Source organism: Rutidosis leptorrhynchoides, chromosome 5, assembly GCF_046630445.1.
Source record: "Rutidosis leptorrhynchoides isolate AG116_Rl617_1_P2 chromosome 5, CSIRO_AGI_Rlap_v1, whole genome shotgun sequence".
Classification (NCBI taxonomy): Eukaryota; Viridiplantae; Streptophyta; class Magnoliopsida; order Asterales; family Asteraceae; genus Rutidosis; species Rutidosis leptorrhynchoides.
Genome location: NC_092337.1, coordinates 58,137,045 through 58,209,133, shown reverse-complemented (window position 1 = coordinate 58,209,133; position 72,089 = coordinate 58,137,045). Strand labels below are relative to the sequence as shown.

At 33.5% G+C, this 72,089-nt stretch overlaps 1 protein-coding gene across 1 annotated transcript; it reads left to right on the top strand.

The window, feature by feature from the left end:
• Positions 1-42,058: 42,058 nt before the first annotated feature.
• LOC139848645 (uncharacterized) lies at positions 42,059-42,766 on the top strand. The gene has a single exon (XM_071838361.1). It carries the CDS (start codon positions 42,059-42,061, stop codon positions 42,764-42,766), a length of 708 nt encoding a protein of 235 aa, XP_071694462.1.
• The last annotated feature ends 29,323 nt before the right edge of the window (positions 42,767-72,089 follow it).

Here is a 72,089-nt window from a genome sequence, read left to right as displayed (position 1 = left end):
ACCGAAGAAGAAGAAACAAGCGAGTCGGAATAAGATAGTTGTATTCGTGTGGTGTAATATAAGTAATATAGTGTGCTTATGCTTTATGATATATGTAAAAAGTGCTTGTATTAATAAGTATTTTTTTTATGAATCTAACTCTTGTCTATTTTACAGTATAAAAACACAAAATGGATAGACAACCCAATATTTTAAGAGACCTACCCGGAGACATGATTGATGAAATCTTGTCTAGAGTCGGTCAGAATTCTTCGGCACAACTATTTAAGGCGAGATCAGTTTGTAAGACATTCGAAGAACGTTCCAAGAATGTCTTGGTTTATAAGAGACTTTCGTTTGAAAGATGGGGGATATCACATTGGGAAACCCATAAGTTACGATGTGTTTACTTTGACGCATATATTGCGGGGAACCCAAATGCTATTTTACGTAACGGGTTAAGAAATTATTTTGACTCAATATATCCGAATATTGGACTTCGTGATTTAGAAAAAGCGGCTAACATGCAACATAAAGAAGCATGTTATGCTTACGGATTAGTAATGTTCGCTTCTCACCAAATTGAGAACAAGAACATCGGGCTACAACTATTAAACAAAACGTTTCCACAAGTGACGGAGTCGGTAATTGGGGTAAGAAATGAGGTTTTTAGATTATTACGGGACTGTTGGACATTACGTAACCCTCGTCCCTTTGACGACGTTACAACACGCTGTCTTATCAACGGCCATAACGGTTATGTTCCACAAGACCAAGGATGGGAAGTAGTCCTAGTAAAACCAGAATGCATGACTTGTTTCTGGACGTATGAATTACGTGTCTTTATTGCCTTTGCTGAACGACTTGTGTACTAGCTAGAATTATCTTCACAACTATCTTGTATCAAAGTTATTGTGTGCTATATTTCATGCTTTATGTAAAATAAGCGGTATTGTAAGTTTGTAAGATATTGTATAAAAGTTTGAACGCGAAATATTACTATAATCAGTTTTTCATATAGAATTGTAGTAATTGAATTGTATATTAGCTACTAAGTATGAACTTAACGGGTAGGTACTACCCGAATTTAAACTTATAAAACGCTAATATGAAGAAAAAGCTTTTATAAATGAGTTCATATTATGCTACGAAATACTATTAACTACTCTTAATATTCTGTATGATTAACTTGTTCCATTTGACTATTTTGAAGGAAATGGCACCGACTACTCGACACACCGTGAATATGAATGAAGAGGAATTCCATACTTTTCTAGCTTCAAACATAGCCGCAGTACAGGCTGCGCTACATACCAATAATAACCTTGGATCTAGCAGTACAGGAAATCGTGTAGGATGCACCTACAAAGAATTCACTGCCTGCAAACCTTTGGAATTTGATGGAACCGAAGGACCGATCGGATTGAAACGGTGGACCGAGAAGGTCAAATTGGTGTTTACCATAAGTAAGTGTACTGAAGAGGACAAAGTGAAGTACGCTACGCATACCTTCACAGGTTCTGCGTTAACATGGTGGAATACCTATCTAGAGCAAGTGGGACAAGATGATGCGTACGCACTACCGTGGTCAGCATTCAAGCACTTGATGAACGAGAAGTACCGTCCTAGAACCGAGGTCAATAAGCTCAAGACAGAATTTAGAGGGTTACGAACCCAAGGATTTGATATTACCACATACGAAAGACGATTCACAGAATTATGCCTATTGTGTCCGGGAGCGTTCGAAGATGAAGAAGAGAAGATCGACGCGTTTGTGAAAGGATTACCGGAAAGAATCCAAGAAGATATAAGTTCACACGAGCCCGCCTCCATACAACAGGCATGTAGAATGGCTCACAAACTAGTGAACCAGATTGAAGAAAGAATTAAAGAACATACTGCTGAAGAGGCCAATGTGAAGCAAGTCAAAAGAAAGTGGGAGGAAAACGGTGATAAGAATCACCAATACAACAATAACAGCAATTACAACAATAATCGCAACAATTATCCTAACAATCGCAACATCAATCGCAACTACAACAAACGGCCCAACAACAACAAAAAATAACAACAACAACAACAACAACAGCAACTACAACAATCATCCCAACAACAATAACAACCGCAACAACAACAACAATCAGAAGCAGCTATGCCAAAGGTGTGAAAAGTATCACTCGGGGTTCTGCACCAAATTTTGCAACAAGTGTAAAAGAAATGGTCATAGCGCGGTGAAGTGTGAGGTCTACGAACCAGGGGTTAACAGACCGAAAGGAACAAATGGTGTCGGAACGAGTAATGGAGGAGCAAGTAGTGTCGAAGCAAGTTATGCCAATGTAATTTGTTATAAATGTGGAAAACTGGGCCACATTATTAGAAATTGCCCGAACCAGGAGAACACGAATGGACAAGGCCGCGGAAGAGTTTTCAATATTAATGCGGCAGAGGCACAGGAAGACCCGGAGCTTGTTACGGGTACGTTTCTTATTGACAATAAATCTGCTTACGTTTTATTTGATTCGGGTGCGGATAAAAGCTATATGAGTAGAGATTTTTGTGCTAAATTAAGTTGTCCATTGACGCCTTTAGATAGTAAATTTTTACTCGAATTAGCAAATGGTAAATTAATTTCAGTAGATAATATATGTCGGAATCGAGAAATTAAACTGGTTAGCCAAACATTTAAGATTGATTTGATACCAGTAGAGTTAGGGAGTTTTGATGTGATAATCGGTATGGACTGGTTGAAAGAAGTGAAAGCAGAGATCGTTTGTTACAAAAATGCAATTCGTATTATACGAGAAAAAGGAAAACCCTTAATGGTGTACGGAGAAAAGGGAAACACGAAGCTACATCTTATTAGTAATTTGAAGGCACAAAAACTAATCAGAAAAGGTTGCTATGCTGTTCTAGCACACATCGAGAAAGCACAAACTGAAGAAAAGAGCATCAATGATGTTCCCATTGCAAAAGAATTTCTTGATGTATTTCCGAAAGAATTACCGGGATTACCCCCACATCGATCCATTGAATTTCAAATAGATCTTGTACCAGGAGCTGCACCAATAGCTCGTGCTCCTTACAGACTTGCACCCAGTGAGATGAAAGAACTGCAAAGCCAATTACAAGAACTTTTAGAGCGTGGTTTCATTCGACCAAGCACATCACCGTGGGGAGCTCCTGTTTTGTTTGTCAAGAAGAAAGATGGTACATTCAGGTTGTGCATCGACTACCGAGAGTTGAACAAACTTACCATCAAGAACCGCTACCCACTCCCGAGAATCAACGACTTATTTGATCAACTACAAGGCTCGTCTGTTTATTCAAAGATTGACTTACGTTCCGGGTATCATCAAATGCGGGTGAAAGAAGATGATATTCCAAAGACTGCTTTCAGAACACGTTACGGTCATTACGAGTTTATGGTCATGCCGTTTGGTTTAACTAATGCACCAGCTGTGTTCATGGACCTTATGAACCGAGTGTGTGGACCATACCTTGACAAGTTTGTCATTGTTTTCATTGATGACATACTTATTTACTCAAAGAATGACCAAGAACACGGTGAACATTTGAGAAAGGTGTTAGAAGTATTGAGGAAGGAAGAATTGTACGCTAAGTTTTCAAAGTGTGCATTTTGGTTGGAAGAAGTTCAATTCCTCGGTCACATAGTGAACAAAGAAGGTATTAAGGTGGATCCGGAAAAGATAGAAACTGTTGAAAAGTGGGAGGCCCCGAAAACTCCGAAACACATATGCCAGTTTTTAGGACTAGCTGGTTACTACAGAAGGTTCATCCAAGACTTTTCCAGAATAGCAAAACCCTTGACTGCATTAACGCATAAAGGGAAGAAATTTGAATGGAAGGATGAACAAGAGAAAGCGTTTCAGTTATTGAAGAAAAAGCTAACTACTGTGACAACCCGGAAATTTCTGACCAAACTTAAACTTTAATCTTTATATATTCCCGACACGATAAGCAAAGTCTGTTAAATTGAATAATAAGAATTTGAAACTGTGTTCATACGTTCATTTAATCTCGACCAAATTTCAATGATTCACGAACCACTAAATGAATGTATATATGTATATATTATAACCTGAAAACATTAACAAGTATTAGACGTATAATACTTTACATGAACGTTGTTGTTTTAAAATATATTTAATAATTATCGACGGAATTAAAAGATAATATTAAATGATTGAATTATTAGATACATTGAATTACGATTACGAGTCTCTGTTTAGAGGTCCACTTTGAATTAGAAAACCTTTTCTTTTTAACGGTATCCGAAATATTTGGTAAAAGAGATTTACAAAAGTGTCATTAACGAGAGTTAGTCAAAAGTTAGTAATCATTTCCGTTTAAATTTCAAAAGTGTACTTTACCTTGATTAACTAGTCAACCAATTATTTTTTTCATATTAAAAACATTGTTTGGTAGAATAACTACTAATATTTAAAGAGTTAAATTATATAAAACGAACTTTGAAATATAATTGGTTTTGAAAGACTAAATATTATATCAGTAAATAAATATTTCAAACATTTATATATTATGTACAAATTTACAATTTTAAATAAAAATATATATATGTATATATTAACTTAGTCATAAAACGCCCTGATTTAAAATAAAATATTTTGACAAACAACGAACCACTGATTTATAGAAGCAAATGATCACAACGCTCAATTTTATAAAGCTACATTTTTATAAGGTAATTTATTGATGAGTAAGTTAATTTATTTATAAGGGTACACGTCGCGTAATGTAAAAGGCTAGTTTTCTAAACGTACGAAAGTGCGCTCGAAAAACCGAAAGTGGTACATGAGTCGAGTGACAACGTACGAGTCATTTGAACAAAAATTACATTTTTACTATGCACGAGAATATAATATAATATTTAATTAATTCTAAAGATTAAATATATTATATAATATATATAATTAGTTATAAAAGTGTCGGCAATGAGTTAAGTAATGTTGAGCTGTAAATGAGGGGTTAGGTGTAAAACTCATGCCTATAAATCAAACGAATTTGATTCAGTTGATTCATTCTTCATTTTACTACTTCGTATAAGTATAAGATATATTATTAATATTATTATTAATCTTATTAGTAATATAATAATAATAATTATTATTATTAGTATTATTATTATTAGTATTATTACATAAAATACTACGACGGTGTGCTGTTTGAGTAATTTAAAAAATGAGTTTTACGAGCCGGGCAGAACTAAGGAAATTATGGGTTATAGCTATGGAGGTTATGGGTATGGTTCGGGGGCATGCTCGTGAGGTCAATCTAGTATTTATCATCTCCGTCGCGTCTACGTACCTTTCCTGCAATATTGAATCTCAATATTGATACGTGAGTACTCATAATTTAATTTTTACATACTAATAGTGTATCTCTGACTAGTGCTCGAGAATATAGGATTATGCATGCTTGTAATTTTGATATTGCCCTTAGTTAGGTTATATTGAATCTCGAATTAGTTACACTTGTGATTGAGATAAAGTATAAGATATGCATGTCGTTGGAAAGCTAGTGAAAAATTAAGAACTTTTCATTTAGATGTCGAATGGATTCGATGAACGGATTAGAAGTTATAGTCAATTGAATTTTTGATATTATTATTAAAAATGATTATTTTCATCGTCATTATTAACATCGTTCTAATTTCTATCAAATTATTATTATTATTATTATTATTATTATTATTATTATTATTATTATTATTATTATTATTATTATCATTATTATTATTGTTATTTTTATTATTATTACTATTGTTAAAGTTATAATTAGTATTATTATTATTATTATTATTATTATTATTATTATTATTATTATTATTATTATTATTATTATTATTATTATTATTAATCATTAAAATAGTTATTAGTAATATCATTATCATAACATTTATTATTATTAGTATTATAATATTAAGTAACACTTAATTATTATAACTACTATTATTATCATCAAAATGAACGCGATATGAAAGACGATTTAAAAGCTATTAACAAATTGATTAGGAAATAATGAGTATGAGTATCATGATGAAATTTAATGATATTGATTCAGATAAAATTATCATTTTTCATTATTTTTATCACTATTATTATTAAAAGTATTATTATTAATATTAAAAATATCATCTTTACAAAAATTAATATTTTAATAAGAATATCATTGTTAATATAAAATTTCATTTTCTATAAAAATTATCATATTGTTATAATACCATTTTCGTAAATATAAATATTGTTATTATTATTAATAGAATAATAATAATTATTAATACAAAATAATACAACTTTCATTTATTATTATTATCAGTTTTATTTTATCAAAAAAAAAAAGGTAATACAAATAATATAATTACCTTAATAAAATCTATCATAACATTTTTATGATATTCAATGAACTTTATAAATTTTATTATCTAAGATATATATAAGTATATTTTTATATAAAGTTTTATTTATTAATAAATGAATTATATTATTTACTCTAATAAATCTTTTAAAAATATTTAAAAATATAAAATGACGATATTTAAACTATATAATAATCATGTATAAATTTTGGAAATCATTTTGAGTCAAATTAACTTTTGTTAACTTTTGCATATTAGTCTCGAGCATTAGGATTGTGGTACACTATGACTTGACCTAATTTGTTAAGACAATTATTGACCAACATATAAATATACATAATTATTTTAGGTTCGTGAATCCGAGGCCAACCTTACACTTGTTCAATGACGTTATATGTATTTTTACTACGAAATACAATAAGTGAGTTCATTTGCTCCCTTTTTACTCTTTACATTTTTGGACTGTGAATACATGCACTGTTTTAATAACTGTTTTACAATATTTATATGCGTGAGTTTCATTTGCTCCATTTTTAAATGCTTTTGCAATATATATTTTTGGGACTGAGAATACATGCGCTGATTTTATAAATGCTTTACGAAATAGACACAAGTAATTGAAACTACATTTTATGGTTGAATGATCGAAATCGAATATGCCCTTTTTATTAAGTCTGGTAATCTAAGAATTAGGGAACAGACACCCTAATTGACGCGAACTCTAAAGATAGATCTATCGGGCCCAACAAGCCCCATCCAAAGTACCGGATGCTTTAGTACTTCGAAATTTATATCATGTCCGAAGGAGGATCCCGGAATGATGGGGATATTCTTATATACATATTGTGAATGTCGGTTACCAGGTGTTCAATCCATATGAATGATTTTTGTCTCTATGCATGGGACGTATATTTTATGAGAACTGTAAATGAAAATCTTGTGATCTATTAAAATGATGGAAATGATTATTTATATTAAACTAATGAACTCACCAACCTTTTGGTTGACACTTTAAAGCATGTTTTATTCTCAGGTATGAAAGAAATCTTCCGCTGTGCATTTGCTCATTTTAGAGATATTTCTTGGAGTCTTTCATGGCATATTTCGAAGAATGTTGCATTCGAGTCATTGAGTTCATCAAAGATTATTATTAAGTCAATTTATAGTTGATTAGTAGATATTATGAAATGGTATGCATGCCTGTCAATTTTCGATTAAAGAAAGTTTGTCTTTTAAAAACGAATGCAATGTTTGTAAAATGTATCATATAGAGGTCAAATACCTCGCGATGTAATCAACTATTGTGAATCGTTTATAATGTATATGAATGGGTCCTTTCAGTTGGTATCAGAGCGGTGGTCTTAGCGAACCAGGTCTGCATTAGTGTGTCAAACTGATAAGTCGTTAGGATGCATTAGTGAGTCTGGACTTCGACCGTGTCTGCATGTCAAAAGTTTTGCTTATCATTTCTAGTCGGAAATTATCTGCTTATCATCCTTAGGAAATTACCTACTTATCCTTATTAGTCTAGACACGTCTTGCTACATTAATTGCATGAGTAGTGTATAGACAAAATTCATACCTTAGCGTATCTGCTAAATCATATCTTATCGTATCTGTTACTTTAAACTTTGCCTGATATATTCCGCGAATTCCTCCGTAATCTACGAAATCTTTTGATTTATATATATAGATATCCTATGTAAATAAAATACCACCCGATAGCCGGAAAAATCATTGTTATATCGAAAAATCCTTTATTCAATTGTACGAAATAGAATTTGTCATTAGTTCAAGTCTCTCGGATTCCGAAATGGAATCCCACTCAAGCTCCGAAAGCAGTGTGACCGGAATGGATCAACCAATTAGCCATCATCTATTCTGGATGAATTGGGGATGGGTTCGTAGCCTTTTTAATCACTGGAGACAAGAAGAAGGTGATCCCTTCCATCCACCACATTGCCCTCTTGGCGAAGAACCTGAAGCACTTACCGGCGAACCTGTTCGAGACACCATTTTCTCTCTCATTTCCAGAGTATCTCGTCACGATTACATACTACATCAAATTTTAGATTTTATTTATCCGCTCGTCCAAACTGACAATCACCCCGGTGTAATAGAAGAAGTCAACGAGATTCGCGCTCAGGTAGTGGCTTTAGAGAATATGGTGCAAAGGTTACAAACACCAGCAGCAGCACCTGCAGCATAACCAGTACCACCATCATCAACGCCAACAGTACCATTACCACCTCCAACCACAACCACTTCGTAAACCTCAAACTTCACAACCTGTCCCACGAGCATCAACGTCATACGCACCATAGATACTAAGGAATACCAACAACAATAACTGACGAAGTATTAATTCATAACTTCATTGGAGAAACATTCTGCGGAGATTATGTAATCTCTAAAGTCTTAGAGATTATCTAATCTAGCTCTAACCATAAATCAGTTAAGCGAACCAAAATGAAAGAAGGAAGAGTAGAAACCCTGACAAAAATGGTGTGTGATTAACCAGCTAAACTTGTTTTTACCAACAGCATCATCAGTACCGTCAGCGTCACCAGCATCGTCAGTGCATTCAGCATCAGAATCAACAACATCTATAATATCACAAACTTCGTCAGTTCAAGAATCACTGTGGACATTATTACGAATCAATAACGCGTATATTGTATCAACGAGTTATGAAGAATTAACTCATTCCCTCTGAAGAAATTATATGTATATTTTATATATATAAATTTTAAAATAAAAATAAATCTTTCCGTGCTAAGCGATTGTGTGTGAATCTTAACTACTCGGTTAATTCATATTACAAATATGCAATAATGTACGTCATTAGCCGCAACTTAACCATCGTTAACTACAATCTCTGTCTCAATTCAACAAATTCCAATTCCTAATAAATCAAGTATAGATTTGATTTTACACTTTCATCATCGATGTACCCAAAACTTTCCAGATACCATCATTCGTACTTTACGAAGTTCACAAGAATTTAATAAAAACCAACATCACGCCTCAACATATAACGAAGTATTGATTCATAATTTCAATATTATTGAAGGAATACTTATGTAATCTCTAAAGCCTTCAAGGGATTATTCAATTCTAGTTCTAGCCGTAAATCGAATGAGTTTAATTTAGTATTAACTCATTAAAATCTATGTTACATCTGAAGAGAATATATACATGTATATTTTCATAAAGACTGTAATAAAATTCTTTTGTACAAAATATTAATTGTGTAACGGGTAGGTAATACCCGAGATATATATATATATATATATATATATATATATATATATATATATATATATATATATATATATATATTCACAATTAATATGTTACATTCTTCGAATCTGATTAAGCAAATTATCAACTATACTTCCTACTTTCACAATAATATGCATACTTTCATAGAAATCAAAACAACCATATTCATTCAAACTCAATTACATATTCTGATTTTTAAACCTCAGAATTCAATTCGAGATATAACCGGTACCATCACTTTTAGATTCCTACATCTTTCAAAGCTATATTTTGACTTCAAAACTGTGTTAGAACATCAAATGTATATTAACGATTACAATCTGTGTTCAAACCCTTCGAAAATTTCTGAAGATGCTTCAAATGATGAGCAATTGAGATGATGATCCAACTACATGTTACCCACAGTTATGTACCCGAAAAACTCTTGAAACCATAGTAAAAGTTTAAACAACGTATCCGCGTTAGATTCTTGGGCATTTATTAGCAAAAATAACTTTGCGATTCCTTTTCAAAGTAGCCAGTTTTGTCACAGCTCCAGCAAGTCAACTACGAATTTTCAGTATTATAACCTTGAGATATACACCATCGTCACCGGGGAACCTTTTACATTCCACCACATTATTAGCAGATGTACCAACAACTTCATTACCCTTTGACTTTAGCCTCTCCAAAAAGTCATTATAGTTATTCATTGAAACCCCATCATTTACTCATTCGCATCTTGTAACGAGAATTGCCATACGAATCATCGGGAATTAGCAATCAGTATTTTGGAATCTCGCAGCATGTCTACGCCAACAGTTATATGTGTACATATAACGTCTATCTCCTGGACTTACATACTTGAATATGAAGTTTTTGAAAAACACCCTGAACTGCGAAATAGTTCTTGAAATGTTGATGAAGCAGCAAAAACTATAAAACGACCTTAACAGTAAAAAGTCTGATGATAATGAATAGTGTGCTGGCAAAGCGCAGAAAAAGAGAAGTTTTAGAATTGGAAAACGGATTGAGCAAAGTATGAAGGAGGCTGTGGACAAATCACAAAGACTGAACCTGCCTTCAAAGAATCTAAATGATTCAGTATCTGCTGAAATCATTAACAAATACCTTGCTCCTGATTCTAAACTCCTGGGGACAATATCCTTCATCATCCTCTGATATTAGAAATTCTAAGATATCATCGTATCTTTCATTATAAATATTCTCCATATTTCTGAAGATATTTCCATAATTATTCTTATCTGAAATCATTTATCTCCTCGCGTTATCTATGTTACATCATAAAAGAAACTATTTTAGTTTCTAAATTCTGAAACCTTCGAGTTTAAAATAAAAATATTTTGAATTAGTGTTGGGAACTGAAGCATGAATTAGTATAATATAATGACACTTGATCAACGTGATTATATTACAGTAAGTCATGTTGAGTTTCTAAATGGAACATGATGATTCACAGACCATACCGTCATCATGTGCCATGATACACGACTCTTGTATTCTACTTAATCTCTAAAATATCAAGAAAATATTTCTTGATGATTCGGCTTTTTTCGAGGTATTCTGGTAATTTGACAAGTCAAGATCGTGCCATTACAATTCCCTTCCCAGAACATTAACAATGTTCATTCCAAAATTTATATCTGTGAATTCTAGACCATTACAAGCGGTGCTTAATCGCAAGAAGAATAAAGGAAAGTACAAAACTCCGAAATAGAAATTGAGGTATAAATTGCAGCAAATAAAAGAGAGCATTAACTGTGGATGACAATAATTATAGAAGACAGAAACAGAGAATTTGAAATATAAGGGAAGATATAAAGCCCAACAACAAACCAGAAGTTATAAACCATATATATATCGATGCATATAGCAATATAAAGACACGGGAGAACTAGAAACACTATAAACCCAAAAGTATAGTAGAAGTAAATAGATTCTTCCGGTGGTAGATGAAAAAGAAGAATGACTGATATGAAAGTTAGAAGTATATCGAAAATCAGAACTGGATGGAGCATATTGATGAATACTTTAAAATATGAGTTGAGGGGAAAAGAATAGAAGGTGATGAAACATGACTAGGAACTTAGAAATCAACAGATTTAACTCACACAATAACGGAATAAGTGAATCAAACCCTCTAATGAATAGGTTAAGCTTGTTGGGATTAATTTAGTCAAACCACAACTAAATCAAGTGTGATTAGATCAACACCTAGAACTATTATTCGCCACCTGGGTGATTTGGACTGAGAGAGAATCGGAGGAGCTCACCAGATCTGAGTGTGTGTAACAAATGAGAGGCTTAACCTAAAATGAAGAACATAAGATTTATATACCCCTGCTGTTGACTCACCCGTACATCCATCACACGTACGAGTTGGCTTCATCAGCCGTACGAGTGATCACTTACTCGTGTCTTCTCATTTAGGTTGTAATTGTGACTTAGCTCAGCATCAACCGTGCGTATGAGCCTGTTAGCTGTACTAGTGAGGCTTCACTCGTACGTCTGACTAAGTCTAACATAGTCAAACATCCAAATCTCGTTCCTGCAGTTCCTGTAACCACATACAAACACGGATAGGATAATAACGAGCAATCATGGTGGCCTGTAAACTGTTGTACCTGCAATGGATGTGGGTAGATGTCTAGGGACTTGCATAAAATGCATCAACAGAAGGTGTGAGTTGTAAGTAAATGAAGGAAGTGAATTTATAAGAAAATCTCCGATAGAACAATTAAAATGGATGACCGCATTTAAAGCGGATCCTAATTCCCTTGGTTACTAGAGAATCAAATCTTATTACGAAGATTTTCTTCAAATCCCTTGAAATATGGAAATGAATCATATCTACGTCAAATGATAAGATGAATCCACACTTACTTATTTCACTCTTCTATGTTAGTTTCATTCGTACTCTTCATATAAATGGATTGTTTATCCAAGTTATTCGCTGATGATAAAACTATAATTTTCAGCCTGTATGCGTCATGAAAACATACTTATTATCATTCACGACCTTTCCACTCAAATTTCGGGACGAAATTTCTTTAACGGGTAGGTACTGTGACAACCCGGAAATTTCTGACCAAACTTAAACTTTAATCTTTATATATTCCCGACACGATAAGCAAAGTCTGTTAAATTGAATAATAAGAATTTGAAACTGTGTTCATACGTTCATTTAATCTCGACCAAATTTCAATGATTCACGAACCACTAAATGAATGTATATATGTATATGTGTATATATTATAACCTGAAAACATTAACAAGTATTAGACGTATAATACTTTACATGAACGTTGTTGTTTTAAAATATATTTAATAATTATCGACGGAATTAAAAGATAATATTAAATGATTGAATTATTAGATACATTGAATTACGATTACGAGTCTCTGTTTAGAGGTCCACTTTGAATTAGAAAACCTTTTCTTTTTAACGGTATCCGAAATATTTGGTAAAAGAGATTTACAAAAGTGTCATTAACGAGAGTTAGTCAAAAGTTAGTAATCATTTCCGTTTAAATTTCAAAAGTGTACTTTACCTTGATTAACTAGTCAACCAATTATTTTTTTCATATTAAAAACATTGTTTGGTAGAATAACTACTAATATTTAAAGAGTTAAATTATATAAAACGAACTTTGAAATATAATTGGTTTTGAAAGACTAAATATTATATCAGTAAATAAATATTTCAAACATTTATATATTATGTACAAATTTACAATTTTAAATAAAAATATATATATGTATATATTAACTTAGTCATAAAACGCCCTGATTTAAAATAAAATATTTTGACAAACAACGAACCACTGATTTATAGAAGTAAATGATCACAACGCTCAATTTTATAAAGCTACATTTTTATAAGGTAATTTATTGATGAGTAAGTTAATTTATTTATAAGGGTACACGTCGCGTAATGTAAAAGGCTAGTTTTCTAAACGTACGAAAGTGCGCTCGAAAAACCGAAAGTGGTACATGAGTCGAGTGACAACGTACGAGTCATTTGAACAAAAATTACATTTTTACTATGCACGAGAATATAATATAATATTTAATTAATTCTAAAGATTAAATATATTATATAATATATATAATTAGTTATAAAAGTGTCGGCAATGAGTTAAGTAATGTTGAGCTGTAAATGAGGGGTTAGGTGTAAAACTCATGCCTATAAATCAAACGAATTTGATTCAGTTGATTCATTCTTCATTTTACTACTTCGTATAAGTATAAGATATATTATTAATATTATTATTAATCTTATTAGTAATATAATAATAATAATTATTATTATTAGTATTATTATTATTAGTATTATTACATAAAATACTACGACGGTGTGCTGTTTGAGTAATTTAAAAAATGAGTTTTACGAGCGGGGCAGAACTAAGGAAATTATGGGTTATAGCTATGGAGGTTATGGGTATGGTTCGGGGGCATGCTCGTGAGGTCAATCTAGTATTTATCATCTCCGTCGCGTCTACGTACCTTTCCTGCAATATTGAATCTCAATATTGATACGTGAGTACTCATAATTTAATTTTTACATACTAATAGTGTATCTCTGACTAGTGCTCGAGAATATAGGATTATGCATGCTTGTAATTTTGATATTGCCCTTAGTTAGGTTATATTGAATCTCGAATTAGTTACACTTGTGATTGAGATAAAGTATAAGATATGCATGTCGTTGGAAAGCTAGTGAAAAATTAAGAACTTTTCATTTAGATGTCGAATGGATTCGATGAACGGATTAGAAGTTATAGTCAATTGAATTTTTGATATTATTATTAAAAATGATTATTTTCATCGTCATTATTAACATCGTTCTAATTTCTATCAAATTATTATTATTATTATTATTATTATTATTATTATTATTATTATTATTATTATTATTATTATTATTATTATTATTATTATCATTATTATTATTGTTATTTTTATTATTATTACTATTGTTAAAGTTATAATTAGTATTATTATTATTATTATTATTATTATTATTATTATTATTATTATTATTAATCATTAAAATAGTTATTAGTAATATCATTATCATAACATTTATTATTATTAGTATTATAATATTAAGTAACACTTAATTATTATAACTACTATTATTATCATCAAAATGAACGCGATATGAAAGACGATTTAAAAGCTATTAACAAATTGATTAGGAAATAATGAGTATGAGTATCATGATGAAATTTAATGATATTGATTCAGATAAAATTATCATTTTTCATTATTTTTATCACTATTATTATTAAAAGTATTATTATTAATATTAAAAATATCATCTTTACAAAAATTAATATTTTAATAAGAATATCATTGTTAATATAAAATTTCATTTTCTATAAAAATTATCATATTGTTATAATACCATTTTCGTAAATATAAATATTGTTATTATTATTAATAGAATAATAATAATTATTAATACAAAATAATACAACTTTCATTTATTATTATTATCAGTTTTATTTTATCAAAAAAAAAAAGGTAATACAAATAATATAATTACCTTAATAAAATCTATCATAACATTTTTATGATATTCAATGAACTTTATAAATTTTATTATCTAAGATATATATAAGTATATTTTTATATAAAGTTTTATTTATTAATAAATGAATTATATTATTTACTCTAATAAATCTTTTAAAAATATTTAAAAATATAAAATGACGATATTTAAACTATATAATAATCATGTATAAATTTTGGAAATCATTTTGAGTCAAATTAACTTTTGTTAACTTTTGCATATTAGTCTCGAGCATTAGGATTGTGGTACACTATGACTTGACCTAATTTGTTAAGACAATTATTGACCAACATATAAATATACATAATTATTTTAGGTTCGTGAATCCGAGGCCAACCTTACACTTGTTCAATGACGTTATATGTATTTTTACTACGAAATACAATAAGTGAGTTCATTTGCTCCCTTTTTACTCTTTACATTTTTGGACTGTGAATACATGCACTGTTTTAATAACTGTTTTACAATATTTATATGCGTGAGTTTCATTTGCTCCATTTTTAAATGCTTTTGCAATATATATTTTTGGGACTGAGAATACATGCGCTGATTTTATAAATGCTTTACGAAATAGACACAAGTAATTGAAACTACATTTTATGGTTGAATGATCGAAATCGAATATGCCCTTTTTATTAAGTCTGGTAATCTAAGAATTAGGGAACAGACACCCTAATTGACGCGAACTCTAAAGATAGATCTATCGGGCCCAACAAGCCCCATCCAAAGTACCGGATGCTTTAGTACTTCGAAATTTATATCATGTCCGAAGGAGGATCCCGGAATGATGGGGATATTCTTATATACATATTGTGAATGTCGGTTACCAGGTGTTCAATCCATATGAATGATTTTTGTCTTTATGCATGGGACGTATATTTTATGAGAACTGTAAATGAAAATCTTGTGGTCTATTAAAATGATGGAAATGATTATTTATATTAAACTAATGAACTCACCAACCTTTTGGTTGACACTTTAAAGCATGTTTTATTCTCAGGTATGAAAGAAATCTTCCGCTGTGCATTTGCTCATTTTAGAGATATTTCTTGGAGTCTTTCATGGCATATTTCGAAGAATGTTGCATTCGAGTCATTGAGTTCATCAAAGATTATTATTAAGTCAATTTATAGTTGATTAGTAGATATTATGAAATGGTATGCATGCCTGTCAATTTTCGATTAAAGAAAGTTTGTCTTTTAAAAACGAATGCAATGTTTGTAAAATGTATCATATAGAGGTCAAATACCTCGCGATGTAATCAACTATTGTGAATCGTTTATAATGTATATGAACGGGTCCTTTCAACTACGGCACCTATATTGTCATTGCCTGAAGGGAATGATGATTTTGTGATTTATTGTGACGCATCAAAGCAAGGTCTCGGTTGTGTATTAATGCAACGAACGAAGTTGATTGCTTATGCCTCTAGACAATTGAAGATTCACGAGCAAAATTATACGACGCATGATTTGGAATTAGGCGCGGTTGTTTTTGCATTAAAGACTTGGAGGCACTACCTATATGGGGTCAAAAGTATTATATATACCGACCACAAAAGTCTTCAACACATATTTAATCAGAAACAACTGAATATGAGGCAGCGTAGGTGGATTGAATTGTTGAATGATTACGACTTTGAGATTCGTTACCACCCGGGGAAGGCAAATGTGGTAGCCGATGCCTTGAGCAGGAAGGACAGAGAACCCATTCGAGTAAAATCTATGAATATAATGATTCATAATAACATTACTACTCAAATAAAGGAGGCACAACACGGAGTTTTAAAAGAGGGAAATTTAAAGGATGAAATACCCAAAGGATCGGAGAAGCATCTTAATATTCGGGAAGACGGAACCCGGTATAGGGCTGAAAGGATTTGGGTACCAAAATTTGGAGATATGAGAGAAATGGTACTTAGAGAAGCTCATAAAACCAGATACTCAATACATCCTGGAACGAGGAAGATGTACAAGGATCTCAAGAAACATTTTTGGTGGCCGGGTATGAAAGCCGTTGTTGCTAAATACGTAGGAGAATGTTTGACGTGTTCTAAGGTCAAAGCTGAGCATCAAAAACCATCAGGTCTACTTCAACAACCCGAAATCCCAGAATGGAAATGGGAAAACATTACCATGGATTTCATCACTAAATTGCCAAGGACTGCAAGTGGTTTTGATACTATTTGGGTAATAGTTGATCGTCTCACCAAATCAGCACACTTTCTGCCAATAAGAGAAGATGACAAGATGGAGAAGTTAGCACGACTGTATTTGAAGGAAGTCATCTCCAGACATGGAATACCAATCTCTATTATCTCTGATAGGGATGGCAGATTTATTTCAAGATTCTGGCAGACATTACAGCAAGCATTAGGAACTCGTCTAGACATGAGTACTGCCTATCATCCACAAACTGATGGGCAGAGCGAAAGGACGATACAAACGCTTGAAGACATGCTACGAGCATGTGTTATTGATTTCGGAAACAGTTGGGATCGACATCTACCGTTAGCAGAATTTTCCTACAACAACAGCTACCATTCAAGCATTGAGATGGCGCCGTTTGAAGCACTTTATGGTAGAAAGTGCAGGTCTCCGATTTGTTGGAGTGAAGTGGGGGATAGACAGATTACGGGTCCGGAGATTATACAAGAAACTACCGAGAAGATCATCCAAATTCAACAACGATTGAAAACCGCCCAAAGTCGACAAAAGAGCTACGCTGACATTAAAAGAAAAGATATAGAATTTGAAATTGGAGATATGGTCATGCTTAAAGTTGCACCTTGGAAAGGCGTTGTTCGATTTGGTAAACGAGGGAAATTAAATCCAAGGTATATTGGACCATTCAAGATTATTGATCGTGTCGGACCAGTAGCTTACCGACTTGAGTTACCTCAACAACTCGCGGCTGTACATAACACTTTCCACGTCTCGAATTTGAAGAAATGTTTTGCTAAAGAAGATCTCACTATTCCGTTAGATGAAATCCAAATCAACGAAAAACTTCAATTCATCGAAGAACCCGTCGAAATAATGGATCGTGAGGTTAAAAGACTTAAGCAAAACAAGATACCAATTGTTAAGGTTCGATGGAATGCTCGTAGAGGACCTGAGTTCACCTGGGAGGGTGAAGATCAGATGAAGAAGAAATACCCGCATCTATTTCCAGAAGATTTGTCAACACCTTCAACATCTTAAAATTTCGGGACGAAATTTATTTAACGGGTAGGTACTGTAGTGACCCGAAATTTTCCATGTTTATATATATTAATTGAGATTGATATTTACATGATTAAATGTTTCCAACATGTTAAGCAATCAAACTTGTTAAGACTTGATTAATTGAAATATGTTTCATATAGACAATTGACCACCCAAGTTGACCGGTGATTCACGAACGTTAAAACTTGTAAAAACTATACGATGACATATATATGGTTATATATATAGTTAACATGCTTTTATTATAAGTATGTATCTCATTAGGTATTTTAACAATGAGTTATATACATAAAAATGAGACTATTAATTTAAGAAACTCGAAAACGATATATATAACGATTATCGTTATAACAACGTCTTACTAGGTACATATGAATCATATTAAGATATTGATACACTTGGTTAATTATGTTAAATGATAAGTAAATATATTATTAAGTGTATTAACAATGAAATACATATGTAAAAATAAGACTACTAACTTAATGATTTCGAAACGAGACATATATGTAACGATTATCGTTGTAACGACATTTAACTGTATATACATCATACTGAGATATATTATATATCATAATATCATGATAATATAACAATTTAACATCTCATTTGTTATAATAAACAATGGGTTAACAACATTCAACAAGATCGTTAACCTAAAGGTTTCAAAACAACATTTACATGTAACGACTAACGATGACTTAACGACTCAGTTAAAATGTATATACATGTAGTGTTTTAATATGTATTCATACACTTTTGAAAGACTTCAATACACTTATCAAAATACTTCTACTTAACAAAAATGCTTACAATTACATCCTCGTTCAGTTTCATCAACAATTCTACTCGTACGCACCCGTATTCGTACTCGTACAATACACAACTTTTAGATGTATGTACTATTGGTATATACACTCCAATGATCAGCTCTTAGCTGCCCATGTGAGTCACCTAACACATGTGGGAACCATCATTTGGCAATTAGCATGAAATATCTCATAAAATTACAAAAATATGAGTAATCATTCAGGACTTATTTACATGAAAACAAAATTACATATCCTTTATATCTAATCCATACACCAACGACCAAAAACACCTACAAACACTTTCATTCTTCAATTTTCTTCATCTAATTGATCTCTCTCAAGTTCTATCTTCAAGTTCTAAGTGTTCTTCATATATTTTACAAGTTCTAGTTACATAAAATCAAGAATACTTTCAAGTTTGCTAGCTCACTTCCAATCTTGTAAGGTGATCATCCAACCTCAAGAAATCTTTGTTTCTTACAGTAGGTTATCATTCTAATACAAGGTAATAATCATATTCAAACTTTGGTTCAATTTCTATAACTATAACAATCTTATTTCAAGTGATGATCTTACTTGAACTTGTTTTCGTGTCATGATTCTGCTTCAAGAACTTCGAGCCATCCAAGGATCCGTTGAAGCTAGATCCATTTTTCTCTTTTCCAGTAGGTTTATCCAAGGAACTTAAGGTAGTAATGATATTCATAACATCATTCGATTCATACATATAAAGCTATCTTATTCGAAGGTTTAAGCTTGTAATCACTAGAACATAGTTTAGTTAATTCTAAACTTGTTCGCAAACAAAAGTTAATCCTTCTAACTTGACTTTTAAAATCAACTAAACACATGTTCTATATCTATATGATATTCTAACTTAATGATTTAAAACCTGGAAACACGAAAAACACCGTAAAACCGGATTTACGCCGTCGTAGTAACACTGCGGGCTGTTTTGGGTTAGTTAATTAAAAACTATGATAAACTTTGATTTAAAAGTTGTTATTCTGAGAAAATGATTTTTATTATGAACATGAAACTATATCCAAAAATTATGGTTAAACTCAAAGTGGAAGTATGTTTTCTAAAATGGTCATCTAGACGTCGTTCTTTCGACTGAAATGACTACCTTTACAAAAACGACTTGTAACTTATTTTTCCGACTATAAACCTATAATTTTTCTGTTTAGATTCATAAAATAGAGTTCAATATGAAACCATAGCAATTTGATTCACTCAAAACGGATTTAAAATGAAGAAGTTATGGGTAAAACAAGATTGGATAATTTTTCTCATTTTAGCTACGTGAAAATTGGTAACAAATCTATTCCAACCATAACTTAATCAACTTGTATTGTATATTATGTAATCTTGAGATACCATAGACACGTATATAATGTTTCGACCTATCATGTCGACACATCTATATATATTTCGGAACAACCATAGACACTCTATATGTGAATGTTGGAGTTAGCTATACAGGGTTGAGGTTGATTCCAAAATATATATAGTTTGAGTTGTGATCAATACTGAGATACGTATACACTGGGTCGTGGATTGATTCAAGATAATATTTTTCGATTTATTTCTGTACATCTAACTGTGGACAACTAGTTGTAGGTTACTAACGAGGACAACTGACTTAATAAACTTAAAACATCAAAATATATTAAAAGTGTTGTAAATATATTTTAAACATACTTTGATATATATGTATATATTGTTATAGGTTCGTGAATCAACCAGTGGCCAAGTCTTACTTCCCGACGAAGTAAAAATCTGTGAAAGTGAGTTATAGTCCCACTTTTAAAATCTAATATTTTTGGGATGAGAATACATGCAGGTTTTATAAATGATTTACCAAATTGACACAAGTACGTGAAACTACATTCTATGGTTGAATTATCGAAATCGAATATGCCCCTTTTTATTAAGTCTGGTAATCTAAGAATTAGGGAACAGACACCCTAATTGATGCGAATCCTAAAGATAGATCTATTGGGCCTAACAAACCCCATCCAAAGTACCGGATGCTTTAGTACTTCGAAATTTATATCATATCCGAAGGGTGTCCCGGAATGATGGGGATATTCTTATATATGCATCTTGTTAATGTCGGTTACCAGGTGTTCACCATATGAATGATTTTTATCTCTATGTATGGGATGTGTATTGAAATATGAAATCTTGTGGTCTATTATTATGATTTGATATATATAGGTTAAACCTATAACTCACCAACATTTTTGTTGACATTTTAAGCATGTTTATTCTCAGGTGATTATTAAGAGCTTCCGCTGTCGCATACTTAAATAAGGACGAGATTTGGAGTCCATGCTTGTATGATATTGTGTAAAAACTGCATTCAAGAAACTTATTTTGTTGTAACATATTTGTATTGTAAACCATTATGTAATGGTCGTGTGTAAACAGGATATTTTAGATTATCATTATTTGATAATCTACGTAAAGCTTTTTAAACCTTTATTGATGAAATAAAGGTTATGGTTTGTTTTAAAATGAATGCAGTCTTTGAAAAACGTCTCATATAGAGGTCAAAACCTCGCAACGAAATCAATTAATATGGAACGTTTTTAATCAATAAGAACGGGACATTTCAGTTGGCCAATGTGAAGCAAGTCAAAAGAAAGTGGGAGGAAAACGGTGATAAGAATCACCAATACAACAACAACAGCAATTACAACAATAATCGCAACAATTATCCCAACAATCGCAACATCAATCGCAACTACAACAAACGGCCCAACAACAACAACAACAACAACAACTACAACAATCATCCCAACAACAATAAAAACCGCAACAACAACAACAACAATCAGAAGCAGCTATGCCAAAGGTGTGAAAAGTATCACTCGGGGTACTGCACCAAATTTTGCAACAAGTGTAAAAGAAATGGTCATAGCGCGGTGAAGTGTGAGGTCTACGGACCAAGGGTTAATAGAACGAAAGGAACAAATGGTGTCGGAAAGAGTAATGGTGGAGCAAGTAGTGTCGGAGCAAGTTATGCCAATGTAGTTTGTTATAAATGTGGAAAATCGGGCCACATTATTAGAAATTGCCCGAACCAGGAGAACACGAATGGACAAGGCCGCGGAAGAGTTTTCAATATTAATGCGGCAGAGGCACAGGAAGACCCGGAGCTTGTTACGGGTACGTTTCTTATTGACAATAAATCTGCTTACGTTTTATTTGATTCGGGTGCGGATAGAAGCTATATGAGTAGAGATTTTTGTGCTAAATTAAGTTGTCCATTGACGCCGTTGGATAGTAAATTTTTACTCGAATTAGCAAATGGTAAATTAATTTCAGCAGATAATGTATGTCGGAATCGAGATATTAAACTGGTTAGCGAAACATTTAAGATTGACTTGATACCAGTAGAGTTAGGGAGTTTTGATGTGATAATCGGTATGGATTGGTTGAAAGAAGTGAAAGCAGAGATCGTTTGTTACAAAAATGCAATTCGCATTATACGAGAAAAAGGAAAACCCTTAATGGTGTACGGAGAAAAGGGCAACACGAAGCTACATCTTATTAGTAATTTGAAGGCACAAAAACTAATAAGAAAAGGTTGCTATACTGTTCTAGCACATGTCGAGAAAGTACAAACTGAAGAAAAGAGCATCAATGATGTTCCCGTCGCAAAAGAATTTCCCGATGTATTTCCGAAAGAATTACCGGGATTACCCCCACATCGATCCGTTGAATTTCAAATAGATCTTGTACCAGGAGCTGCACCAATAGCTCGTGCTCCTTACAAACTCGCACCCAGTGAGATGAAAGAACTGCAAAGCCAATTACAAGAATTTTTAGAGCGTGGTTTCATTCGACCAAGCACATCACCGTGGGGAGCTCCTGTTTTGTTTGTCAAGAAGAAAGATGGTACATTCAGGTTGTGTATTGACTATCGAGAGTTGAACAAACTTACCATCAAGAACCGCTACCCACTACCGAGAATCGACGACTTATTTGATCAACTACAAGGCTCGTCTGTTTATTCAAAGATTGACTTACGTTCCGGGTATCATCAAATGCGGGTGAAAGAAGATGATATTCCAAAGACTGCTTTCAGAACACGTTACGGTCATTACGAGTTTATGGTCATGCCGTTTGGTTTAACTAATGCACCAACTGTGTTCATGGACCTTATGAACCGAGTGTGTGGACCATACCTTAACAAATTTGTCATTGTTTTCATTGATGACATACTTATTTACTCAAAGAATGACCAAGAACACGGTGAACATTTGAGAAAGGTGTTAGAAGTATTGAGGAATAAAGAATTGTACGCTAAGTTTTCAAAGTGTGCATTTTGGTTGGAAGAATTTCAATTCCTCGGTCACATAGTGAACAAAGAAGGTATTAAGGTGGATCCGGCAAAGATAGAAACTGTTGAAAAGTGGGAAACCCCAAAAACTCCGAAACACATACGCCAGTTTTTAGGACTAGCTGGTTACTACAGAAGGTTCATCAAAGACTTTTCCAGAATAGCAAAACCCTTGACTGCATTAACGCATAAAGGGAAGAAATTTGAATGGAATGATGAACAAGAGAAAGCGTTTCAGTTATTGAAGAAAAAGCTAACTACGGCACCTATATTGTCATCGCCTGAAGGGAATGATGATTTTGTGATTTATTGTGACGCATCAAAGCAAGGTCTCGGTTGTGTATTAATGCAACGAACGAAGGTGATTGCTTATGCGTCTAGACAATTGAAGATTCACGAACAAAATTATACGACGCATGATTTGGAATTAGGCGCGGTTGTTTTTGCATTAAAGACTTGGAGGTACTACTTATATGGGGTCAAAAGTATTATATATACCGACCACAAAAGTCTTCAACATATATTTAATCAGAAACAACTGAATATGAGACAGCGTAGGTGGATTGAATTGTTGAATGATTACGACTTTGAGATTCGTTACCACCCGGGGAAGGCAAATGTGGTAGCCGACGCCTTGAGCAGAAAGGACAGAGAACTCATTCGAGTAAAATCTATGAATATAATGATTCACACTAACCTTACTACTCAAATAAAGGAGGCGCAACAAGGAGTTTTAAAAGAGGGAAATTTAAAGGATGAAATACCCAAAGGATCGGAGAAGCATCTTAATATTCGGGAAGACGAAACCCGGTATAGGGCTGAAAGAATTTGGGTACCAAAATTTAGAGATATGAGAGAAATGGTACTTAGAGAAGCTCATAAAACCAGATACTCAATACATCCTGGAACGGGTAAGATGTACAAGGATCTTAAGAAACATTTTTGGTGGCCAGGTATGAAAGCCGATATTGCTAAATATGTAGGAGAATGTTTGACGTGTTCTAAGGTCAAAGCTGAACATCAGAAACCATCAGGTCTACTACAACAACCTGAAATCCCGGAATGGAAATGGGAAAACATTACCATGGATTTCATTACTAAATTGCCAAGGACTGCAAGTGGTTATGATACTATTTGGGTAATAGTTGATCGTCTCACCAAGTCAGCACACTTCCTGCCAATAAGAGAAGATGACAAGATGGAGAAGTTAGCACGACTGTATTTGAAGGAAGTCGTCTCCAGACATGGAATACCAATCTCTATTGTCTCTGATAAGGATGACAGATTTATTTCAAGATTCTGGCAGACATTACAGCAAGCATTAGGAACTCGTCTAGACATGAGTACTGCCTATCATCCACAAACTGATGGGCAGAGCGAAAGGACGATACAAACGCTTGAAGACATGCTACGAGCTTGTGTTATTGATTTCGGAAACAGTTGGGATCGACATCTACCGTTAGCAGAATTTTCCTACAACAACAGCTACCATTCAAGCATTGAGATGGCGCCATTTGAAGCACTTTATGGTAGAAAGTGCAGGTCTCCAATTTGTTGGAGTGAAGTGGGGGATAGACAGATTACGGGTCCGGAGATAATACAAGAAACTACCGAGAAAATAATCCAAATTCAACAAAGATTGAAAACTGCCCAGAGTCGACAAAAGAGCTACGCGGACAGTAAAAGAAAACATATAGAGTTTGAAATTGGAGAAATGGTCATGCTTAAGGTTTTACCTTGGAAAGGCGTTGTTCGATTTGGTAAACGGGGGAAACTAAATCCAAGGTACATTGGACTATTCAAGATTATAGATTTGGTAAACGGGGGAAACTAAATCTAAGGTACATAACACTTTCCACGTCTCAAATTTGAAGAAATGTTTTGCTAAAGAAGATCTCACTATTCCGTTGGACGAAATCCAAATCAATGAAAAACTTCAATTCATTGAAGAACCCGTCGAAATAATGGATCGTGAGGTTAAGAGACTTAAACAAAACAAGATACCGATTGTTAAGGTTCTATGGAATGCTCGTAGAGGACCCGAGTTCACCTAGGAGCATGAAGATCAGATGAAGCAGAAATACCCGCATTTATTTCCAGAAGATACGTCAACACCTCCAACTGCTTAAAATTTCGGGACGAAATTTATTTAACGGGTAGGTACTATAGTGACCCGAACTTTTCCATGTTTATATATATATTAAATGAAATTGTTATTTACATGATTAAGTGTTTCCAACATGTTAAGCAATCAAACTTGTTAAGACTTGATTAATTGAAATATGTTTCATATAGACAATTGACCACCCAAGTTGACCGGTGATTCACGAACGTTAAAACTTGTAAAAACTATATGATGACATATATATGGATATATATATATAGTTAACATGATACTATGATAAGTAAACATATCATTAAGTATATTAACAACGAACTACATATGTAAAAACAAGACTACTAACTTAATGATTTTTAAACGAGACATATATGTAACGATTATCGTTGTAAAGACATTTAATGTATATATATCATATTAAGAGATATTCATACATGATAATATCATGATAATATAATAATTTAAAATCTCATTTGATATTATAAACATTGGGTTAACAACATTTAACAAGATCGTTAACCTAAAGGTTTCAAAACAACACTTACATGTAACGACTAACGATGACTTAACGACTCAGTTAAAATGTATATACATGTAGTGTTTTAATATGTATTTATACACTTTTGAAAGACTTCAATACACTTATCAAAATACTTCTACTTAACAAAAATGCTTACAATTACATCCTCATTCAGTTTCATCAACAATTCTACTCGCATGCACCCGTATTCTTACTCGTACAATACACAGCTTTTAGATGTATGTACTATTGGTATATACACTCCAATGATCAGCTCTTAGCAGCCCATGTGAGTCACCTATCACTTGTGGGAACCATCATTTGGCAACTAGCATGAAATATCTCATAAAATTACAAAAATATGAGTAATCATTCATGACTTATTTACATGAAAACAAAATTACATATCCTTTATATCTAATCCATACACCAACGACCAAAAACACCTACAAACACTTTCATTCTTCAATTTTCTTCATCTAATTGATCTCTCTCAAGTTCTATCTTCAAGTTCTAAGTGTTCTTCATAAATTCCAAAAGTTCTAGTTTCATAAAATCAAGAATACTTTCAAGTTTGCTAGCTCACTTCCAATCTTGTAAGGTGATCATCCAACCTCAAAAAATCTTTGTTTCTTACAGTAGGTTATCATTCTAATACAAGGTAATAATCATATTCAAACTTTGGTTCAATTTCTATAACTATAACAATCTTATTTCAAGTGATGATCTTACTTGAACTTGTTTTCGTGTCATGATTCTGCTTCAAGAACTTCGAGCCATCCAAGGATCCGTTGAAGCTAGATCCATTTTTCTATTTTCCAGTAGGTTTATCCAAGGAACTTAAGGTAGTAATGATGTTCATAACATCATTCGATTCATACATATAAAGCTATCTTATTCGAAGGTTTAAACTTGTAATCACTAGAACATAGTTTAGTTAATTCTAAACTTGTTCGCAAACAAAAGTTAATCCTTCTAACTTGACTTTTAAAATCAACTAAACACATGTTCTATATCTATATGATATGCTAACTTAATGATTTAAAACCTGGAAACATGAAAAACACCGTAAAACCGGATTTACGCCGTCGTAGTAACACCGCGGGCTGTTTTGGGTTAGTTAATTAAAAACTATGATAAACTTTGATTTAAAAGTTGTTTTTCTGGGAAAATGATTTTTATTATAAACATGAAACTATATCCAAAAATTATGGTTAAACTCAAAGTGGAAGTATGTTTTCTAAAATGGTCATCTAGACGTCGTCCTTTCGACTGAAATGACTACCTTTACAAAAATGACTTGTAACTCTTCATATTATAGGGTTATTTATAGGGACGTCCAATTGTAAATCTTCATATTAAAATTAACAAACTATCATTTAGTTAAACAAATATAAAGCCCATTAATAGCCCATAGTCTAATTTCCACAAGTATCGTTCTTTTGTCCAAACCCCAATTATGGTACAAAGCCCAATTACCCCGTCTTTAATATTTAGTCCAACATCATGATTACTTTGGCTCTAATAAGCATAATAATAACTTAAATACGAGACATTAATTTAAAAAGGAGAACATAACTTACATTGAGTATTTATCGCGTAGTGTTACACGGACAGAATTTCGACTTCAAAAACCCGTAAAATAACCTTTACATAACCCGAACTAATCTAATATAAAACTACCCTATACTATATATATATATATATATATATATATATATATATATATATATATATATATATTATTTATTACAGAGTATTATTATTATTATTATTTTTTTACTCGGCAGAATGCATGGCCTTTTATAGGCGTTTTGATTTCTGACAGCTCCGCGAGTCGTGGAGTTTTTGGCCTTCAAACTCCGCGAGTCGTGGAGTTTGAAAATCCAGCTCTGGATCCTTTGTCTCATAGCTTGTCGACATGATTATATATATATTTATAATATATAAATAATTTATATAATTATTTATATATTATATTTTATTCTTGTGCATAGATGACTCATAATTTTTGGTCCATTGCGTCGGGCGTTGATAGTTGGCTCAGGTCCCGGTTCCGGATTTTCGAATGTCCTTTCGTATAATTTAATATCTTGTACTTTGTGTTCCGCAACTTGTACTTTTGTCATTTTTAGACGTTTCTCATCAATAAATTGAACCTTTTGAATTGTATCTTGTACATTTGAGCTTTTTGGACGTTTGTGTCTTCAAATCATCATTTTCGCCTTTTGTCTTAGCACTTATTTATTTAAACAATTACAATGAAAATATAATACAATTACATATGAAAACCTATTATTTAGGAGGGATATTACTATGAAATATATGTTCCTTTTTAGCCTTATCAAATATCCCCACACTTGAGCGTTGCTTGTCTTCAAGCAATACAGAACTTGAAATAAAAACATACACGAATCACTTTTTTATTCATCTCACTTTGTACATCAGTGATTTTGATATGGTGGTATAAAAAATGATAGTAACGATAGAACCATGGTTGAAGGTGGTTGTGTCATCCACAGTTGCCTCGGGTTTAGGTCAACGACACTTGCAATCAAATAGCCGATTTACTTTCGGTTTCCAAAGCAAAGTGTATATTTGAAAGGCGGTTTACAGTCCCACATGACTATGAAAATTTAGAACCGTTAGGAAATTGGATCTTTATGAAAACATTTGATCTTTTGAAAATTCAATCTAGCTTTTACCCTAGACAAGTTTTCCGGAATAACCCTTCACCGGTGTTTGCAAAATATTTTTGTGGGTTGTGTGGGTTTCAGATTTGAAAATTTTAGCTCAACACTTGTGGTTTTGTGTTACCCACTTGCTAACCTTGTATTAGGAAAGTAACACGTCCAGTTTACTTGTCCCGTATATTACCTTTCGGCAAACTACCGTCCTGTTGTAAAGGAAAGCGATGAACAAGAAACTGTTAAGGCAATGTCTAATGACATGCATTTGATTATGGTCCATAAACATGTCGGATGCTAGTACTATCCTTTGTGGGAGCAATAGTAAAGATCATCCTATGATTTTTCGGTCTGGCACAAGGTCCTGTCTTCGACCATGCTATGCAACCACCGTTCTTACGGTTGACACCCGATTTGGTTCAGGTGACCTAATGAATTCCAGGTGAATTCCTAGGATTTTACGTTCAATGGTAATGAACGCATTGAAAATGGGTTTTCAGAAAACAAATCGGTTTGTAATTTTGATCAAAATATTTTCTCGTTCAAGCTCGAGTTTAGATATCATTGAATTCCATGAGTTTGAATTCTCAATCTTTAAGGTCAATCTCAAAGATTGAGTAATATCAGGCTTAAAAGCTGATTTTTGATCTTTAAGGAGATTATCCTTTCTGGGGATCTGATTCATTAGTCTTATCAAGCTAATTTGCAAAGCGTCCTCCCCATTGTACGAGATAAATCCTTCTCATGGTTAGGATAAATCTGACCACCTGGCGACCCTGTTTGATGCTGAGGTCCGTGGATTTCCTGCTGATTTTAGAGATGACTTTTCTAGATTTTTCGTCAACCTACAGCTGGTCTGGACGGCAACTTCTTGACCTAAATCAAGAAGCGCGTGTCTTTTTCGGAAGACTTTACTTCCTTTTAATGATGGAATTGATTTATCGTGTAGATCCATCTTTCATTACAGTAAATCAGGTAAAACAGTTAATTTAGTCCAAAACAAAAGCACCTGCAATAACTTTACGGAAACATGTGATAGATAATTTTTTATTGAATAACTTGGTATATTCTCCCCACACTTGGCTTTTATTTATTATGTTCTTTGCCTTTTTATTCTCTTATATTCCATTTTAAATGAATTCAAGCGTTTTGGGTTGTTTCTCAATTTATGTCCTTTCCGAGGTAACGATAATTTCGGTATTAACACCTAATTTTCATCGTTCATAAATATGTATAAACATGATTTTGAATTCATTTATTTGAAAATTTTTAAAATTTTCACAAAATTTGGCAAATAAACTAAGTGCAAACCCGAGAGAATTTATAACCCTTCCCCACACTTGAGATCATGCAATGCCCTCATTTGCATGAAATCAGACTATAATTATAAATTCACGAGGGTGATTAGTGTAGAAAGTAGTTAAAGATACCATAAAATTACAGGATGATAGATGGTGCACCTCATCGTTCATTCCTTCTTGTTTTATCACACATGTTTTTCTTCAAAAACGGTTGCTTTTCTGAACTGTTTGATAATTTTTAAAAATGCGTCTTTTACCCTAACTTATCATGCATTTTTATTAACGATTTATGCATTAACCCGAACCCCGAATTTAACGTTAAGTGAGGTTAGACTTCTCCACACTTAGCTGACGACATGTGAAGTCGGTAGAATAAGTTCCACGAATTAAAATAGTGAGCCAGTTATTTACATCTCGGGTGGTGTATAATATATCAATGGGTTTAAAGTTTAGACTCACCCGATCGTCACTACTTAATTCTTTTTTAAGTGTAGCTTTTAGTAAATGGATATGTCTCTTTTCTGGTTCTTGGTCAAATGGATCGATATACACCGACATACATATTTCTATAGGGTGGACAATTCCTAACATTTCCTTCCTTTTATTCTCAGGATCAAAGTTTTCACCTCTATTACCCAATTAGGTGAAATTCGAGGTGTCATTATCTATTACAGCTCGTAGTTCATTTCCGGTGGATGACTCGTCTATTGAGAATATTGGGTTGGAAGGTTGTGGAATGGTGAAGTTCGGTTTGGCCTCGGGGGTAAAATTTTCAACGTTATCGTATTCCCAAGAGTACCAATTTGTTACCCTTACTTCTTCTTTATCCATTGATGGATCGATGATTTCGTCGGTAGAGGCTAATGTGTCGATATGTTGTGAAATTGGTAAGACTGAATAAAAAGTATCATCGGGATAGTTGGTGATTTCGGAGCTCTCGAATTCATCAAAATTCGATGATATGAGATTTTCTTGCACACGACTCCTCAGATCAACAGGTGTGTAGTCTGATAGAGTTTCAGCTTGCCGATTTACAAACTCTCTCATTTGTTCATTTTGAGCATTGAGTTCTTCGAGTTTGATTTTCATATTGTCTAATAAATTTTCAGACACGTAATTTTCCTCGTCTACTGGTTGTTGAGTTTGGAAATATTCTTGGGAATAATCCCAATTTGAATTGTATTCTTCATAATCATTCCATTCAGGTTCGTGGGTGCGTAATTTTCCATAGGAACGTAATAATAACATTCCCATGTTGAGTGATAATCTCCACAGATTTCACAACCAGTTATTATTTCGTCATTCGTGATCCAAGATTGACCTAACGAATTGTCATCAACACCCGTTTGAGAGTATTGATTTAATTGATTTTGGATATCAAAAAGAGTTTCCATAGCCTTGTTTTCAAAATTTTCCATTTAATTGCGATGGCCAAATTTTAGCTACAACGTGGTGCATTTACTAATTATCCTATTAGTTATAAAAATAGAAAAACTTATATAAGTTGTCCAATTAATAGACTTTTCTGCTTTTGCCCACGTTTCGAATAGCCAAAAGATGCAGCAGGGAGCCAGAACCCTTTAAATCAGAAGCTCACAACTCAGCCACTAACAAATCCAACTATTACTACGAACAAGAAAATTGTCAACGTCCATTAATTTAACCACTTAAATAATTTTTCTTTCCGTTTGAGATATTAGATAAGAAATAGAGAAAATTTCTAAGTCCTAAAAACTAAAGCGTCGAGAAATAAGAAAGAAAAAGAGCGCGTCGGAAAAAGGTCGAAAAAGAAAAATGGTTGAAAAATAAAAGGTGACGGAAAAATAAAAGAAACTTATAAAACTTAAAAACACTTGACTAACCTAACCTTATTACTACAACTAACTTAAAATTATAATCGCAAATTGAGATTACTAATTGGAATGATAATTGATACATAGGTAAAAGTCGTCTAAAAATATTAAAGCTTACAGGAAAAACTGTATCCCAAATGGAAATAACTTAAAAAGAAACTAAAACTTAAAAAGGCGTCGCAAAGTTCTAAAGTACCTAAATCTTAGTCTAAAGAAAAAGCACTTAAGGAATTCTACGGCAAAGCCTAAAAATCTAGAAGTAAAAATAACTATGGCAAAAACTAAGTTTAAAACTAAATATGAGCTAAAAATACAAATATTACGTTAAAACGATTGAAAAGGGACAAAATATAAAAATATACAAAAAGTTGTAAAAAGTACAAATTTTCTAAAAATATTATTTTTATATTATTTATTTAATAAAACTATTAATTTTACAATTTAATTAAACTAATTTAACTAAAATATAAATTAAATAAAAAGTAAAACTAAAAATAAAATTAATTATAATAATAATAAGTATTTAGGGTTAATAATAATAATAATTAATAATTTCCCGTAATTAATGCTGAATTAGGGTTCTGTCGGTGTCAGAGTGTCTCCGCGAGTTGCGGTGCCCGAAGCAGAAAACTCTGCGAGTCGCGGGGTTCCAGAATTCAACTCAGGTACAGTTTTTTTTTATTCGAGGTTTTTTTTTTATATTTTCTGTTTTATATTTTCTGTTTTATAATCTAAAATTTTTATATAATAAAAACTTATATTTTAAAAATTAGAATAAAAATAGAACTACTTTATAATTTTATAAATAAAAATCTTAAAACTAGATTTATATATATATATTTTTTTTATATGTTTTAAATTAAAACAAAATACTTAAATAAAAATTATATAAAAATAAAGAAACTTTATAAAACTTAAATATTTAACAAAATCTTAAAAATACTTATATTTTTGTTTTTCTTTTTATATTTTCGAATATTTAAAACGTATTTTTATAAAAACGAATTTTAATAAAAGTAAACTAAAAATCTTTTTTTTTTATTATCTTTAGCGTTGCGCTTTCGGCGTTTAAGATTCCCCGGCAGCGGCGCCAAAAACTTGATGTGGTAGCGTGGGGGTACGTGATAGTACTATATTTTTACTACAAAATACGTTACAAATTACACAAGTTTTAATTATTTATTTACAGATGGGATATACCTAAACCTTGCTACAACACTATAGGCAGTGTACCTAATCGTAGAGTAGTATAGTTTTTAGTAAGTCCGGTTCGTTCCACAGGGAGCAGGCTTATTGCACACTATATTTTTAAACAACTATATTTGTACAAAATATATATAATTATATATAATAATATATAAAAGGGGGTTTACCGTTTAATGACCGGTTTGTCGATTTATATTTTAAGCGAAGCGTATAGTAAATGACGATATTTAAATAACAATATAAAATAAATAACAATAATTAAAATGACAATAAATAAAAGTACGAGGAAAAATGAAATAAAATATATTATGCTTATTTAAACTTCCGTAATCATGATGTTTGACGTGTTGATTTTTAGTTTATTCCCATGGGTTAATTGTCCTTTGTCCTGGATTATTTAATATGTCCGTCTGGTTTTTGTCCAAAACATTCCATCAGTCATAAATATAAAGTGCGAGTGTCCTCGTCAAATTATCCTTATACCCGAAGTTAAATATTCCAACTAATTGGGGACTTAAACTGTAACAAGATTTTATTACTTTGTTTAATAATTACACCAGGATATCGACTGCGTGTAACCCAAGGTTTTAATACTTTGTTAACAATTACGCCAAGTGTCCTTGTACATAATTTCACCCCTGTTTTAATAATTCCATAGACTATTAATCCATTCCCGTGTCCGGTTAAATGAACGATTATTCGTACATATAAATATCCCGCCCATCGTGTCCGATCGAGTGTATATGGTTATATATAGGGACGTCCAATTGTAAATCTTCATATTAAAATTAACAAACTATCATTTAGTTAAACAAATATAAAGCCCATTAATAGCCCATAGTCTAATTTCCACAAGTGTCGTTCTTTTGTCCAAACCCCAATTATGGTACAAAGCCCAATTACCCCGTCTTTAATATTTAGTCCAGCATCATGATTACTTTGGCTCAAATAAGCATAATAATAACTTAAGTACGAGACATTAATTTAAAAAGGAGAACATAACTTACATTGAGTATTTATCGCGTAGTGTTACACGGACAGAATTTCGACTTCAAAAACCCGTAAAATAACCTTTACATAACCCGAACTAATCTAATATAAAACTACCCTATACTATATATATATATATATATATATATATATATATATATATATATATATATATATATATTATTTATTACAGAGTATTATTATTATTATTTATTTTTTTTTTACTCGGCAGAATGCATGGCCTTTTATAGGCGTTTTGATTTCTGACAGCTCCGCGAGTCGTGGAGTTTTTGGCCTTCAAACTCCGCGAGTCGTGGAGTTTGAAAATCCAGATCAGGATCCTTTGTCTCATAGCTTGTCGACATGATTATATATATATTTATAATATATAAATAATTTATATAATTATTTATATATTATATTTTATTCTTGTGCATAGTTGACTCATAATTTTTGGTCCATTGCGTCGGGCATTGATAGTTGGCTCAGGTCCCGGTTTCGGATTTTCGAACGTCCTTTCGTATAATTTAATATCTTGTACTTTGTGTTCCGCAACTTGTACTTTTGTCATTTTTAGACGTTTCTCATCAATAAATTGAACCTTTTGAATTGTATCTTGTACATTTGAGCTTTTTGGACGTTTGTGTCTTCAAATCTTCGTTTTCGCCTTTTGTCTTCGCACTTATTTATTTAAACAATTACAATGAAAATATAATACAATTACATATGAAAACCTATTATTTAGGAGGGATATTGCTATGAAATATATGTTCCTTTTTAGCCTTATCAGATATTTTGTGGGATGTTTGATCAAGAGATGAAGGAGAGGAGAGTTAAGGGTCATGTAGAAAGGTATGCTGTTCCAGAGCATTTAGAATTTGTTGATGAAAGGTATATTGAGTATTTAGATGCCTTAATGTTCAAAACAAATGAAAATCAAAGGATGATGATGAGAGTTGAACAGTTTGAAGGAGCTAGTATTGAGTTGTTTATTGGTTTGTTGACTAGATGTGTGACAGAGCAGACTTATCCTTTCAGAGTTAAATTGGTGAATCACTTGTATAGTAAACTTCCCATGTTGAAGAAAATTAAGTATATGAAGAGCAAGTGCAGGTTGATTGAAAGAGAGTTTACAGAGTTGAACAAGTAGATGAACAGGTGGTTTTGACATCATCAGATAGGGGGAGATTGTTGGAAAAATAATCTGATGAGTCAAAAACATTTTGCAGGTTTTTAGAGTCTGAAGTTGTTGAGTCTGAAGTTGCAGACTCTGATGTTTGGTGTAGTCAACGTTTTGGTTTTCTTGGTGGCTAAGATAAGGAGGATTTTGGAGATATGTTTAAATATTTAGAAGATACGTTTTGATTCTGTCTTATCTCCAGAAGATAAACTTTTGAAGAGATTTGAATATTTGTTAAGTTTAGAGTTTATCTTTTCCTTATTATTAGTGAAGTTGTTTAGGAAACCAAATCTTCAGATTTGGTGTTAAAACTGTATAAATAGAGGCTACGGTTTAGCCTTGTGATGTATCTTTTACACGATTAATATTATCTTTCATATATCTTCATATCGTGTTCTCTCAATTATTGTTCTTATAATTCATATTTATTATTCAATTGAGAGTCTGGTGTTTATAGATCAAATACTGTGAAATAATAGTTTGTTTGTTCAAGATTAGGTCTTTTACGAAAAGAAAATAAAAAAATAACTTATTTCCTAGTTATCTTATTAACCTTCTTACTAATTGGAAAAATGATGAACAGTAACAGAGGGTAATACGGCAACTTTGCATATGAGGGTATCATCGTCTTTTTGTACAGTTGGTTCTATATTGTTCTACACTGTTACGTGGATGTCATGTATATATTGTCCTCTTCTCTCCACCGCCTATTTTTTCTTCACCCACGGCGACCTTCAAGGATGTTTGATATTAGCTTCTGTAATGTAATCTCTAATTTTTTTTAGTTCTTCTCTTCGGTTAACCTTCTTACTAATTGGAAAAATGATGAACAATAACAGAAGGTAATACGGTAATTTTGTGTATGAGGGTATCATCGTCTTTTTGTGCAGTTGGTTCTATAGTGTTCTACACTGTTACGTGGATATCATGTATATATTGCTCTCTTCTCTCCACCGCCTATTTTTTCTTCACCCACGGCGACCTTCAAGGTTCTTTGATATTAACTTCTGTAATGTAATCTCTAATTTTTTTAGTTCTTCTCTTCGGTTGTTTTTAGTTGTTTACCTTCAATTGTTATGCGATATTGTTCAAATTTTTTTACAAATTCAGAAAATTGTTGCTATTTTTCTTCATCGACTGCAGAAGCTTTTCGTTCTTTGCCCTAATTTTTGTTGTTTATGACAAATTAGGGTTGACGTCGACCTTCAAGGTTGTTTGATCTTAGCTTCTGTAAAGTTATCTCATTGTTATACCTTTGTTTTTTCTGTTTCGTCTTCTTATTGGATTGCTTTTAGTTTTTCGGTTCGGTTGTTGTGCGATTTTGTTGTTTTTGTTGTTCAGATTTTTTTTTACAAATTCAGAGAATTGTTTAATTTAGTAGTTGCTGTTTACATTGAATGTGGGTATGAATTTGTGTCTTATTGTCGACGTAAGCTTTTGTAAAGCAAACTCATTTTCATACCTTCGTCTTCTTTAAAAATTGATTATTTTTTGGTTTAATTATTATTAATTTTGTTCAGCTTATTTTCATAGTTTAAAAGTTATTTATTTTCGCTGAAATGAGTTTTCTTTCGTTATCAGTTGCTTTTATATGAAATGCAACTAATGGTAGTTGTTTTGCAATTATGCTTCGTTGTCAATTTAGTATTGTCACAAATGGATCGGAGCTTATTTGTTGGGGTTAACAGCTCTTCAGTTGTGTATGGTTATTTATGTATGATAATTGTAGCCATGGTTGTTTATGTCTGTTAAACATTCAGGTAAGTATATTTGTTTCCAAAAATACTTTTTGGCATGCCAATCTATGGTTACCAGTCATGGTGTTGTATGGCTATTGCATGTTGCAACTATGATATGGTTGACACACCTAAAGGCTGCAGCCATGTTGTTATATGTTCTGTTGATTGAGTTTGCGCAAATTATTCACCCTTGATTGTATTTTGTTTCTTATTTTCTTTGGAATATGATCACAAATTATCGATGGTTTTTTCCTTTTTTTTCTTCATTTATTTTTAGTATATATATATATATATATATATATATATATATATATATATATATATATATATATATATATATATATATATATATATATATATATATATATATATTTCTTTGGAATATGATCACAAATTATCGATGGTTTTTTCCTTTTTTTTCTTCATTTATTTTTAGTATATATATATATATATATATATATATATATATATATATATATATATAGTGGCGGATCCAGGAATTTTTTTCACCGGGGGCAAAAAAAATTCTAAACGTAGAGATTTTTTTGGGACAAAATATGGAGATTTTGGGGCAAAATATAGAGGTTTTTGAGCAAAATTTAGAGATTTTTGGGCAAAATACTAGGGTTTTGGAGCAAAATATGAAGGGTTTGAGGCAAAAAAAAAATTCCACCGGGGTCAAAATCGAAAAACCGAAAAAATTTACACTAAAAATTGCAAATCCACTGGGGGCGGGATACCCACCCTGACCCTTAATAGGTCCGCCCCTGTATATATATATATATATATATATATATATATATATATATATATATATATATATATATATATATATAATGGTAGGATCAATAGGGAAGTAACCATTCGGGGGGAAGCGGGGGAAAGCAAAAACTTTTTTTTTCTTTTTTAAAAAAAACTTTGTTCACGAACATTATAGATGAGATGAAAATATGAACATTTAGTAGAGACACTTTGTGATAAATGTTTTTATTTTGGCGAAAAAACGCTCGAAGAAGTAATATTTAACAATTATCGTATTTTTCGAGCGTATTTTGAGGTTTTAGCTATTGGGGTTTAGATATTAGGGTTTAGATATTAGGGTTTATAGGGTTTAGATATTAGGGTTTAGAAATTTAGGGTTTAGGGTTTAGATTTAGGGTTTAGATTTAGGATTTAGATTGAGTTTTTAACACGAACGGTTTAGAGTTTAGGGTTTAGAGTTTTGGGTTTGGTGTTTTGGGTTTATGGAATAAACTCAAAACACCAAAACCTAAACCCCAAACCCTAAACTCTAAACCCTAAACTCTAAACCGTTCGTGTTAAAAACTCAATCTAAATCCTAAATCTAAACCCTAAATCTAAACCCTAAACCCTAAATTTCTAAACCCTAATATCTAAACCCTATAAACCTTAATATCTAAACCCTAATATCTAAACCCCAATAGCTAAAACCTCAAAATACGCTCGAAAAATACGATAATTGTTAAATATTACTTCTTCGAACGTTTTCCCGCCAAAATAAAAACATTTATCACAAAGTGTCTCTACTAAATGTTCATATTTTCATCTCATCTATAATGTTCGTGAACAAAGTTTTTTCAAAAAACGAAAAAAAAAAGTTTTTGCTTCCCCCCGATTCCCCCCGAATGGTTACTTCCCTCTTGATCCTACCACTATATAGGGGCAGGATCAATGGGGAAGTAACCAATCGGGGGGAAGCGGGGGGAAGCAAAAACTTTTTTTTTCGTTTTTTTTGAAATTTTTTTTTTCCGACATCAAGATCACACGAAAATATGAACATTTAGAAGAGACACTTCATGATGAATGTTATTATTTAGGCGGAAAAAACGATCGACAAAAATAACATTCAAGATAATATTGTTCGTGAAGAATATGAACGGTTTTTTTTCATGTTTTGTGAAGTAAAATTTAGCCCGATTTAGAGTTTAGGGTTTATGGTTTGGTGTTTTGGGTTTATTCCATAAACTCAAAACACCAAACCCTAAACCCTAAACCCTAAACTCTAAATCGGGCTAAATTTTACTTCACAAAACATGAAAAAAAACGTTCATATTCTTCACGAACAATATTATCTTGAATGTTATTTTTGTCGATCGTTTTCCCGCCTAAATAATAACATTCATCATGAAGTGTCTCTTCTAAATGTTCATATTTTCATGTGATCTTGATGTCAGAAAAAAAATTTTCAAAAAAAAACGAAAAAATTTTTTTTTGCTTCCCCCCGCTTCCCCCCGATTGGTTACTTCCCCATTGATCCTGCCCCTATATATATATATATATATATATATATATATATATATATATATATATATATATATATATATATATATATATATATATATATATATATACACACTTATATACGTATATATGTATATATCTAGGTTATGCATTGTACCTTATTACACTTACTTTGTGTTAAACTTATGGCATACTTTTTTACTGATGTGTATGACTTTCTTTATTCATTTGTAAGCAGAGCAGTTTCAGGTTTCACAGTTTATGGTGAAACACCATCCGTGTCATAAAATGTATAACAATGATTCAAGGTATATGTCATCGAATTTCTTTTGTGTTTTGATTTTATAAAATGCTATTCATTGTTATATTCGCATTCTGTAGTTACGGTTTATGTCTGTTCACGATTATATTGTGATTGTGTATTTACATTGTTTTTTTGTTTTTTGTAGCGATGATGATAGTTATATATTTATGGATGTATTTTATGGTGGAAACTTTTCTTTTGGTTGGAGGTGGTATTTGGATGGTAAAAAATGGTGTTCAAGGTGTGCGAGTCCACAATTTTTTTCTTGGATTGGTTGCACGATTCACTTAAGCAGGCAATACCATCTGATTGCACTTCGGTTTTGTATTTCGATGAAGGTGAGGATAGATTTAAGTTTCTTTATGTTGATGAACAGTTTGAATGGATTAAAGGTCGAGCTGCACGGAACAATTCAAAATTTAAGTTGTATCTGCTTTGTGAAAACGACTCGAGTAGTGATTCCTTCTTTTAAGTTAACTATGTGTTTTGTATCGCTCTTAAGGATGTTTGTAGTTTGTTCATGTTTTTTTAGGTTTAAGTGTAAATGTTTGTAGTCTGTACATGTTTGTTTAAGTTGAAGTGTAAACTGAAGGAGCACAGTGTGTTCTAGGACAATAAAATGACAGTTTGGAATGATTTTGTTTGATGCTTACGTTTTAGAACAATTGATAGTTTTCCTGCAAACTTTTATGTAAATAGATGGGTGTCTTTGTTACTTTATTAGTTTGTAAAAACACAAAAAACAGATAACCTATGAAGTATACCATTAATAATGAAGTTACAAATTCATTACTCATTACAATAGAAAAAAGCATAAGGGTGGAATGTAAAACCATAAACGATACGGTCAAAGTGTTTGTATTTAGGTATGGATGATGGAGTGTGCTAGAATCGAAGCCTCATCTGTGACCGGAGCTGTATTGTCTGTTTCCATGAACATAACAAAATCAACAAAAGTAATAATAAATATATCTAACTAATAGACATTTTTTTTACGCTTAAGATTTTTAAGATTTAAGTATATACTAGTGAAATGACCCGTGAAATTACGGATTTGTTTAAAAGAAACAGTTTAATGATATGTTTTATGTAGTAAGTGAATATAATGTTAAAGTCATTTAGTTTAATGACCCGTAAAACCACATATAGCTTTTTTTGAATAATCTAATAAATTTTAATTTTTGTAAATTGTAATTAAATTATTTAATGACATCATCTAGATGTCCTCTAATATTTTCTTTTTTGTTTTGAATTGTTAATTTCTAACAAAAGATATAGCTTATTTATGATGTCATCAAATTAAAGATTTAATAGATACTATAGATAGATTGATCAAGGATACAAACTCATAAGCGAACATACACCTTTCTGAACTTAACTCATAAGCGAACAAAACTAACCTTAGTTTGTTATATGTTGATGATCATTTTTGAGCATTATAAGCTTCATTTAGCATATTAGTGGTCATGAACCCAGGGTCGGTTTTTAATGGGGACAGGCGTGGGCAGCCGCCCCCAGTGAATTTTTAATTTTTCAGTGTAAAATTTTTGGATTTTTCGACTTTGCCTCTAGTGAATTTTTTTTTGCCCCAAAACCTTTAAATTTTGCCCAAAAATCTCCAAATTTTACCCCAAAACCTTCAAATTTTATCCACAAATGTTAAAATTTTGTCCCAAAACCTCCATAATTTGCTTAAAAACCTCCATTTTTTTGCACCAAAATCTCCATATTTTGCCCAAAAAATTGCCATGGTTTTAAATTTTTTTTTTTTTGCCCCCGGTGACTTGGAATCCTGGTACCGCCACTGCATGAACCTATCCTCCAATCATCGCCACAACATAAAACTATTCAACAAATTAAAGGTCTTACACTTGAGTAATCTGTCGGCTCTCATGATTCCCACTAAGAATCATAAGTCTGTCTATTTAATCAACTTTAAGCACCCACTAATAGCGACACAGTATCCACTGAATAGTACCCACAATCTGCAGTACCAATATTATCAAAAACATTGTTAAAAGAATATCTGACACCTCACATACAGAAGCAAAAATAGAACAAACAATTCGATATATTCATGCTTTATCAACACAAGAAATTACAAACCAGTTAACAATACAACTAAATTCTAAATATGAAAGCAGCTGAAACAACAATCGTTTAACACATTTACAACAACAACAACAACAATAATACCCCATTTCACAAACTTTAGCAATCTTGTTTACCATCCTAATACAATTCAAAGTCCAACAACAATACCCCATGATCAAGGACACAATTGTGACGTTGAAGGAAAAGACCGGATCTATTCAGTATACGATCACGAAATTTATCGAAGAGAAGCAAAAGAATCTTCCGGGGAATTTCAAGAAGGTTTTGTTGACTCAATTGAAAAAATTCGTTGCTGCTGGTAAATTAGTTAAAGTCAAGGCATCGTACAAGCTACCGGTGGCGAAAGCTCCGGCTACATCTGCTCCGGCGAAGAAGAAACCCGCTGCTAAGCCGAAAAAAGCCACCAAGCCAAAGACAGTCGCTAAAAAGGCTCCTGCTAAGAAAGCGGTCGCCAAGCCTAAGGCTGCTCCAAAGGCAAAAGCTGTAGCCAAGCCAAAATCTGCTGCTAAGCCTAAGCCAGCTATGAAAGCCAAGCCGAAGAAAGCTGTAGCTAAGCCAGCTGCAAAGCCGAAAGCTGCAGCTGCAAAGGATAAGCCAAATCCTAAGACGCCAACTAAACCGGGTAAAGTTGCACGGAAGTCTACTAGATCTACGGCTGGGAAAAAAGCACCTGCTGCAAAGGTTACACCGAAGAAAGCAACCGTGAAGAAGGCCATTGTAAAGAGTTTGAAACCTAAAGCAATTATTGCTAATGTAGACGTTTATTCACGGATCTTAGGTCGCTTGTCAACTATCCTAGAGGCGAAATTCACTAGAATAGGGTTAAACCGAGATATGGGTCGTATCGGGATCAAATAGATCAAACCTAGAACAAGAACTAGATTAGATCGATGCCTAAACAATATATTTCGGTGGTATATGGTGTTAGGGTTCTCTGGAGACGAAAACCAGTCGACTAGGGTAAATGGGATGATCAAACTCAATCAAAAAGTCTCAACCCGTATATATACGGCAGGTCAGACACACTCGGTCGAGTGTGTCTCTCAGTCGGTCGACTGAGTAACACAGTCGGTCGAGTGTGTACACACACTCGGTCGACTGTGTGTGCAGTTTAACATATTGATTATTTAATAAATTAAGTACTCACAATCACAAACGTAATCAATAGTCACAAGTAAACATTATTACATAACCGAATGTGTTAAACGTAAAGATAAACTACGACTGGGGTTTCATGCACCAACAAATTCCCCCTAAGACCTAGCCGTAGAGCACAAAGATTCAGTTATCAATCAGTAAAAGGATCTATCACCCAGTTCTTCAGATAGCAAAGTTTCACAACTCTGCAGTACTGTTCAGCCTGCACACGATTTTCTGGACGATACAGCATCCGGTTGTAGTATAAGGTGAACATATCTTCCTCACAGCAGTTCCTCAACCAAACTGGATCTAAAACCCTTATACTATCATTTTCATCTCCTCCATCTTTGTCTAACACAATAACTGCTTCCTCCGAGCGTTCATCATAATACCACCAACGAAAACGAGAGCTGAAGTGTTGCGGCATTTTCCTCAATGGAACCTTTCGCATATATTTCACAGGTTGATATTTTACTATCTTCCTCCTTACCCCTATTTTCCTGTTTGTCCTGTAAGAGATCTTTGGAAATTGTGGTCGAAAGCCTACAAAATTAGGTGACCGAAACGATCTTCTTATCTTACGAACCAAAAGATCAGGAATACCAACATAATCCTGATATAACATCTTTAGCCTTGCAATCTGCATAAATTCAAAATATGGTAACGATTTGAATTCGTATGCATACTTGATATAATCCACTCTGTGTTCTTTCTTGATCGCATATATATATCAAATTCTTTAATATAAGCCCAGGCTATTATCTTTCCTTTAGCACGCAAACTCTCACATTGCTCTATAAACTTCAAAAATTGAGGCTCCACCTCAGGTTTCATCACATAATTACGAATTCTCATTGAAATCTTCCAATCCTCTTCCAAAACTTCAACCTGTTCTTTGTTGAATTTAACCGGCAAGAAGCCTTCCGGCAACACATTCTCTTGCTCGTTCTGTTCTTTTTCCTTGCACTTTCTGTTCAAAAGTTCATGTTGAATTTAACCGGTAAGAAGCCTTCCGGCAAAACACTCTCTTGCTCGTTCTGTTCTTTTTCCTTGCACTTTCTGTTCAAAAGTTCATCATTCATTCGAAAGTACTCAGCAAAAGTTGGATAATCATCATCACAGCCTTCATAACGAGGATAAGGCTCAGTTGGCTCATCCTCAATAACAAATTCATCAAAACTATTATCACTCTCATCAAAAACATCAGTATCACTCATATCATCATCACAATTATGATCCTCTGAAGTCGAAGCTTCGGTTGAAGCTTTTGATGCAGCGTCAGCAGATTCCTTAGCTTATCGCTCTAGACGCTCCATCAACTCCTGCTCAGTTTCGGTGAGATCCGGAGGGATCTCCCCTTCTTCTAGATCAGTGTAAATAGTAGAGTGATTAAGTCGATCCTGCATAGCTAAAAATTCAGAAACTGTTATAACTTGAAGTGGAGTTACATATAGCGGGTTATCTTCTGTATAACCTTTAGCAAGCTCGAGAGCCCTGTCCTCCTCTTCTTCTTCACCAACAGTACCAAAAGGATCTGGTTCTCCATCCTCCTCTTCTATCACAATCTTCTTCTCCCATTCGTTCAATCTCTCAGTCAATGCTTGATTCTGAGTCTGAAGAGTCAAGATTTCTCCAGCTTGACTTCCCACATTTTGCTCAAGTTCATCATGTAGTGACCCGAACTTTTCCATGTTTATATATATATTAAATGAAATTGTTATTTACATGATTAAGTGTTTCCAACATGTTAAGCAATCAAACTTGTTAAGACTTGATTAATTGAAATATGTTTCATATAGACAATTGACCACCCAAGTTGACCGGTGATTCACGAACGTTAAAACTTGTAAAAACTATAAGATGACATATATATGGATATATATATAGTTAACATGATACTATGATAAGTAAACATATCATTAAGTATATTAACAATGAACTACATATGTAAAAATAAGACTACTAACTTAATGATTTTTAAACGAGACATATATGTAACGATTATCGTTGTAAAGACATTTAATGTATATATATCATATTAAGAGATATTCATACATGATAATATCATGATAATATAATAATTTAAAATCTCATTTGATATTATAAACATTGGGTTAACAACATTTAACAAGATCGTTAACCTAAAGGTTTCAAAACAACACTTTCATGTAACGACTAACGATGACTTAACGACTCAGTTAAAATGTATATACATGTAGTGTTTTAATATGTATTTATACACTTTTGAAAGACTTCAATACACTTATCAAAATACTTCTACTTAACAAAAATGCTTACAATTACATCCTCGTTCAGTTTCATCAACAATTCTACTCATATGCACCCGTATTCGTACTCGTACAATACACAGCTTTTAGATGTATGTACTATTGGTATATACACTCCAATGATCAGCTCTTAGCAGCCCATGTGAGTCACCTAACACATGTGGGAACCATCATTTGGCAAATAGCATGAAATATCTCATAAAATTACAAAAATATGAGTAATCATTCATGATTTATTTACATGAAAACAAAATTACATATCCTTTATATCTAATCCATACACCAACGACCAAAAACACCTACAAACACTTTCATTCTTCAATTTTCTTCATCTAATTGATCTCTCTCAAGTTCTATCTTCAAGTTCTAAGTGTTCTTCATAAATTCTAAAAGTTCTAGTTACATAAAATCAAGAATACTTTCAAGTTTGCTAGCTCACTTCCAATCTTGTAAGGTGATAATCCAACCTCAAGAAATCTTTGTTTCTTACAGTAGGTTATCATTCTAATACAAGGTAATAATCATATTCAAACTTTGGTTCAATTTCTATAACTATAACAATCTTATTTCAAGTGATGATCTTACTTGAACTTGTTTTCGTGTCATGATTCTGCTTCAAGAACTTCGAGCCATCCAAGGATCCGTTGAAGCTAGATCCATTTTTCTCTTTTCCAGTAGGTTTATCCAAGGAACTTAAGGTAGTAATGATGTTCATAACATCATTCGATTCATACATATAAAGCTATCTTATTCGAAGGTTTAAACTTGTAATCACTAGAACATAGTTTAGTTAATTCTAAACTTGTTCGCAAACAAAAGTTAATCCTTCTAACTTGACTTTTAAAATCAACTAAACACATGTTCTATATCTATATGATATGCTAACTTAATGATTTAAAACCTGGAAATATGAAAAACACCGTAAAACCGGATTTACGCCGTCGTAGTAACACCGCGGGCTATTTTGGGTTAGTTAATTAAAAACTATGATAAACTTTGATTTAAAAGTTGTTTTTCTGGGAAAATGATTTTTATTATGAACATGAAACTATATCCAAAAATTATGGTTAAACTCAAAGTGGAAGCATGTTTTCTAAAATGGTCATCTAGACGTCGTTCTTTCGACTGAAATGACTACCTTTACAAAAATGACTTGTAACTTATTTTTCCGACTATAAACCTATACTTTTTCTGTTTAGATTCATAAAATAGAGTTCAATATGAAACCATAGCAATTTGATTCACTCAAAACGGATTTAAAATGAAGAAGTTATGGGTAAAACAAGATTGGATAATTTTTCTCATTTTAGCTACGTGAAAATTGGTAACAAATCTATTCCAACCATAACTTAATCAACTTGTATTGTATATTATGTAATCTCGAGATACCATAGACACGTATACAATGTTTCGACCTATCATGTCGACACATCTATATATATTTCGGAACAACCATAGACACTTTATATGTGAATGTTGGAGTTAGCTATACAGGGTTGAGGTTGATTCCAAAATATATATAGTTTGAGTTGTGATCAATACTGATATACGTATACACTGGGTCGTGGATTGATTCAAGATAATATTTATCGATTTATTTCTGTACATCTAACTGTGGACAACTAGTTGTAGGTTACTAACGAGAACAGCTGACTTAATAAACTTAAAACATCAAAATATATTAAAAGTGTTGTAAATATATTTTGAACATACTTTGATATATATGTATATATTGTTATAGGTACGTGAATCAACCAGTGGCCAAGTCTTACTTTCCGACGAAGTAAAAATCTGTGAAAGTGAGTTATAGTCCCACTTTTAAAATCTAATATTTTTGGGATGAGAATACATGCAGGTTTTATAAATGATTTACAAAATAGACACAAGTACGTGAAACTACATTCTATGGTTGAATTATCGAAATCGAATATGCCCCTTTTTATTAAGTCTGGTAATCTAAGAATTAGGGAACAAACACCCTAATTGACGCGAATCCTAAAGATAGATCTATTGGGCCTAACAAACCCCATCCAAAGTACCGGATGCTTTAGTACTTCGAAATTTATATCATATCCGAAGGGTGTCCTGGAATGATGGGGATATTCTTATATATGCATCTTGTTAATGTCGGTTACCAGGTGTTCACCATATGATGATTTTTATCTCTATGTATGGGATGTGTATTGAAATATGAAATCTTGTGGTCTATTATTATGATTTGATATATATAGGTTAAACCTATAACTCACCAACATTTTTGTTGACGTTTTAAGCATGTTTATTCTCAGGTGATTATTAAGAGCTTCCGCTGTCGCATACTTATATAAGGACGAGATTTGGAGTCCATGCTTGTATGATATTGTGTAAAAACTGCATTCAAGAAACTTATTTTGTTGTAACATATTTGTATTGTAAACCATTATGTAATGGTCGTGTGTAAACAGGATATTTTAGATTATCATTATTTGATAATCTACGTAAAGCTTTTTAAACCTTTATTGATGAAATAAAGGTTATGGTTTGTTTTAAAATGAATGCAGTCTTTGAAAAACGTCTCATATAGAGGTCAAAACCTCGCAACGAAATCAATTAATATGGAACGTTTTTAATCAATAAGAATGGGACATTTCAGTTGGTATCCGAGCGTTGGTCTTAGAGAACCAGAAAATTTGCATTAGTGTGTCTTATCGAGTTTGTTAGGATGCATTAGTGAGTCTGGACTTCGATCGTGTTTTCTTTAAAAATGATTGCTTAACATTTTTGTTGGAAACTATATATTATTAACATGTATATATTATGTGATATATTAATCTCTTAACATGTTTGATATTGTGTGATAGATGTCTACCTCTAGCACAAATCCCATTGACTCACCTAATAATAACGAAGAGTCAAATATATATTGGACTGATTCACAAGTTCCCGAAGAAGAACCGGAAGAAGAATCAGAACCGGAAGAAGAATCAGAACCGGAAGAGGAGGAACCGGAGGAGGAAATAGAACCGGTGGGGGAAATAATAAAACGGTTAAGTAAAAGAAAATCCTCAACCGGCCGACCAAGGTTAATTATGGTCAATGGTGTTTCCGCCAAGGAAGCAAAATATTGGGAGGATTACCAATTCTCCAATGAATCGGATTCCGACGAGAATTCCGATGATGTTATAGAAATTACCCCAACTGAATTTAAAAAGGCAAAAGAAAATAATAAGGGAAAGGGCATAAAAATAGAGAAATCTAATTCCAACCCCGATGAACTTTATATGTATCGTCAACCCCCGAAGCCCTTAAGTTGTAACAATGAACCGGGAACCTCTAAACCACCAGGTTTTTCTAAACCATTGTGGAAAACGACAGCTCGTATTAGGGGAACATCATATATCCCTAGAAACTTGGCAAAACTAACCAAAACCGAAGAAGAAGAAACGAGCGAGTCGGAATAAGATAGTTGTATTCGTGTGGTGTAATATATGTAATATAATATGCTTATGCTTTATGATATATGTAAAAATTGCTTGTATTAATAAGTATTTTTTTTTTATGAATCTAACTCTTGTCTATTTTACAGTATAAAAACACAAAATGGATAGACAACCCAATATTTCAAGAGACCTACCCGGAGACATGATTGATGAAATCTTGTCTAGAGTCGGTCAGAATTCCTCCGCACAACTATTTAAGGCGAGATCAGTTTGTAAGACATTCGAAGAACGTTCCAAGAATGTCTTGGTTTATAAGAGACTTTCGTTTGAAAGATGGGGGATATCACATTGGGAAACCCATAAGTTACGATGTGTTTACTTTGACGCATATATTACGGGGAACCCAAATGCTATTTTACGCAACGGGTTAAGAAATTATTTTGACTCAATGTATCCGAATATAGGACTTCATGATTTAGAAAAAGCGGCTAACATGCAACATAAAGAAGCATGCTATGCTTACGGGTTAGTAATGTTCACTTCTCACCAAAGTGAGAAAAAGAACATCGGGCTACAACTATTAAACAAAACGTTCCCACAAGTGACGGAGTCGGTAATTGGGGTAAGAAATGAGGTTTTTAGGTTATTACGAGACTGTTGGTCATTACGTAACCCTCGTCCCTTTGACGACGTTACAACACGCTGTCTTATCAACGGCCATAACGGTTATGTTCCACAAGACCAAGGATGGGAAGTAGTCCTAGTAAAACCAGAATGCATGACTTGTTTCTGGACGTATGAATTACGTGTCTTTATTGCCTTTGCTGAACGACTTGTGTACTAGCTAGAATTATCTTCACAACTATCTTGTATCAAAGTCATTGTGTGCTATATTTCATGCTTTATGTAAAATAAGCGGTATTGTAAGTTTGTAAAATATTGTATAAAAGTTTGAACGCGAAATATTATTATAATCAGTTTTTCATATAGAATTGTAGTAGTTGAATTGTATATTAGCTACTAAGTATGAACTTAACGGGTAGGTACTACCCGAATTTAAACTTATAAAACGCTAATATGAAGAAAAAGCTTTTATAAATGAGTTCATATTATGCTATGAAATACTATTAACTACTCTTAATATTCTGTATGATTAACTTGTTCCATTTGACTATTTTGAAGGAAATGGCACCGAATACTCGACACACCGTGAATATGAATGAAGAAGAATTCCGTACTTTTCTAGCTTCAAATATAGCCGCAGTACAGGCTGCGCTACATACCAATAATAACCTTGGATCTAGCAGTACAGGAAATCATGTAGGATGCACCTACAAAGAATTCACTGCCTGCAAACCTTTGGAATTTGATGGAACCGAAGGACCGATCGGATTGAAACGGTGGACCGAGAAGGTCGAATCGGTGTTTGCCATAAGTAAGTGTACTGAAGAGGACAAAGTGAAGTACGCTACGCATACCTTCACAGGTTCTGCGTTAACATGGTGGAATACCTATCTAGAGCAAGTGGGACAAGACGATGCGTACGCACTACCGTGGTCAGCATTCAAGCACTTGATGAACTAGAAGTACCGTCCCAGAGCCGAGGTCAATAAGCTCAAGACAGAACTTAGAGGGTTACGAACCCAAGGATTTGATATTACCACGTACGAAAGACGATTCACAGAATTGTGCCTATTGTGTCCGGGAGCATTCGAAGATGAGGAAGAGAAGATCGACGCGTTTGTGAAAGGATTACCGGAAATAATCCAAGAAGATATAAGTTCACACGAGCCCGACTCCATACAACAGGCATGTAGAATGGCTCACAAACTAGTGAACCAGATTGAAGAAAGAATTAAAGAACAGACTGCTGAAGAGGCCAATGTGAAGCAAGTCAAAAGAAAGTGGGAGGAAAACGGTGATAAGAATCACCAATACAACAACAACAGAAATTACAACAATAATCGCAACAATTATCCCAACAATCGCAACATCAATCGCAACTACAACAAACGGCCCAACAACAACAACAACAACAACAACAACTACAACAATCATCCCAACAACAATAATAACCGCAACAACAACAACAATCAGAAGCAGCTATGCCAAAGGTGTGAAAAGTATCACTCGGGGTACTGCACCAAATTTTGCAACAAGTGTAAAATAAATGGTCTTAGCGCGGTGAAGTGTGAGGTCTATGGACCAAGGGTTAATAGAACGAAAGGAACAAATGGTGTCGGAACGAGTAATGGTGGAGCAAGTAGTGCCGGAGCAAGTTATGCCAATGTAGTTTGTTATAAATGTGGAAAATCGGGCCACATTATTAGAAATTACCCGAACCAGGAGAACACGAATGGACAAGGCCGCGGAAGAGTTTTCAATATTAATGCGGCAGAGGCACAGGAAGACCCGGAGCTTGTTACGGGTACGTTTCTTATTGACAATAAATCTGCTTACGTTTTATTTGATTCGGGTGCGGATAGAAGCTATATGAGTAGAGATTTTTGTGCTAAATTAAGTTGTCCATTGACGCCGTTGGATAGTAAATTTTTACTCGAATTAGCAAATGGTAAATTAATTTCAGCAGATAATGTATGTCGGAATCGAGATATTAAACTGGTTAGCGAAACATTTAAGATTGACTTGATACCAGTAGAGTTAGGGAGTTTTGATGTGATAATCGGTATAGACTGGTTGAAAGAAGTGAAAGCAGAGATCGTTTGTTACAAAAATGCAATTCACATTATACGAGAAAAAGGAAAACCCTTAATGGTGTACGGAGAAAAGGGCAACACGAAGCTACATCTTATTAGTAATTTGAAGGCACAAAAACTAATAAGAAAATGTTGCTATACTGTTCTAGCACACGTCGAGAAAGTACAAACTGAAGAAAAGAGCATCAATGATGTTCCCATCGCAAAAGAATTTCCCGATGTATTTCCGAAAGAATTACCGGGATTACCCCCACATCGATCCGTTGAATTTCAAATAGATCTTGTACCAGGAGCTGCACCAATAGCTCGTGCTCCTTACAGACTCGCACCCAGCGAGATGAAAGAACTGCAAAGCCAATTACAAGAATTTTTAAAGCGTGGTTTCATTCGACCAAGCACATCACCGTGGGGAGCTCCTGTTTTGTTTGTCAAGAAGAAAGATGGTACATTCAGGTTGTGTATCGACTATCGAGAGTTGAACAAACTTACCATCAAGAACCGCTACCCACTACCGAGAATCGACGACTTATTTGATCAACTACAAGGCTCGTCTGTTTATTCAAAGATTGACTTACGTTCCGGGTATCATCAAATGCGGGTGAAAGAAGATGATATTCCAAAGACTGCTTTCAGAACACGTTACGGTCATTACGAGTTTATGGTCATGCCGTTTGGTTTAACTAATGCACCAACTGTGTTCATGGACCTTATGAACCGAGTGTGTGGACCATACCTTGACAAGTTTGTCATTGTTTTCATTGATGACATACTTATTTACTCAAAGAATGACCAAGAACACGGTGAACATTTGAGAAAGGTGTTAGAAGTATTGAGGAAGGAAGAATTGTACGCTAAGTTTTCAAAGTGTGCATTTTGGTTGGAAGAATTTCAATTCCTCGGTCACATAGTGAACAAAGAAGGTATTAAGGTGGATCCGGCAAAGATAGAAACTGTTGAAAAGTAGGAAACCCCAAAAACTCCGAAACACATACGCCAGTTTTTAGGACTAGCTGGTTACTACAGAAGGTTCATCAAAGACTTTTCCAGAATAGCAAAACCCTTGACTGCATTAACGCATAAAGGGAAGAAATTTGAATGGAATGATGAACAAGAGAAAGCGTTTCAGTTATTGAAGAAAAAGCTAACTACGGCACATATATTGTCATCGCCTGAAGGGAATGATGATTTTGTGATTTATTGTGATGCATCAAAGCAAGGTCTCGGTTGTGTATTAATGCAACGAACGAAGGTGATTGCTTATGCGTCTAGACAATTGAAGATTCACGAACAAAATTATACGACGCATGATTTGGAATTAGGCGCGGTTGTTTTTGCATTAAAGACTTGGAGGTACTACTTATATGGGGTCAAAAGTATTATATATACCGACCACAAAAGTCTTCAACATATATTTAATCAGAAACAACTGAATATGAGGCAGCGTAGGTGGATTGAATTGTTGAATGATTACGACTTTGAGATTCGTTACCACCCGGGGAAGGCAAATGTGGTAGCCGACGCCTTGAGCAGAAAGGACAGAGAACTCATTCGAGTAAAATCTATGAATATAATGATTCACACTAACCTTACTACTCAAATAAAGGAGGCGCAACAAGGAGTTTTAAAAGAGGGAAATTTAAAGGATGAAATACCCAAAGGATCGGAGAAGCATCTTAATATTCGGGAAGACGAAACCCGGTATAGGGCTGAAAGAATTTGGGTACCAAAATTTAGAGATATGAGAGAAATGGTACTTAGAGAAGCTCATAAAACCATATACTCAATACATCCTGGAACGGGTAAGATGTACAAGGATCTTAAGAAACATTTTTGGTGGCCAGGTATGAAAGCCGATATTGCTAAATATGTAGGAGAATGTTTGACGTGTTCTAAGGTCAAAGCTGAACATCAGAAACCATCAGGTCTACTACAACAACCTGAAATCCCGGAATGGAAATGGGAAAACATTACCATGGATTTCATTACTAAATTGCCAAGGACTGCAAGTGGTTATGATACTATTTGGGTAATAGTTGATCGTCTCACCAAGTCAGCACACTTCCTGCCAATAAGAGAAGATGACAAGATGGAGAAGTTAGCACGACTGTATTTGAAGGAAGTCGTCTCCAGACATGGAATACCAATCTCTATTGTCTCTGATAGGGATGACAGATTTATTTCAAGATTCTGGCAGACATTACAGCAAGCATTAGGAACTCGTCTAGACATGAGTACTGCCTATCATCCACAAACTGATGGGCAGAGCGAAAGGACGATACAAACGCTTGAAGACATGCTACGAGCTTGTGTTATTGATTTCGGAAACAGTTGGGATCGACATCTACCGTTAGCAGAATTTTCCTACAACAACAGCTACCATTCAAGCATTGAGATGGCGCCGTTTGAAGCACTTTATGGTAGAAAGTGCAGGTCTCCAATTTGTTGGAGTGAAGTGGGGGATAGACAGATTATGGGTCCGGAGATAATACAAGAAACTACCGAGAAAATAATCCAAATTCAACAAAGATTGAAAACTGCCCAGAGTCGACAAAAGAGCTACGCGGACAGTAAAAGAAAACATATAGAGTTTGAAATTGGAGAAATGGTCATGCTTAAGGTTTTACCTTGGAAAGGCGTTGTTCGATTTGGTAAACGGGGGAAACTAAATCCAAGGTACATTGGACCATTCAAGATTATAGATTTGGTAAACGGGGGAAACTAAATCCAAGGTACATAACACTTTCCACGTCTCAAATTTGAAGAAATGTTTTGCTAAAGAAGATCTCACTATTCCGTTGGACGAAATCCAAATCAATGAAAAACTTCAATTCATTGAAGAACCCGTCGAAATAATGGATCGTGAGGTTAAGAGACTTAAACAAAACAAGATACCGATTGTTAAGGTTCTATGGATTGCTCGTAGAGGACCCGAGTTCACCTGGGAGTGTGAAGATCAGATGAAGAAGAAATACCCGCATTTATTTCCAGAAGATACGTCAACACCTCCAACTGCTTAAAATTTCGGGACGAAATTTATTTAACGGGTAGGTACTGTAGTGACCCGAACTTTTCCATGTTTATATATATATTAAATGAAATTGTTATTTACATGATTAAGTGTTTCCAACATGTTAAGCAATCAAACTTGTTAAGACTTGATTAATTGAAATATGTTTCATATAGACAATTGACCACCCAAGTTGACCGGTGATTCACGAACGTTATGTAGTGACCCGAACTTTTCCATGTTTATATATATTAATTGAGATTGATATTTACATGATTAAATGTTTCCAACATGTTAAGCAATCAAACTTGTTAAGACTTGATTAATTGAAATATGTTTCATATAGACAATTGACCACCCAAGTTGACCGGTGATTCACGAACGTTAAAACTTGTAAAAACTATACGATGACATATATATGGTTATATATATAGTTAACATGTTTTTATTATAAGTATGTATCTCATTAGGTATTTTAACAATGAGTTATATACATAAAAATGAGACTATTAATTTAAGAAACTCGAAAACGATATACATAACGATTATCGTTATAACAACGTCTTACTAGGTACATATGAATCATATTAAGATATTGATACACTTGGTTAATTATGTTAAATGATAAGTAAATATATTATTAAGTGTATTAACAATGAAATACATATGTAAAAATAAGACTACTAACTTAATGATTTCGAAACGAGACATATATGTAACGATTATCGTTGTAACGACATTTAACTGTATATACATCATACTGAGATATATTATATATCATAATATCATGATAATATAACAATTTAATATCTCATTTGTTATAATAAACAATGGGTTAACAACATTCAACAAGATCGTTAACCTAAAGGTTTCAAAACAATATTTACATGTAACGACTAACGATGACTTAACGACTCAGTTAAAATGTATATACATGTAGTGTTTTAATATGTATTCATACACTTTTGAAAGACTTCAAGACACTTATCAAAATACTTCTACTTAACAAAAATGCTTACAATTACATCCTCGTTCAGTTTCATCAACAATTCTACTCGTATGCATCCGTATTCGTACTCGTACAATACACAGCTTTTAGATGTATGTACTATTGGTATATACACTCCAATGATCAGCTCTTAGCAGCCCATGTGAGTCACCTAACACATGTGGGAACCATCATTTGGCAACTAGCATGAAATATCTCATAAAATTACAAAAATATGAGTAATCATTCATGACTTATTTACATGAAAACAAAATTACATATCCTTTATATCTAATCCATACACCAACGACCAAAAACACCTACAAACACTTTCATTCTTCAATTTTCTTCATCTAATTGATCTCTCTCAAGTTCTATCTTCAAGTTCTAAGTGTTCTTCATAAATTTCAAAAGTTCTAGTTTCATAAAATCAAGAATACTTTCAAGTTTGCTAGCTCACTTCCAATCTTGTAAGGTGATCATCCAACCTCAAGAAATCTTTGTTTCTTACAGTAGGTTATCATTCTAATACAAGGTAATAATCATATTCAAACTTTGGTTCAATTTCTATAACTATAACAATCTTATTTCAAGTGATGATCTTACTTGAACTTGTTTTCGTGTCATGATTCTGCTTCAAGAACTTCGAGCCATCCAAGGATCCATTGAAGCTAGATCCATTTTTCTCTTTTCCAGTAGGTTTATCCAAGGAACTTAAGGTAGTAATGATGTTCATAACATCATTCGATTCATACATATAAAGCTATCTTATTCGAAGGTTTAAACTTGTAATCACTAGAACATAGTTTAGTTAATTCTAAACTTGTTCGCAAACAAAAGTTAATCCTTCTAACTTGACTTTTAAAATCAACTAAACACATGTTCTATATCTATATGATATGCTAACTTAATGATTTAAAACCTGGAAACACGAAAAACACCGTAAAACCGGATTTACGCCGTCGTAGTAACACCGCGGGCTGTTTTGGGTTAGTTAATTAAAAACTATGATAAACTTTGATTTAAAAGTTGTTATTCTGGGAAAATGATTTTTATTATGAACATGAAACTATATCCAAAAATTATGGTTAAACTCAAAGTGGAAGTATGTTTTCTAAAATGGTCATCTAGACGTCGTTCTTTCGACTGAAATGACTAACTTTACAAAAACGACTTGTAACTTATTTTTCCGACTATAAACCTATACTTTTCTGTTTAGATTCATAAAATAGAGTTCAATATGAAACCATAGCAATTTGATTCACTCAAAACGGATTTAAAATGAAGAAGTTATGGGTAAAACAAGATTGGATAATTTTTCTCATTTTAGCTACGTGAAAATTGGTAACAAATCTATTCCAACCATAACTTAATCAACTTGTATTGTATATTATGTAATCTTGAGATACCATAGACACGTATACAATGTTTCGACCTATCATGTCGACACATCTATATATATTTCGGAACAACCATAGACACTCTATATGTGAATGTTGGAGTTAGCTATACAGGGTTGAGGTTGATTCCAAAATATATATAGTTTGAGTTGTGATCAATACTGAGATACGTATACACTGGGTCGTGGATTGATTCAAGATAATATTTATCGATTTATTTCTGTACATCTAACTGTGGACAACTAGTTGTAGGTTACTAACGAGGACAGCTGACTTAATAAACTTAAAACATCAAAATATATTAAAAGTGTTGTAAATATATTTTGAACATACTTTGATATATATATGTATATATTGTTATAGGTTCGTGAATCAACCAGTGGCCAAGTCTTACTTCCCGACGAAGTAAAAATCTGTGAAAGTGAGTTATAGTCCCACTTTTAAAATCTAATATTTTTGGGATGAGAATACATGCAGGTTTTATAAATGATTTACAAAATAGACACAAGTACGTGAAACTACATTCTATGGTTGAATTATCGAAATCGAATATGCCCCTTTTTATTAAGTCTGGTAATCTAAGAATTAGGGAACAGACACCCTAATTGACGCGAATCCTAAAGATAGATCTATCGGGCCTAACAAACCCCATCCAAAGTACCGGATGCTTTAGTACTTCGAAATTTATATCATATCCGAAGGGTGTCCCGGAATGATGGGGATATTCTTATATATGCATCTTGTCATTGTCGGTTACCAGGTGTTCACCATATGAATGATTTTTATCTCTATGTATGGGATGTGTATTGAAATATGAAATCTTGTGGTCTATTATTATGATTTGATATATATAGGTTAAACCTATAACTCACCAACATCTTTGTTGACGTTTTAAGCATGTTTATTCTCAGGTGATTATTAAGAGCTTCCGCTGTCGCATACTTAAATAAGGACGAGAATTGGAGTCCATGCTTGTATGATATTGTGTAAAAACTGCATTCAAGAAACTTATTTTGTTGTAACATATTTGTATTGTAAACCATTATGTAATGGTCGTGTGTAAACAGGATATTTTAGATTATCATTATTTGATAATCTACGTAAAGCTTTTTAAACCTTTATTGATGAAATAAAGGTTATGGTTTGTTTTAAAATGAATGCAGTCTTTGAAAAACGTCTCATATAGAGGTCAAAACCTCGCAACGAAATCAATTAATATGGAACGTTTTTAATCAATAAGAACGGGACATTTCAGTTGGTATCAGAGCGTTGGTCTTAGAGAACCAGAATTTTGCATTAGTGTGTCTTATCGAGTTTGTTAGGATGCATTAGTGAGTCTGGACTTCGACCGTGTTTACTTGAAAAATGATTGCTTGACAAATTTTGTTGGAAACTATATATTTTTAACATGTGAATATTATGTGATATATTAATCTCTTAACGCGTTTGATATTATGTGATAGATGTCTACCTCTAGAACAAGTCCCATTGACTCACCTAATAATAATGAAGAGTCAAATGTAAATTGGAATGATTCGTGGACTGATTCACAAGTTCCCGAAGAGGAACCGGAAGAAGAGTCGGAACCGGAAGAAGAATCGGAACCGGAAGAAGAATCGGAACCGGATGAAGAAATAGAACCGGTGGGGGAAATAATAAAACGGTTAAGTAAAAGAAAATCCTCAACCAACCGACCAAGGTTAATTATGGTCAATGGTGTTTCCGCCAAGGAAGCAAAATATTGGGAGGATTACCAATTCTCCGATGAATCGGATTCCGACGAGAATTCCGATGATGTTATAGAAATTACCCCAACTGAATTTAAAAAGGCAAAAGAAAATAATAAGGGAAAGGGCATAAAAATAGAGAAATATAATTCCAACCCCGATGAACTTTATATGTATCGTCAACCCCCGAAGTCCTTAAGTTGTAACAACGACCCGGGAACCTCTAAACCACCAGGTTTTTCTAAACCAATGTGGATCACGACGGCTCGTATTAGGGGAACATCATATATCCCTAGAAACTTGGCAAAACGAACCAAAACCGAAGAAGAAGAAACAAGCGAGTCGGAATAAGATAGTTGTATTCGTGTGGTGTAATATATGTAATATAGTGTGCTTATGCTTTATGATATATGTAAAAATTGCTTGTATTAATAAGTATTTTTTTTATGAATCTAACTCTTGTCTATTTTACAGTATAAAAACACAAAATGGATAGACAACCCAATATTTTAAGAGACCTACCCGGAGACATGATTGATGAAATCTTGTCTAGAGTCGGTCAGAATTCTTCGGCACAACTATTTAAGGCGAGATCAGTTTGTAAGACATTCGAAGAACGTTCCAAGAATGCCTTGGTTTATAAAAGGCTTTCGTTCGAAAGATGGGGGATATCACATTGGGAAATCCATAAGTTACGATGTGTTTACTTTGACGCATATATTGCGGGGAACCCAAATGCTATTTTACGCAATGGGTTAAGAAATTATTTTGACTCAATATATCCGAATATTGGACTTCGTGATTTAGAAAAAGCGGCTAACATGCAACATAAAGAAGCATGTTATGCTTACGGATTAGTAATGTTCGCTTCTCACCAAAGTGAGAACAAGAACATCGGCCTACAACTATTAAACAAAACGTTCCCACAAGTGACGGAGTCGGTAATTGGGGTAAGAAATGAGGTTTTTAGATTGTTACGGGACTGTTGGACATTACGTAACCCTCGTCCCTTTAACGACGTTACAACACGCTGTCTTATCAACGGCCATAACGGTTATGTTCCACAAGACCAAGGATGGGAAGTAGTCCTAGTAAAACCAGAATGCATGACTTGTTTCTGGACGTATGAATTACGTGTCTTTATTACCTTTGCTGAACGACTTGTGTACTAGCTAGAATTATCTTCACAACTATCTTGTATCAAAGTTATTGTGTGCTATATTTCATGCTTTATGTAAAATAAGCGGTATTGTAAGTTTGTAAAATATTGTATAAAAGTTTGAACGCGAAATATTATTATAATCAGTTTTTCATATAGAATTGTAGTAGTTGAATTGTATATTAGCTACTAAGTATGAACTTAACGGGTAGGTACTACCCGAATTTAAACTTATAAAATGCTAATATGAAGAAAAAGCTTTTATAAATGAGTTCATATTATGCTACGAAATACTATTAACTACTCTTAATATTCTGTATGATTAACTTGTTCCATTTGACTATTTTGAAGGAAATGGCACCAACTACTCGACACACCGTGAATATGAATGAAGAGGAATTCCGTACTTTTCTAGCTTCAAACATAGCCGCAGTACAGGCTGCGCTACATACCAACAATAACATTGGATCTAGCAGTACAGGAAATCGTGTAGGATGCACCTACAAAGAATTCACTGCCTGCAAACCTTTGGAATTTGATGGAACCGAAGGACCGATCGGATTGAAACGGTGGACCGAGAAGGTCGAATCGGTGTTTGCCATAAGTAAGTGTACTGAAGAGGACAAAGTGAAGTACGCTACGCATACCTTCACAGGTTCTGCATTAACATGGTGGAATACCTATCTAGAGCAAGTGGGACAAGACGATGCGTACGCACTACCGTGGTCAGCATTCAAGCACTTGATGAACGAGAAGTACCGTCCCAGAACCGAGGTCAATAAGCTCAAGACAGAACTTAGAGGGTTACGAACCCAAGGATTTGATATTACCACGTACGAAAGACGATTCACAGAATTGTGCCTATTGTGTCCGGGAGCATTCGAAGATGAGGAAGAGAAGATCGACGCGTTTGTGAAAGGATTACCGGAAAGAATCCAAGAAGATATAAGTTCACACGAGCCCGCCTCCATACAACAGGCATGTAGAATGGCTCACAAACTAGTGAACCAGATTGAAGAAAGAATTAAAGAACAGACTGCTGAAGAGACCAATGTGAAGCAAGTCAAAAGAAAGTGGGAGGAAAACGGTGATAAGAATCACCAATACAACAGCAACAGCAATTACAACAATAATCGCAACAATTATCCCAACAATCGCAACATCAATCGCAACTACAACAAACGGCCCAACAACAACAACAACAACAACAACAGCAACTACAACAATCATCCCAACAACAATAATAACCGCAACAACAACAACAATCAGAAGCAGCTATGCCAAAGGTGTGAAAAGAATCACTCGGGGTTCTGCACCAAATTTTGCAACAAGTGTAAAAGAAATGGTCATAGCGCGGCGAAGTGTGAGGTCTACGGACCAGGGGTTAATAGAACGAAAGGAACAAATGGTGTCGGAACGAGTAATGGCGGAGCAAGTAGTGTCGGAGCAAGTTATGCCAATGTAGTTTGTTATAAATGTGGAAAACCGGGCCACATTATTAGAAATTGCCCGAACCAGGAGAACACGAATGGACAAGGCCGTGGAAGAGTTTTCAATATTAATGCGGCAGAGGCACAGGAAGACCCGGAGCTTGTTACGGGTACGTTTCTTATTGACAATAAATCTGCTTACGTTTTATTTGATTCGGGTGCGGATAGAAGCTATATGAGTAGAGATTTTTGTGCTAAATTAAGTTGTCCATTGACGCCTTTGGATAGTAAATTTTTACTCGAATTAGCAAATGGTAAATTAATTTCAGCAGATAATATATGTCGGAATCGAGAAATTAAACTGGTTAGCGAAACATTTAAGATTGATCTGATACCAGTAGAGTTAGGGAGTTTTGATGTGATAATCGGTATGGACTGGTTGAAAGAAGTGAAAGCGGAGATCGTTTGTTACAAAAATGCAATTCGCATTATACGAGAAAAAGGAAAACCCTTAATGGTGTACGGAGAAAAGGGCAACACGAAGCTACATCTTATTAGTAATTTGAAAGCACAAAAACTAATAAGAAAAGGTTGCTATGCTGTTCTAGCACACGTCGAGAAAGTACAAACTGAAGAAAAGAGCATCAATGATGTTCCTGTCGCAAAAGAATTTCCTGATGTATTTCCGAAAGAATTACCGGGATTACCCCCACATCGATCCGTTGAATTTCAAATAGATCTTGTACCAGGAGCTGCACCAATAGCTCGTGCTCCTTACAGACTTGCACCCAGCGAGATGAAAGAACTACAAAGCCAATTACAAGAACTTTTAGAGCGTGGTTTCATTCGACCAAGCACATCACCGTGGGGAGCTCCTGTTTTGTTTGTCAAGAAGAAAGATGGTACATTCAGGTTGTGTATCGACTACCGAGAGTTGAACAAACTTACCATCAAGAACCGCTACCCACTACCGAGAATCGATGACTTATTTGATCAACTACAAGGCTCGTCTGTTTATTCAAAGATTGACTTACGTTCCGGGTATCATCAAATGCGGGTGAAAGAAGATGATATTCCAAAGACTGCTTTCAGAACACGTTACGGTCATTACGAGTTTATGGTCATGCCGTTTGGTTTAACTAATGCACCAGCTGTGTTCATGGACCTTATGAACCGAGTGTGTGGACCATACCTTGACAAGTTTGTCATTGTTTTCATTGATGACATACTTATTTACTCAAAGAATGACCAAGAACACGGTGAACATTTGAGAAAGGTGTTAGAAGTATTGAGGAAGGAAGAATTGTACGCTAAGTTTTCAAAGTGTGCATTTTGGTTGGAAGAAGTTCAATTCCTCGGTCACATAGTGAACAAAGAAGGTATTAAGGTGGATCCGGCAAAGATAGAAACTGTTGAAAAGTGGGAAACCCCGAAAACTCCGAAACACATACGCCAGTTTTTAGGACTAGCTGGTTACTACAGAAGGTTCATCCAAGACTTTTCCAGAATAGCAAAACCCTTGACTGCATTAACGCATAAAGGGAAGAAATTTGAATGGAATGATGAACAAGAGAAAGCGTTTCAGTTATTGAAGAAAAAGCTAACTACGGCACCTATATTGTCATTGCCTGAAGGGAATGATAATTTTGTGATTTATTGTGATGCATCAAAGCAAGGTCTCGGTTGTGTATTAATGCAACGAACGAAGGTGATTGCTTATGCGTCTAGACAATTGAAGATTCACGAACAAAATTATACGACGCATGATTTGGAATTAGGCGCGGTTGTTTTTGCATTAAAGACTTGGAGGCACTACTTATATGGGGTCAAAAGTATTATATATACCGACCACAAAAGTCTTCAACACATATTTAATCAGAAACAACTGAATATGAGGCAGCGTAGGTGGATTGAATTATTGAATGATTACGACTTCGAGATTCGTTACCACCCGGGGAAGGCAAATGTGGTAGCCGATGCCTTGAGCAGGAAGGACAGAGAACCCATTCGAGTAAAATCTATGAATATAATGATTCATAATAACCTTACTACTCAAATAAAGGAGGCGCAACAAGGAGTTTTAAAAGAGGGAAATTTAAAGGATGAAATACCCAAAGGATCGGAGAAGCATCTTAATATTCGGGAAGACGGAACCCGGTATAGGGCTGAAAGGATTTGGGTACCAAAATTTGGAGATATGAGAGAAATGGTACTTAGAGAAGCTCATAAAACCAGATACTCAATACATCCTGGAACGGGGAAGATGTACAAGGATCTCAAGAAATATTTTTGGTGGCCGGGTATGAAAGCCGATGTTGCTAAATACGTAGGAGAATGTTTGACGTGTTCTAAGGTCAAAGCTGAGCATCAGAAACCATCAAGTCTACTTCAACAACCCGAAATCCCGGAATGGAAATGGGAAAACATTACCATGGATTTCATCACTAAATTGCCAAGGACTGCAAGTGGTTTTGATACTATTTGGGTAATAGTTGATCGTCTCACCAAATCAGCACACTTCCTGCCAATAAGAGAAGATGACAAGATGGAGAAGTTAGCACGACTGTATTTGAAGGAAGTCGTCTCCAGACATGGAATACCAATCTCTATTATCTCTGATAGGGATGGCAGATTTATTTCAAGATTCTGGCAGACATTACAGCAAGCATTAGGAACTCGTCTAGACATGAGTACTGCCTATCATCCACAAACTGATGGGCAGAGCGAAAGGACGATACAAACGCTTGAAGACATGCTACGAGCATGTGTTATTGATTTCGGAAACAGTTGGGATCGACATCTACCGTTAGCAGAATTTTCCTACAACAACAGCTACCATTCAAGCATTGAGATGGCGCCGTTTGAAGCACTTTATGGTAGAAAGTGCAGGTCTCCGATTTGTTGGAGTGAAGTGGGGGATAGACAGATTACGGGTCCGGAGATTATACAAGAAACTACCGAGAAGATCATCCAAATTCAACAACGGTTGAAAACCGCCCAAAGTCGACAAAAGAGCTACGCTGACATTAAAAGAAAAGATATAGAATTTGAAATTGGAGATATGGTCATGCTTAAAGTTGCACCTTGGAAAGGCGTTGTTCGATTTGGTAAACGAGGGAAATTAAATCCAAGGTATATTGGACCATTCAAGATTATTGATCGTGTCGGACCAGTAGCTTACAGACTTGAGTTACCTCAACAACTCGCGGCTGTACATAACACTTTCCACGTCTCGAATTTGAAGAAATGTTTTGCTAAAGAAGATCTCACTATTCCGTTAGATGAAATCCAAATCAACGAAAAACTTCAATTCATCGAAGAACCCGTCGAAATAATGGATCGTGAGGTTAAAAGACTTAAGCAAAACAAGATACCAATTGTTAAGGTTCGATGGAATGCTCGTAGAGGACCCGAGTTCACCTGGGAGCGTGAAGATCAGATGAAGAAGAAATACCCGCATCTATTTCCAGAAGATTCGTCAACACCTTCAACAGCTTAAAAATTTCGGGACGAAATTTATTTAACGGGTAGGTACTGTAGTGACCCGAACTTTTCCATGTTTATATATATTAATTGAGATTGATATTTACATGATTAAATGTTTCCAACATGTTAAGCAATCAAACTTGTTAAGACTTGATTAATTGAAATATGTTTCATATAGACAATTGACCACCCAAGTTGACCGGTGATTCACGAACGTTAAAACTTGTAAAAACTATACGATGACATATATATGGTTATATATATAGTTAACATGTTTTTATTATAAGTATGTATCTCATTAGGTATTTTAACAATGAGTTATATACATAAAAATGAGACTATTAATTTAAGAAACTCGAAAACGATATATATAACGATTATCGTTATAACAACGTCTTACTAGGTACATATGAATCATATTAAGATATTGATACACTTGGTTAATTATGTTAAATGATAAGTAAATATATTATTAAGTGTATTAACAATGAAATACATATGTAAAAATAAGACTACTAACTTAATGATTTCGAAACGAGACATATATGTAACGATTATCGTTGTAACGACATTTAACTGTATATACATCATACTGAGATATATTATATATCATAATATCATGATAATATAACAATTTAATATCTCATTTGTTATAATAAACAATGGGTTAACAACATTCAACAAGATCGTTAACCTAAAGGTTTCAAAACAATATTTACATGTAACGACTAACGATGACTTAACGACTCAGTTAAAATGTATATACATGTAGTGTTTTAATATGTATTCATACACTTTTGAAAGACTTCAAGACACTTATCAAAATACTTCTACTTAACAAAAATGCTTACAATTACATCCTCGTTCAGTTTCATCAACAATTCTACTCGTATGCATCCGTATTCGTACTCGTACAATACACAGCTTTTAGATGTATGTACTATTGGTATATACACTCCAATGATCAGCTCTTAGCAGCCCATGTGAGTCACCTAACACATGTGGGAACCATCATTTGGCAACTAGCATGAAATATCTCATAAAATTACAAAAATATGAGTAATCATTCATGACTTATTTACATGAAAACAAAATTACATATCCTTTATATCTAATCCATACACCAACGACCAAAAACACCTACAAACACTTTCATTCTTCAATTTTCTTCATCTAATTGATCTCTCTCAAGTTCTATCTTCAAGTTCTAAGTGTTCTTCATAAATTTCAAAAGTTCTAGTTTCATAAAATCAAGAATACTTTCAAGTTTGCTAGCTCACTTCCAATCTTGTAAGGTGATCATCCAACCTCAAGAAATCTTTGTTTCTTACAGTAGGTTATCATTCTAATACAAGGTAATAATCATATTCAAACTTTGGTTCAATTTCTATAACTATAACAATCTTATTTCAAGTGATGATCTTACTTGAACTTGTTTTCGTGTCATGATTCTGCTTCAAGAACTTCGAGCCATCCAAGGATCCATTGAAGCTAGATCCATTTTTATCTTTTCCAGTAGGTTTATCCAAGGAACTTAAGGTAGTAATGATGTTCATAACATCATTCGATTCATACATATAAAGCTATCTTATTCGAAGGTTTAAACTTGTAATCACTAGAACATAGTTTAGTTAATTCTAAACTTGTTCGCAAACAAAAGTTAATCCTTCTAACTTGACTTTTAAAATCAACTAAACACATGTTCTATATCTATATGATATGCTAACTTAATGATTTAAAACCTGGAAACACGAAAAACACCGTAAAACCGGATTTACGCCGTCGTAGTAACACCGCGGGCTGTTTTGGGTTAGTTAATTAAAAACTATGATAAACTTTGATTTAAAAGTTGTTATTCTGGGAAAATGATTTTTATTATGAACATGAAACTATATCCAAAAATTATGGTTAAACTCAAAGTGGAAGTATGTTTTCTAAAATGGTCATCTAGACGTCGTTCTTTCGACTGAAATGACTAACTTTACAAAAACGACTTGTAACTTATTTTTCCGACTATAAACCTATACTTTTCTGTTTAGATTCATAAAATAGAGTTCAATATGAAACCATAGCAATTTGATTCACTCAAAACGGATTTAAAATGAAGAAGTTATGGGTAAAACAAGATTGGATAATTTTTCTCATTTTAGCTACGTGAAAATTGGTAACAAATCTATTCCAACCATAACTTAATCAACTTGTATTGTATATTATGTAATCTTGAGATACCATAGACACGTATACAATGTTTCGACCTATCATGTCGACACATCTATATATATTTCGGAACAACCATAGACACTCTATATGTGAATGTTGGAGTTAGCTATACAGGGTTGAGGTTGATTCCAAAATATATATAGTTTGAGTTGTGATCAATACTGAGATACGTATACACTGGGTCGTGGATTGATTCAAGATAATATTTATCGATTTATTTCTGTACATCTAACTGTGGACAACTAGTTGTAGGTTACTAACGAGGACAGCTGACTTAATAAACTTAAAACATCAAAATATATTAAAAGTGTTGTAAATATATTTTAAACATACTTTGATATATATATGTATATATTGTTATAGGTTCGTGAATCAACCAGTGGCCAAGTCTTACTTCCCGACGAAGTAAAAATCTGTGAAAGTGAGTTATAGTCCCACTTTTAAAATCTAATATTTTTGGGATGAGAATACATGCAGGTTTTATAAATGATTTACAAAATAGACACAAGTACGTGAAACTACATTCTATGGTTGAATTATCGAAATCGAATATGCCCCTTTTTATTAAGTCTGGTAATCTAAGAATTAGGGAACAGACACCCTAATTGACGCGAATCCTAAAGATAGATCTATCGGGCCTAACAAACCCCATCCAAAGTACCGGATGCTTTAGTACTTCGAAATTTATATCATATCCGAAGGGTGTCCCGGAATGATGGGGATATTCTTATATATGCATCTTGTCATTGTCGGTTACCAGGTGTTCACCATATGAATGATTTTTATCTCTATGTATGGGATGTGTATTGAAATATGAAATCTTGTGGTCTATTATTATGATTTGATATATATAGGTTAAACCTATAACTCACCAACATTTTTGTTAACGTTTTAAGCATGTTTATTCTCAGGTGATTATTAAGAGCTTCCGCTGTCGCATACTTAAATAAGGACGAGAATTGGAGTCCATGCTTGTATGATATTGTGTAAAAACTGCATTCAAGAAACTTATTTTGTTGTAACATATTTGTATTGTAAACCATTATGTAATGGTCGTGTGTAAACAGGATATTTTAGATTATCATTATTTGATAATCTACGTAAAGCTTTTTAAACCTTTATTGATGAAATAAAGGTTATGGTTTGTTTTAAAATGAATGCAGTCTTTGAAAAACGTCTCATATAGAGGTCAAAACCTCGCAACGAAATCAATTAATATGGAACGTTTTTAATCAATAAGAACGGGACATTTCACGTTAAAACTTGTAAAAACTATATGATGACATATATATGGATATATATATATATAGTTAACATGATACTATGATAAGTAAACATATCATTAAGTATATTAACAATGAACTACATATGTAAAAACAAGACTACTAACTTAATGATTTTTAAACGAGACATATATGTAACGATTATCGTTGTAAAGACATTTAATGTATATATATCATATTAAGAGATATTCATACATGATAATATCATGATAATATAATAATTTAAAATCTCATTTGATATTATAAACATTGGGTTAACAACATTTAACAAGATCGTTAACCTAAAGGTTTCAAAACAACACTTACATGTAACGACTAACGATGACTTAACGACTCAGTTAAAATGTATATACATGTAGTGTTTTAATATGTATTTATACACTTTTGAAAGACTTCAATACACTTATCAAAATACTTCTACTTAACAAAAATGCTTAAAATTACATCCTCGTTCAGTTTCATCAACAATTCTACTCGTATGCACCCGTATTCGTACTCGTACAATACACAGCTTTTAGATGTATGTAATATTGGTATATATACTCCAATGATCAGCTCTTAGCAGCCCATGTGAGTCACCTAACACATGTGGGAACCATCATTTCGCAACTAGCATGAAATATCTCATAAAATAACAAAATATGAGTAATCATTCATGACTTATTTACATGAAAACAAAATTACATATCCTTTATATCTAATCCATACACCAACGACCAAAAACACCTACAAACACTTTCATTCTTCAATTTTATTCATCTAATTGATCTCTATCAAGTTCTATCTTCAAGTTCTAAGTGTTCTTCATAAATTCTACAAGTTCTAGTTACATAAAATCAAGAATACTTTCAAGTTTGCTAGCTCACTTCCAATCTTGTAAGGTGATCATCCAACCTCAAGAAATCTTTGTTTATTACAGTAGGTTATCATTCTAATACAAGGTAATAATCATATTCAAACTTTGGTTCAATTTCTATAACTATAACAATCTTATTTCAAGTGATGATCTTACTTGAACTTGTTTTCGTGTCATGATTCTGCTTCAAGAACTTCGAGCCATCCAAGGATCCGTTGAAGCTAGATCCATTTTTCTATTTTCCAGTAGGTTTATCCAAGGAACTTAAGGTAGTAATGATGTTCATAACATCATTCGATTCATACATATAAAGCTATCTTATTCGAAGGTTTAAACTTGTAATCACTAGAACATAGTTTAGTTAATTCTAAACTTGTTCGCAGACAAAAGTTAATCCTTCTAACTTGACTTTTAAAATTAACTAAACACATGTTCTATATCTATATGATATGCTAACTTAATGATTTAAAACCTGGAAACATGAAAAACACCGTAAAACCGGATTTACGCCGTCGTAGTAACACCGCGGGCTGTTTTGGGTTAGTTAATTAAAAACTATGATAAACTTTGATTTAAAAGTTGTTTTTCTGGGAAAATGATTTTTATTATAAATATGAAACTATATCCAAAAATTATGGTTAAACTCAAAGTGGAAGTATGTTTTCTAAAATGGTCATCTAGACGTCGTTCTTTCGACTGAAATGACTACCTTTACAAAAATGACTTGTAACTTATTTTTATGACTATAAACCTATACTTTTTCTATTTAGATTCATAAAATAGAGTTCAATATGAAACCATAGCAATTTGATTCACTCAAAACGGATTTAAAATGAAGAAGTTATGGGTAAAACAAGATTGGATAATTTTTCTCATTTTAGCTACGTGAAAATTGGTAACAAATCTATTCCAACCATAACTTAATCAGCTTGTATTGTATATTATGTAATCTTGAGATACCATAGACACGTATACAATGTTTCGACCTATCATGTCGACACATCTATATATATTTCGGAACAACCATAGACACTCTATATGTGAATGTTGGAGTTAGCTATACAGGGTTGAGGTTGATTCCAAAATATATATAGTTTGAGTTGTGATCAATACTGAGATACGTATACACTGGGTCGTGGATTGATTCAAGATAATATTTATCGATTTATTTCTGTACATCTAACTGTGGACAACTAGTTGTAGGTTACTAACGAGGACAGCTGACTTAATAAACTTAAAACATCAAAATATATTAAAAGTGTTGTAAATATATTTTGAACATACTTTGATATATATGTATATATTGTTATAGGTTCGTGAATCAACCAGTGGCCAAGTCTTACTTTCCGACGAAGTAAAAATCTGTGAAAGTGAGTTATAGTCCCACTTTTAAAATCTAATATTTCTGGGATGAGAATACATGCAGGTTTTATAAATGATTTACAAAATAGACACAAGTACGTGAAACTACATTCTATGGTTGAATTATCGAAATCGAATATGCCCCTTTTTATTAAGTCTGGTAATCTAAGAATTAGGGAACAGACACCCTAATTGACGCGAATCCTAAAGATAGATCTATTGGGCCTAACAAACCCCATCCAAAGTACCGGATGCTTTAGTACTTCGAAATTTATATCATATCCGAAGGGTGTCCCGGAATGATGGGGATATTCTTATATATGCATCTTGTTAATGTCGGTTACCAGGTGTTCACCATATGAATGATTTTTATCTCTATGTATGGGATGTGTATTGAAATATGAAATCTTGTGGTCTATTATTATGATTTGATATATATAGGTTAAACCTATAACTCACCAATATTTTTGTTGACGTTTTTAGCATGTTTATTCTTAGGTGATTATTAAGAGCTTCCGCTGTCGCATACTTATATAAGGACGAGATTTGGAGTCCATGCTTGTATGATATTGTGTAAAAACTGCATTCAAGAAACTTATTTTGTTGTAACATATTTGTATTGTAAACCATTATGTAATGGTCGTGTGTAAACAGGATATTTTAGATTATCATTATTTGATAATCTACGTAAAGCTTTTTAAACCTTTATTGATGAAATAAAGGTTATGGTTTGTTTTAAAATGAATGCAGTCTTTGAAAAACGTCTCATATAGAGGTCAAAACCTCGCAACGAAATCAATTAATATGGAACGTTTTTAATCAATAAGAACGGGACATTTCACATCAATTTTCAACTATTGTTGATCAACTAACTTCCTCAACGCAGACATTTCTGTTTCCGTCTTCTTCTTGTAATCATCAGCAGCCTTTTGGAATTTAGCAAAATCAGCAGTCAACTGAATCAATCGTCGATTAACTATTCATGTTAGATCACTTGAAACAACTTCAGAACGCTGAGAATTCTGAACTTGTTGAATAGATGGAGTTGGTTGTTGTTGAGTGGATGGAACTTGAGTAGAACCACCAGCATCACCAGTAGCTGGAATTGTCGGAACAACCTTTGGTTGTGACTTTGTTGTGGAAGATGAGCTTCCGTCCTTGACCAAAATTTTCAAACGCTTCTGTCTCCCTCTAGTTGACACCTTAGGAGCTTTAGCTAACTTCCTTTTAACCAAATTAACTTGACTGTTATCAAGAGCAGTCACCTCATCTTCATCAACCAATCGAGGACCAGTTTGTTTCGGCGGTGGCTGATTCACCTCTTCTTCTCCTTCAATGGTAATATCAGTCTCGTCTCCAGAATTACTATTCTCATGTCGGCAGCGTAAACCTTCTGGAAACACATAATTCTCATTAGCCAGATGGCTAATCAACCCCTTCTCCGGAACCTCAACTCTGTTCTGAAGAAACCTATTGAAGGACTGATCATTCAAATGATTCTGTTTCAGCTCATCCTAAGGTATTTTCACTAACCCTTGAACCTGCTTCTCAAGCATAATCTGAAGAAACCTCGGAAACACCAGATGTACCTTCTTCTTCACATTCAGAACCATCCCATCAAATATAACTTGAGAGAAGTTAAAATCAGCATTCAAAACCAACGCGACAAACATAGAACTATACTTCGCGGTCATCTCAT

Bases quoted from the DNA above. Each gene is read 5' to 3' on its own strand.
- LOC139848645 (XM_071838361.1), top strand. From the start codon at position 42,059: ATGATCAAGGACACAATTGTGACGTTGAAGGAAAAGACCGGATCTATT.